Source organism: Furipterus horrens, unplaced genomic scaffold (genome assembly GCF_987537825.1).
Source record: "Furipterus horrens unplaced genomic scaffold, mFurHor1.1.pri manual_scaffold_3, whole genome shotgun sequence".
NCBI lineage: Eukaryota > Metazoa > Chordata > Mammalia > Chiroptera > Furipteridae > Furipterus > Furipterus horrens.
The window spans coordinates 155,947,333-156,019,421 of NW_028327173.1; the positions used below are offsets into that span (position 1 = coordinate 155,947,333).

The window sequence follows — 72,089 nt, forward strand, 5'->3', positions numbered from 1 at the left end:
TATCCTGTCTTTACAGAGATGTGTTACTGGAGTTTGACCCATTTTGCTTTGAAATGGTATGTCTCAGTAGAGGGTCAGTCCTAACATTGAATCCCACCTGCTAAGCTGGTGATTGGCTATCTGCCTGGGTCCACATTGTGCAGCTCGCTGGTCTTCATGGATTAACTTTACCCTGTATTTTCTGGCTTAAAGCTTTTCCCTTCTGAAATCATGAACTTAAGTGCTGAAGGAGATCATCAAGGAGTCATTCCTCAGTCTGTTTGAAAGCTATTGCTTCATTTAAATAATGAATAGCTTCCCTTCTAAGAAATCCACAATGAACTGTCCAGAGCTTCTCTCCTGTGATGCTAACAACACAGAACTATGGAACTGAAGGGTTCTTAGAGACCTTGTGCAACTCTGTTTTTACGTTTGAGGAAACAGGCCCAAGAGGTGCAGTGTAAGGAAATCACCAGGTACCAGGCGAGAGAAGACTAAACCCCCTAACTCATGGCTTGTTCCACTTTTCATTGGCTATGAAAACTGGAAAAGCAAAGCAAAACAAAAAAACCTCAACTATTCATCTCTCCTGTGTCCTCAGACCCAGCCATCTATTTCTACAATCAAGTTGTAGCTGTTTCTGAAACACAGAGCAGAGCAGCCCATTCCCATCTCTAAGGAAATAGGACCCTCTTGGCAGGGAAGACATTGCTCTGAGGAGTAGGAGGAGCCCAGTCACTCCCTTCACCCCTCAGGGCTCAGCCCACAAGCTCTGACTTCACAAGTACCTGAGCTGGAAGAGCATTCTCTCCCTCCTAACATAACCTCCTTGCTGCTTCCCTGCTAGCCAGGCATTCAACATTCACTGTGCCAGCTCTGGCTCTCACCCAGCCCCTCCTTGAGGTGGAGCCAATCCCCAGACTCCTTTGGCCCAGAAACCAGTCCAGAAAGGCCTTAGCAGTCAGCAAGGAGGAGCTCTACACCACGGCCTGGGGGGTCTGGCCGCCTGCGTGGGCGGCCAGGACACCTCCTCTGTAGAGGCCTGCCCCAGCTCAGCAAAGAAAGGACAAAAAGGGGAAAGGACAGGTTAGTGTGGCATTGAGGTGCTCATGGGGGTGGGGTGTGAGAGACTGCTTGTTCTGGCTAACCCCTTCTGGGACTGGGAGGAATTCTGAGTGCCACATGCCTTCCTCTTCAATTCAGCCGAAGATTAAGCGACTGGGATCCTGGAACCACTCACACTCTGGACACCTGGGGATCTCAATGCCAGCAGGTGAAGCTGAAACTGGGACAGTGTGGGCCGGTCCCAGTGATCTCTCTTCTTCACAAGGAAGCTTCGCAAGCTTTCTCCGCTATTCCCTTCCTGGGGAGCGACAGTGCCTAGTGTGTCCAGCGATGGCCTCTCCTGTAGCACTGAAACTTGTTACTAGGATTGCCAGGACAGGCTTGTCAGTTCTTTGGTTTATGTATGGTAGCTCCACCTGACCAATTTTCAAAGGGTAGGCAGAACACATGGGATCCTGCCTCTCTCTGCAGCAGGCCCCAGACACATGTTTACCCTGCAAGCTTTGAGGCCCCACCAGTGAGTGAGTCACTATCAAAGGCAGGGTGATACTCATTCCTTCTCTCCAAGCCTATACTTTCATATATTATAGTGACATTTCTCAAAATTGAGAACTCGCAGATGCCCAACTATTCCTGAAGACCCCTAGGCGGTGCCCAGGCCTAGTTAGAGAAACACATTGAGTTAAATTCTTTTCTCTCATTTGAGTTGATCTATCAGCATGAGTCGCATTGTAAACACAAACTCAAACCCTGAAGCCAGAGGCATCATCTGACTATAAGGTAGTCATTCCCACATGATTCAGAAGATACTGATGTTGATTTTGATTTTTTTTTTTTTTAAGTTGGAATGAAACAAAAATATTCAAACTCCTTTTAGAACTCATGGACTCTTCCCCCTCCAGCTCACCCACCCCAGAACTGTCAGGGATTCCTAGATGCCATTTTGAGGAACAGGATGGTAGAAGAGTCTTTCCTCTAACAAGCAAGACCTCCCTCTAAGAAAGAGCAGGAGGTGGGCCAGGTCTGGGTTGTAGCCACTATAGCAGGGTCAGACTAAGGGAGTGGAGACCCACTGACCACAGAGTTCTGAGTTGGGAGGGCCTTAGCAACCTTTTTCAAGGCCACCTGATTGATGACTCTTATCAATATCCCAGCTCATTATTGGACAGCTCCTGCTAACGCAATGTCTTGGCAGCCAGTTGACTGATCTAGAATTTTCAGTGATTGGTTTTGCTCTTGACATCTGGGACCATGCTTTTTAAAAAAAAAAAAAGCCCCAAAGATACTGGGGAGAAGGCATGCAGGCCTGATTTGAGCTGTTTTTCTTTTTATATATAAATGAATACAAAAAGTTCACTGGCGCAGCCAGTGAGTGTACTAACTTGCTCCTGAAAAAAGTACAGATGGGGGGATGGGAGTTTGGAGGAGACGCACAGATGGAGCAGTCTTTTTCTTTTGATTTGTCACTGAGCAGAGATCTGGAGCTGCTGAGGGTGTCAAGGCTCACAGATGCAGACTTACAGGAAGAATGATGCAGGCACACGCAGGCACAGCTGGCAGGGAATGTGTTCCTGGAGCGTTCAGATACTCAGAGGACACAGAACCAGGGTAGGAGGGAACTTTAGCACAAGTCCCCGTGGGGACAAAGCTGAGTGCTCAGGGATGGCTGGCAATTCCAGATGATAAGTTGCTCCTGCCAGTCCCCTCAAGCCCCTTAAAGAATGAGTCCTGTCTCTCCCTGGGATTAGCTCAGCCAGGCATTGCTTTCTGGTTTGTGTAGGGCTTGATCAATTGAGTGATTTTGTACTGTTGCTTGTTTGGAATTCAGTTTTATTTCAGGTGCCACTTACATGTAGGCACGCACATGCTAACTTTGTTTTTGTAGGTTCTCAGTATTGAAAATTTTGTAGAGTTCTGAGCAAAATGCACATCTGCTAGCCTGTCACATTTTTTTTTTCAGCCCAAACAGCTTCTTTTTTGGTTACTACCTTGTTATATGTAAAGTATTTGAAATTTGTAAGCTTCTCATTTGATTGATGAAACTCCACAATCACTTGAATTTATATGCCAATGTGTGTTGAAATGTGTACACAGGGTTAGTTTTGGCTCTGTTTAGAGGAATGGCGGGTCACCTGTGCCCGGATAGCCCCACTGCCCATGGCTGCCCTTGATAAACCTGAGATACATCAGCTGGCCTTGCAGTACAGAGAACCCCTTGGCTGCCTCAGGGCAGAAGCCTAAGGCCACAGAAGATGTTTTGGTCTACACTCTGTTGTTGCCCTTGCTGAGACCCGCTGGTGGAAGTGCTGATCTTTCTCTGAGCAGAACGAGGAAGACGCAGGTCCTGTAGAGACCCATGGGCTGTTAGAACTCAGACCACCTTTGCTGCCACTGCTGTGTGCTGTGGCCTGTGGGGCAGGGAGAACCTGTGGTCCTTTTTGGCTAGGAATTCCATCTTCTTCCCTGCTGTGTCTCAGATGGACAGAAGACCATTCCACCCATTCTTTTGGGTCTCAGTTCTCTGGATAGGTCCATCTGCTTAGTGAAAAAAACAAACCCTCAAACTAGAACACAGTCCTTAATCCGATGAGTACACCAAGGCAGGCATTGAGAACTCTGTATGTGAAAATTCATTCATCTACTGCAGTGGTGTTTGCTGCCTACTGGGTGAGTGAGAAGGGGAGCCATCTGCCTGTAGTTTCCACCAGCTCTACCCAAATTATCAACAACTTCCCTAGCCCAGATATGCACAGGGCATCACTGTTAGTCCTCCAGGCTACAGGGAGGCACTAGGCTAAGCTTGTCTAGTATGAAGAACAAGGGATGATTGAACTATTCCCCATTCGTCCCTGGACATCCTTCCTATGAACTGATTGTGATGCTGGTAGCTGAAGGTTTGTACTGATGTTGACGTGGGAGCCAGTTGAGGCTAAACAGCCACTGTAGGTTAATTTCACATGTTCCCACAAACCACCTTTTGATGCTCCTGCTAGAAACCATGGGGTGGCATAAACCAGAGGGCTGAGCTAATGTGGTATTTTACAAAAGAAGCATCGCAGGGCAGGGGGTGATGCAGAAATAGCACGCCTCTTCATGTGGTGTCCTCCAGACAACATTCTGAGACGATACATTGTCCTGATGTTTGTTAAGACTGTGGTGAAAATATGGCAGGATTCCTTGCCTGGTGTGATTCAGTGGGTTGGGTGATGTCTGCAAAGCAAAGGTCACCTGTTCGATCCTGGTCATGGCCTGGGTTGCAGGCCAAGTCCCCAGTTGGAGGTGTGTGAGAGGCAACCGATCGATGTTTCTCACACACATCGATATTTCCCTCTCTTTCTCCCTCCCTTCCCTCTCTCTAAAAATAAATAAAATCTTTAAAATAAATAAATAAAGATGTCAGGAGCCACAGTGTGAGAGCGAGGCTGTGAGATCTCCAGTGAGGGCAGTCACTGTGTCCATGAGCTAGCTCCCCTTTGACCAGAGGCACAGTCCCTACCTGGTGTCCCCCGGGGCTACTTCCCCTTAGGGTCTAAGTGCAGAGGTCTTACTCTTCATTTTCTTTTTCTTTTAAATCCCATTATTCTTAACACTGGACATAATTCCAAGGAATTTTATTTTTGAATCACAATTCCAAAACTTCTTTTTGGAGGGGTAGTTTCAATTTATTAATGAACCAGAGAAAACAGCACAAAATGACTATGAAAGGCCAAGAAAGATAGATAAGGGTTCCTTTTGCCTGACTGTCCTGTGCACGCCGAATAAGCCCTCTATGTGTCCCACGGATAGTGCCCCTTAGATGAGGGAAGGCTGGTCCTGCAGGCGGAGCACAGTTCAGCTTCTGCGTGACGGGTGGGAAACTGCCCGCCTGCTGGAGGATCATAAACCTGCATATCTGAGATCTAAAAGGCAGCACTTGAAAAACATTTTCCCAACTTGCCGCTATACTTTTTCACACCTTTAGATTCATTTTTAATTTGTTTGAAATAGCACATCTAGAGACAGACTGCACACCCAGCCTACCAGAGACTATTGTTCTGTTCTTTGCTTCTTAATAGTCTAAATCCAGGTTGATCCCTCTTACACTCTGAAGAGAAAATAAGACCCTATATTTGTGTTTTCCAAAGCATGAACATACATTGTTTATTCGATCCTCACAGCAGCCTTGGGAGGCGGCAGGCAGGCATCACAGTTCCAGGATCCAGAGGATGGAGTCATAACTGGTGGAGCTGGAAACCAAGCCCATGTCCTCTGACTCCTGGTCCAGAACTCCTTCCACTCCACAAGGTGAACTGAGCTCTCCTGGAATAGCAGGGTGGCCTTTCTGCTTCGAATAGATGAAATGTCCTTTGGGCTTGCAAACTAAGGTGATTTTAAGTACAGACCTCATTGGCGAGCTCAGGAAATAAACTCACCCGAGCTCAATTCGACATCATCATCAGAGGGATGGAAAGGACAGAATATGGGGGTGTCTTTGACAAGGGTTTCTTCCTGTTTTCTTGATTCTTAACCAGACCTCATTGGGTCCTGTTACATGAACTTAGCAAAGTCCAGGAGGAGGGGAGATATTCAAAGGACATTCTCATCTAGCAATTTATGGATCCCTTCACAAATCCTCTTGAGGTTGGGTCTACAGTTTCCATCCAGACTATAAAGGGTAGAGAGGAACTCCACATCAGCGAAGTGGTTGAAGACATGGTTGATGCGCCCATGGGTCCTGGGTGTCAGGTGTCGCTGCACCAGTTCATGCACCAGGTCCTTGCACTCGTGTAGGAGCTTGGAGAGCACGTTCCTGTCGAAGGTGTATTCCACCTCATAGAAGCTGACGATGGTCATGGCTGTCTGGTTCAGCTTCTTCCTGAACTTCTCCACGATAACAACCTCCTCCTGATTGAACTGGTTGTTCCGGTAGAGGATGCCAATTTTGATTGCCACCTTGATTAAGTCTTTCATGATCTTGTGGGCTTCCTTCTTGTTGTGGGTGTGCTCTTTGGTGACTTTGTAGAGCTCATCAAAGATCTCACTGCTGGTGTCATCAATCAACATGTTGGCCACAGTTTTGCTGGCTATTTTGCTCAGAATCTTCTTCTGGGCTTGAATGGCAAGGCTCTTTGAACTAAAGACATCGGGACCTACGGTAAGAAAGAAATGAAAGTTATGGCAATACGAGAACAATTTATTATTTTTCTACAATTGAAATGCACTAATTTGAACTTAAGTTCTTTGAGCAAAAACTCATGCTTTTATAGCTCACACTCCCTAACTAAACCCCACCCACACCTGGTTGCCACACTGCCCTGTCCACATGACATGCTTGTTGACGCTCTTGAACCTTCTAAATTGCACTCTTCCCTTTGGAAGTGCTCTCTTTTCTGGGCCATATCTCACCTTTTTAGACCTAATTCATGCACACAGCCTTCCAGACTCTATTAGATCACAGAGGACTCCCTATAATGGAAATTATTCAGTTTTGCGAATTATACTGGAGGAGAATTATTGCTTAATGACAAGAATGTATTCTTGTTTTGACTGAGTCTCAGAATCCATACTTCGTACAGTCTAAGATGTATATTTTTCCAGTTTGACATCTTGAAAATCGATATGCGTCTTACAGCCACTATAGCAGCTGTGCTATAGCTGTCATTACCTGTGTGCACATCAGTTTACACAATAGCCTGAGATTTGGGAGAAAAGACAAAAGCACTCCTGTAAGAACTATTGCCTCTTCAGTGCTCCCGGCGGCATAGAGAACCGCACTGTGTGGGAAGCAAGACATCCACAGCTCCAAGTCAAAGGTGCTTCGATCGGTAACACTCCGAATGTGAAGAAGCTTAGAAAAACCGCAGCTAATTAATTTCCCTGTTATTTTCCACTTTATAAATGAGAAAGAGCATACATCTTAAAAATAATACTATGTCTAAGTAAGTCTAAAAAGGATGTTTCAATAAGCATAAAAGAAAAATGCTAAGTAATAAGAAAGCAATCACAATTTAATTGGCAGCATCTTTTTCTTTCTTAAGAACACATAAAACAGCATTTTACAATCAAGGGCATCTTAGATCTGATGAAATACCCCAGGAAGTCACCAATTAGCTGGAGCTGACATTTGAAATTTAACCCCTGGCCAGCCTTGCGTGGCAATTTTTATGCGTGTTGTTATTATCATCTTCCCAAGGAGATTCAGGTTGCCCGAGGACAGAGAAAGTGTCTCCCGTGGCACCCAGCTCAGTTCTGGGCACAGGGGTGGGATGGTGGCTGTTGTGAAGAAATATTGCAGAAGAACAAGAAGGTAGTAAAATATGTGCAAACATATACTTAAAAAAAAAAAAAACCTACAAGTTTTCCTTTGAGAGTTGATGGCCTTCTAGGATCTCTAGGACTTTTGCCCAGTGCTCTGTGGCCATGTGGCGATGACATACGTGACATGCAGAGTGGATGGCTGGAAGCCCCAGTCACCCGCTGCTGCAGGCCTTGTCTGGCCCCTCCCCATCTCATTTCCACACCCTCTGCCCACCCCGGACTCATTTCCTCTGATTAATCCCTGGACACTCAGGTCTTGCAGACACAGACTCAATAAACACTCAAATACAATTCAGACACAGGCCTCAGCATGTCCTCCACCCACATGGCCCCTCATGGACTGGCTCCATCCCTCTCCCTCAGCCCTGGGTCCTTTCAGGACAGCTACTTCAGCTCTCAGGCCCCTTCCTGCTGCAGGCCCCCAGTGGCACCGCCTGGAGTAGGGTCACTGCAGTGGAATGAGCGGAACTGAAGTACTGGGTGCCATGGGCCTCAGCCTCAGGTAGCTCCCTCTCTACAATCAGACCATAGAATCTTCAAGCAACTCACAGCCAAGTAACCCTGACAGGGCCAGGATTTTCCCTTCAGCCTCAGTGCAAAGGGAATATCTCATGAACCTTTACCATGAGAAAGCCCAGATTCCTGATTCATGCTCTTCCAGAGTTTGCGACAAATAAATTCCTGCCTAGTCTCATCATCCACCACAATCACCAGGCCTTTGTGTGAATAACCTTTGTTCCAAGAACATCAGTTTGTCCTTCAAAGACAAATATTTACAAGCTTTTAGGATGTGCAAAAGATTGTGCTGTATCTTTGAAGTCAATTCCACAGGAGAAGCTTAAAGACTTATGCATAATGGCCCTGCTATTTCGATAAGTGTATGTACGTCTCCTTGGGTGAGTATTCTGATGGGAACAATGAAATCTAGATAGATCCGTTCTGGAGTATAAAAACAATGAATCATTTCTTTGTAGAAACAGTTCCTAAAAATGGCCTGAGAATAAAGTCCTTCAAGAGGCTCTCTAGAAATGCAGCAAACATGCATTTCCACAGAAGCAACAAATTAACTCAAATGCGTTCACTAGCACAAGCTCTGTGGGAGCAGGGACTTGTGTCTAAGCCCCACCGTCTGTTCAGAGCCTCGTGCATGGGCGGCACAAGACAGCTGCTGGGTGAATGAAGGGAGCACTGGGTCTGGAGCAGACACTGCATGGTTTTTAACCCTAAGATCTGGGTGAAGCTGGCATTTTTGCTAAGGCCTCCCTGCCAGTCTGATCCCAAGCCTCCTCTTACCACCAGTGTTCCCAACAGCGTTCTCTAGAAGTGACTGTCACACCTCTTGCTCATATATCCCCATAAGAATTTTGAAAAACTACGAATCCCCTTGCACATTATTTTAACTTGACAGCAAATATTTTTCACCTATGTTTCTAAGTAGATATGATTTCAAGATATTGTAAATATCGATATTTTAAAATTAACCTTTTAAATTATTTTTTTTCAATGTGTCAATTGTAACATACATTGTTAACAGTGAGAAAACACATTATTATCCATTTAAAAATGCTGGTGATGTGCTATTTTGTGGCCAAAGTCCCTTTTGCCCTTTGGTTTCTTTGCAATTATTGAGCATTTACTATTTGTTCAACTCTGTATGAAGTACTATCCTCCCAAAATATTTAATCAGGTACTACTTTGAATATGGTCCTGCCAGGAGGTAAGATATAGACAAAATGAAACAAAACAGAGAAGCATGAAATGGCCTAAATTGGCTTGAGTGACAACAGTTGGGGGAAGCTCTTTGGGTTCTGAAGGTAAACTCAAGTGTGGCTAGATGGGGATGGCTGCAATGTCAGGAGCTGTTTTCAAAAGGCATAGAAACAGGCCAGTGGTTTTCCCCAATCACAAAGGCCCTCATAAGTTTTCAGCATCTCTCTTGCATAAACATGTGTAATTTACCTACAAAGGGACTTGGGTACAAGTTCTTTGGCGAGGGCCCAGGAAGGTCACAGGTATAGCATATCTGAAGCCCTAAAGATCAAAATCATAAGGAAAGCTCTCAGAAAAAAAAGAGCAAACAACAATTAATAAGCAGATTCCCACACTCTATCCTGATTGCCAGTATTAACATCTTTAGAAGTAGAGGCAGTAATCATAAGCTCCCTAACTGATTCTCACATGCTGAAGGTAGGACCCACCGACTGTGACATGCCCCACGATGTATCCTAGGGAATACTAGTCCTATTAGATGCTCCTGGGAAGAAGGTTCTGTGGTCAATTAAATTAGTTTGTAGATGACTATATATTGTGACTAGCTTTTGATAATTCACCATACCACGTAGCTTATTAAAGGCCTTGAGAAGTTCTGCAGCAAAGGTATCTGTGTAGTTTTATTTAGCCTACCACTTCTTAAACTTACTGGACCTTAGAAAATATATCTATATGTATAGATATATCTACACAGATATATATACAAACAAGTATATACACACATACAAATTGTGTGTGTATATATATGTATGTGTGTGTGTGTATACACACACACACACACACACACACACATATATATAAGACCTTCCTACAACAATATCCTATGGTATACAGTATGGGAAGGATTGACAGAAATAACCTGAAGACACCACTCTGGTCAACTTTTACAGTTCCCAGGGACCTGTGGGGCAGGAGAGGGAGACCCTGCTGTTTCCAACATACATGCATGATTTAAGGAGTGTGTGTGCACTGTGGGAAAGCTGGGAGGAGCAGTCCTATTCAAAAAACTTTTTGCACATGGAACTCTTGGGCTTGTTTCCTACCATCCATTCTTCTGTCTCAGCTTTCGGCAGAGGGACCATGTTTGGTGACCCACCCCCAGGAGCAACACTTCAGGCTGAGAGAAAGAGGGTGAGCTTTGGGAGCCAAGGTTAGGAGTGAGTGCACTTGGGATTCCTGGGGAGGCAGGCCCAACTAGTGGGCATCAAGTTCATTTTGTGGCGACACCAGGTGGTCTAGAATAGGTCTTGGCAAAAACCTCCTTAAGCCTCTGTATGAGGCTTAAGAAGCCTTTTTTCGCCAGGACCAATTCTCTTAACCATATTTGAACAGAAGTTTCCATTCCCCAGTCATAAAATGTAATGGATTGTTTACAGTACCTCAGGATCTCTGAGAATGGAGATGAAAACGTGACTATGCAGCTACTGACTAGCACAATGAGACAAAGTTGAAGAAGCTGCAAAGTTCATCCTTATAGAAAAAAGCAGGGGCTTCCTCACACCAAGACTAACAACAGAGTTCAAGTGGAAGAATTACGATGTCGATGTCTGAGAATAAGCACCCTTAGAACATTTATGAGGAAAGGAAAAGTACCAGAACTGTGTTGAGAGAATGGCATAATAATGGTTGTGAACTAGTCTGGCGAGAGAAAGCCAAGCATAATTTAAGTGGCCCTTTTCTCTGCATGGAAAAGTGCTGGGGCCAGTCCGAGTTGACATTTCTATAAATGACGTTCAGCCATAGCACAAGTGATGTATGTTTTTACATTTCTAGAAAACACTGAGCTCTCCCAGATGGTGAAATGCCAAGCTGCTAGTGATAAACAGAGGGAAGCTGGATGAGTGGGCAGCACAGAGGCAGATGAGCTTCAGCATGGTAAGAGCAAGGTAACACAGTCTGGGAAAAATAAAGTAAGCGATGGTTTAGGAGAGATGGCAGCCTCTGAGCTGTCAGCTACAGCCCAGCAAAGAGCTCCAGGTATCAACCCGGGATGTGTCATGGTAGAGAGGGGCTGGGGGACAGACTCAGTGCTTCTCTCCATGCACATAGGACTAGGTGACTTCTACCTCTGGGTCAGGTGTGGAAAACTTGTAGGTGAGTATGGATACCTGTGTCTAAATTATAAAACTGGAAATTCTCTGTAATAGCCAGCACTCGCAGAGCATCATTTCATTTGTGTCAACAGCTAAGATAACGGCAAGGAAGAGTGTTTGGTAGGAGTTAGGAGTGGAATTAGTACCCAGAGAAAAACAATCTTTGGAGCTTAATAAGCACCATCCATTACAGCATGAGGCAGAGAATACAAGGAAGCGGGGAGGGGAGTTCCTAGGGCGTGGGGAGGGGATGGAAAGGCCCTGGGCAGAGGGTGATCTGTGGTCGTCCTAGTTTCTGGCACTCAATCACTTACACTTAAGTGTCCAAAGAAAAGTTCAAGCAAACCTCCTTCAGCTGGAGCAGCCTCACAAATGACTTTGAATTTGACTTTCCTAATGTGCACCCATCCTTCTGCACATGCGCTCAGAGAAGCTGACTGACCCAGTCCTGTCCCTCAGGTCCCACCTTCACTACTGATACGGAGCCAGGAGCCAATGGGGAGACGGACCCCCTCTCCCTACCCTTCCTGCTATTCTGTCTGTTCTCTGGGTGAATGATGAGGAAGGGGGCTTGTCCGTGAGGGTAATGTGGTCTCCCGGATGGGATGTCCACGACAATGTTAAAACATCTAGAGGAGACATTGCCTCTCCTTTGCAGCTATGGGAACAAAACTACTAAGGAATGATTAAGTAGTGCTTTGAAATGCAAACCTAACACAGTTACGGTTTTCGGAAAAACTAATTCAGTTGTTGCATCACCAAGTAGAATCAAACAGGAAAACATTTTCCTTTTCTTGTATAAAACTGTTGTTTGTATACTGCTGGAATATTAAAGAAAAAACAGCACTGGTAGAGGTATAATAAAATAAAATCAAGAAAGGGACCTTTGAGTTAGGGACATGACAAAACCTGGATCCGCCCCTCCCACCACATTAAAATGATCAAGCTTAGAAGCTCATGAAAAATGCCTTTTGTTGGTCTAATCCCTTTCATACTTGAATGATGGCATTTTTAAGGCATTAAGAAAGGTATTTTGGGATACTTTAAAAGGCATCACAGTAAAATTCAGATGCCCCAGGCGGATAAGGAAATGGATTTTTCTAAGGATTAATCCAGCACATCTTGAGGCCTTCTTAGGTCTGGCCCCATCCCTACCTTCCAAGAGAGCCACTTGCCTTGAGGGTATGTCCCCTGGGCTCCTCCTTGCTGCTGAGAACATTTGAGGTCCCCAAATTTCCACCACTTGCCATAAGAAGCAAGCAGCTTTTGGGTCCTGTGGAACCTCTGTTAGAACCTCTATTCTATTTCCTTGTTTCCTAATGGGATAAATTAAGCTTTGCTAATATTTAACATCCAGGCTGACCCTAGACCTGTAGTACACAGTTAGACAAAGAGCAGAGTAGGAACGATAAGCCAGGTACAGAAGGTCAGCAGGGTGGAAAGCCCCTGGTGAGCTTTCCTCCCCTAGCATATCTCTGGTCATGTAGTTTAGACCCTTTGACCTTTCATGTCACTGTTCATTCAGTTCAGACCCTCCCCTGACCTCTTCCCCCAGGCATGTCGCTAGTCACATGATAGACCCCCTTACAGGAGGAACAAGGGTGTGCAGAATAGCCTCAGCAGACTCCCATACAAGCCCTTGCATGACCACTCCCTTGAGCATTAAGCCCTGAAGACAATGAGGTTCTTATCTGCATCAAGTAATCTTAGGAACAAAGCCGAGGGGGTGTTGAGCACAGAGACAGGGGATTTGGTCAAACTAGAGATAACATCTAGGCCTCAGCTGTGTTTCAGCTCCAGGCCCAGAAAAGAATCAAAACCAGACAAAACAGAGGCCATGGCTCACATCAGGACCAGCTCAATGAGCCTACCCCTGCACAGACCAACAAGTAGAGACCCCTTTCTTTCCTCAAGGCACATGCCTTTGCTTTCTTTCTCCTAAGCTCCAAGGGCCCTTCTTTTGTCTCTGTACCTTGTTTCCTGAAGCACTGCTACCCCTGTGACTTTCTAAATAAACTCTTGCTCGTATTTGAGTTCCTTGGCTCCGAGTTCTTTTCTTAGCTGAAGTCAAGGGCAGAGGTCTAACAACTTGGGGTGGAGCGGCAGTATTTAGTGTATCCCTCACTTGTTTCTTCCCTTTCAGCAATTTTGATTTATTTCAGCATATGTGTACATGTGCTTGGTTAAACAGACTCACTGATTATATTATTGAGTCCTAACTAAACTAACCCTCACAAAATGGACAAGTGTTTCCCAGAGATTCCTGTAACAAACACAATTGAGGACTGAAGGCAACATGCTAATCATGCCAGCACCAGTGAACAGCAAGAAAATGGTGTTTCTGCAACCCATTTATTAGGTAAACATAATGATCTAATCAGATCTGACAAGAAATGAGCCATAAAAATTTCAAGAAGTCCAATAAGATGACTTGAAATATAGATTTCAGACACTTTTACTTGCCTTGAGTTAGTCCCCAAGCCAGTAGAAAGCCATGGCAATTAGCAAGAGAGTTAATGCACTGTGATTTTGATCCTGGCTTGTCCCATGGTGACCGGGAGAGGCAATGAGGCACAGCAGGCTGCTGGGGAGAGGGGTGAGTCAAAGATGACAGCAAGCGCCTCTCCTAGCTGGGGGGACAGGAGGGGCGGGGCCACTAACACACCACCAGCTGCAAGAGGCATCTGGGAGCGTGGGAGGAAGACAGCTTCTCCAGCCCTGAGCACAGTGAATTTGGGGGGCCCTGAGGAGCATCTGGGCCACGCAGGGCTGCACAGTGGGTACCTCCAACTCAACTTATCCTACCCTGAGCTTCCCATTTCCCATCCAGATCCTGTCCCTTTCCATCAAAGCAAGATGAGGTGAAAAGCCCCATCTTCCCTAAATAACTAGCCAGTTAGGTTAAAAGAGGGATAAAGAGGTTCTTCCTTTAAAATGCAAACACCCCTTCTGATGGTGATAGCGTGGTCTCTGTCCACAGCTCGATGGGCATCACTGTAGATCAGCGCAGCCGCACTGTATCCTTCCTAGGCGCTCGCTCTCCCCAGTGTGCTGCATGCCAAACCACCCCTCTTCCCCACCAACAGAATGAATTATTTAAAAAGAAGGGTTGGAAGAGAAAGGCAGGCTTGGGTACCGAAGGAATGGGGTGGAGCGGGGAAGGAGAAGAACCAGAATTGTCAGAGACAACCAGGTGCAGAGGAGGGCATGTGGCATCAGCCCGTCTTCACTCCCTTTGCCACATGGCCAGTCATCCCTCCTCCAGCTCCGGCTTGTTGTCCCTGAAATCTTGCCTTTGGCTCAGGCCTGGGAACAGACACAGAGTTTTGCCTTTGCCTTTGGTGGCTGCTCAGTCCTAGAGTTCATTCATCCAGTGGTGTGAAATGAAAATAAAAATTTTTTTTGGGGGGGTCCCAGAATAATGAAATTTCTTGGCTGTACTGGATGTTTTAAGATGCTGAGCAAGGACATACAAAAGCAATGATAGTTAAACAGGGCAAGTCTTATAGGAAAGCAAATTCAGATAGTTGCAACACCTCGATTAAATAATTACACTTTTAAAAAATATATTTATTGATTATGCTATTACAGTTTTCCCAATTTTTCCACCAGTTCCCCCCTCCACCTGATACCCCCCATTCCCTCCGGCAATCCCCCCCTCCTTAGTTCATGTCCATGGGTCACGCATATAAGTTTTTTGGCCACTCCATTTCCTTTACTGTACTTTTTTTTTTTTTACTATATTTTATTGATTATGTTGTTACAGTAGCCCCAATTTATTTTCCCTTTGCTCCCCTCTGCCCAGTACCCCCCTTCCCTCCAGCAATCCCATCCCCGCTTGTAACAGAACCTATGGGCTGCTCCGATTGAAACAGAACCCACAGGCCATTTAGATAGGGGCCCGATTGTCCACCGCCAGAATTACAACTCTCAGTACTAGAGTTTAGTGAAAAGAAAAAGAACTGTTTATTTAACAGTTAAATAGATTTAAATTATTTGAGGATTTCTGCTGTTGAGTCTTATATTCTTTAAAACACCCACAAACACATAGTTCTGCCTCCCCCTACCAAACCAGGTCAGCCTTAGAAAAGTTGGAAACACCATTTCCCTACTTCCTAGGCACAGTTCAGCTTTACCAGTAGCTGCCAATCACTCAGTTCTGATTGGGGAGGTTCTTTCTGTGCTGTGGTGCCCTCCAGCTCTCAATGCAGGACCGCCTGGATTCTCAGCCTCCTTGCAAACTGCCTTCTTCCTGCAAACCACATGGATCTCCTCTGCTCAAAACTGCATGGCGAGAGCCTCTTAAAGCAGCCTGGAGAGCCCTCTCAAAACCGCATGGAGAAGTCAGCTTCTTTAATCCGCATGGAGAAGGCCCCTTCACCAAGCCGCATGGAGGGGGCACACGCATGCTTGAGAAGGGGGCGGTAGCATGAGAGCCAGAGAGCCAGAGAGAGCATGAGACTCCGCTAAAATGTGTGTAGCTGCTTATATATCCCTGACTGCGTCCTCTGACACAGTGGGTGTTGCAACCAGTTCTGACAATTCACAGAACCCTATGCAGGCTCTGTAGGCTCCTTCTGTACCATCCCACAGTTCAAGACTCCTCCCATCTTCTTGGGCCTTGGAAGTATCAAAGCCATTTTGCATAACAAAGACACTAGCAACTAGCCCCAGGCATGCAAAAGCATCTTAAAAGCTGCTTCCTTTTCCCCATCCCCCAGCCGCAAATTCTGGGGTTTGTTTTTGGACACCCCTGTTTCTGTAACGCCCTTAGTTCATGTCCATGGGTCATGCATATAAGTTCTTTGGCTTCACCCTTTCCTATATTATTTTTAACTTCCTCCTGTCTATTTTGTACCAACCAATTACGCTTCTTAATCCCTGCACCATTTCCCCATTTTTCTCCCTCCCCTCTCCCAGCTGATAACCCTCCAAATGATCCCTATACCTATGATTCTGTTCCTATTCTGGTGTGCTTAGTTAGATTTTGTTTTTATTTTTAGATTCAGTTGTTATAGTTGTGAGTTTGTTGTCATTTTAATGTTCATAGTTTTGATCTTCTTTTTCTTAAATAAGTCCCTTTAACATTTCATGTAATAATGGCTTTGGTGATGATGAGTTCCTTAAGCTTTACCTTGTCTGGGAAGCACTTCATCTGCCCTTCCATTCTAAAAGATAGCTTTGCTGCATAGAGTAATCTTGGTTGTAGATCCTGGCTTTTCATCACATTGAATACTTCTTGCCCATCCCTTCTTGCCTGCCAAGTTTATTTTGAGAAATCAGCTGATAGTCTTATAGGCACCCCTTTGTAGGTAACTCTCTGCTTCTCTCTTGCTGCTTTTAAGATTCTCTCTTTATCTTGAAACTTCGGTGTTTTAATTATGATGTATCTTGGTGAGGTCCTCTTTGGGTCTAGCTTGTTTCGGACTCTCTGTGCTTCCTGGACTTGTATGTCTACTTCCTTCACCAAATTAGGGATGTTTTCTTTCACAATTTTTCAAATGTTTTAAGTTTCTTGCTCTTTTCCTTCCCCTTCTGGCACCACTATGATTCAAATGTTATACATCTGAAGTTGTCCCAAGGGCTCCTTTCGCCTATCCTTGTTCCTTTGGATTATTTTTTCCTGCTTGCTATTCTTATTGAATGTTTTTTTTCTCCCTTATGTTCCACATCATTGATTTGATTCTCAGCTTCATCCACTCCACTGTTGGTTCCCTGTAAATTTTTCTTTATTTCATTTAGTGTAGCCTTCATTTCTGCTGGGTCTTTTTATGCTGTTGAAGTACCCAACGAGTTTCTGGAGCATCTTAATATCCAATGTTTTGAACTCTTCATCTGATAGATTGCTTATCTCCATTTTTGTTTAGTTCTTTTTCTGGAGTTTTGTTCTTTCATTTGGGCCATGTTTTTGGCAGCCTCCCTATGTTTTTTCTATGTATCAGATAGAGCTGCTTTGACTTATTGTCTTAATAGTGTGGCCTATTGTAGAAAAGCTTACCTGTAAGTTGATGAGGTAGAGCCTTAGGTAATCACCAGGGTGGGGCAATCCATATGAACCGGGTTGATGGAGTCTCAGATATGGTGTCACTGCTCTGTGTTGCGGAGGGCTCAGAAAGGTGATAATGCCACTGCCTGGCATCTGGAGTTTTGTCTGGGAGGAAGTTGTACTCCAGAACTTGCTCTGATGCCATACACTTCAATTTCTCCTCATATACCACTGGTGTCCTTCCAGCTGCTGCCCCAGTGCTGAAGCCCAGAGGGAGTGAGTCTGTGTAGGTCCTGAGTCTGTGTAGGTCCTAAGTCTGTCACGGGCCCTTTAAGAGGAGATGCCTGAGAATCCTGCAGTTTCTTTTGCCACCCCAACCTCCACTTGTTTTTGCAGCCAGAAGTTATGGGGACTTATCCTCCTGGCACTGGAACCCTGGGCTGGGGGGTCTGGTGTGTGGCTGGGGTCCGTCACTCCTGAGCTATCCCCCCTGATTTTTATCCACCACACAGATGTGGGACTGCCCGTTCCTCTTCTCCACCTCCACCCCAACCTCCACTTGTTTTTGCAGCCAGAAGTTATGGGGACTTATCCTCCTGGCACTGGAACCCTGGGCTGGGGGGTCTGGTGTGTGGCTGGGGTCCGTCACTCCTGAGCTATCCCCCCTGATTTTTATCCACCGCACAGATGTGGGACTGCCCGTTCCTCTTCTCCACCTCTCCGCACCTCTCTGTGCAACTCCTCCCCTTCTACCCATCTATCTGGATGGATATGACTTATTAAATTCCTTGGTTGTCATACTTCCATACAGCTCAATTTTCTGATGATTCTGGGTGATATTTGTTTTGTAGTCTAGTTGTAATGTTCGCTGTGATTGTGCAAGAAGGTGAGCCACGTTTCCCTATGCCTCCATCTTGACCGCAAGTAAATAAATAATTACACTTTAAAAGTAGCATTTGATCATCTTCAAGATGCAGACCAAGTTTTTTTCACTTCAGAAATAAATTCCTGGGCCTCAAAATAACTTTCTGTTTTAGGTGGTGAAGAAACATTGGCAGGGTCAGCTCTGAGAGCTTCTAGCTCACTATCTCATCTTGTCTTAGTTTTCTCCCAACCCACCCATCCATCAGCATTGAGGAATCTGTAACTAGTTAGTAACAATCACGTCAGAGATAATGTTAACTACTGAGCACAGATTATGTGCTCAAGGTAGTGCATACCATGTATTTGATCCCGATAAGAGTTCTGCAAGAGAGGGACTATGAGTCCCATTTTAGAGATGAGGAAACTGAGTTACAACAGATTTAAGAAATTCACTGAAAGCTATGAGGCTAGTAAGTAGCAGAGCTGTACTTCAAATCAACTCCAGACAAAGCCTGTTATCTTTGCCTTCATGCATCTGCTTTCTGAAAATTGTTCTAAGCTCCCTAATGACTGTGATTTCTCACTTATTTGAGGCAGTAAATAAGCCTCAATTAAAATCCCCATCTAACAAGGAGATTTAGATTTCATCCTTTTTTAAATACAAAAAGCTGGTCTTATTATACAATAGAATAATACCACATATTCATCAAAACTGGAAGATACATAAAGCTTTCATTGTTAAAGGGAACTTTATATATTTCAACAAAGGTACATATTGATTTTTTTTTTCATGTTGATTTTACAACCAGTTCTGAAAAGTGAGTGAGTGATAATTTTACTCATCAGAGCTAACTGTGAAGTCGCTGGGTGGGGGGTGAATCATCTCCAGCTCAACAGGTTAATTTTGGAGAGCTGAGAGATATTTTTGTCTCACTGCAGTAGAAGAACAACCATCACTTAAAACAACATCTACTTACATGATTTCTTTAAATAACACTTATTCACCCCATCCCCTACTCTCTTTTGCATCTAACCAATAACTCGTGTCTCTCCGAATGGTACATGATCAGATATAATAATAACAGAGTCCACCTTATGTGTGCTTTATGCACACTTACTCATCATATCCTTGCAGCAGCTCAATGCATAGGTGCTAATATCATCATCATCATCATCATCATCATCATCATCATCAGTAGCAACAGTAGCATTTCACATCCAAGGAATCCATAGCAAAGAGAGATCATGGAGCTTGTTTAAAGCTACCATTTCAGAGTAGCAGAGCTGGATCAGACCCAGGCAGACTGCCCGAGTCCTGCACATCAACCCGCCACACTAAGCAGCCCTTCATGAGATGATAAGCATCAATTCGTTTAAATGTGGTTTTTTTTTTTTTTTTTTTAAATTATTGCCCACTTTAAGATGGAGACTGAGCAGGGGTTTTTCCTCAGAAGGATTAATTTTTTTAAAAACCATGGAGCATTTCAAATGCATAGACAACATGGAAGGTAATATAGCAAACTCTACTTGGGTGGCCACTACCCAGTTGGAACTAATTTTAACATTTTGTCCTCAGAGACAGAGTAAGGTAAAGCCCTCTTTGTTTTCAATTCCCTCTGTTTTCCTTCTGTCTCCCCAGATCTAATTGTGCTTCAGAAGTTGATTAGTCTTTGTCTCATCTATGTTTTTTATACTTTTGCCTCATGAGTATGCATGCATTGACATTATATTGCTCAGAGTTTTTAAACTTCAGATAAAGGTGTCATACTACAGATCCTCCAGCAACTCTTCATTCAACATCCTGCTTTCGAGATTTATCTAATTTAGTCATTTAGTTGCTTATATGTATATGCTATATATCCATGTTTCCTGTTGATGGACATGGAGGTTCTTTCCACTTTCTGCAAGCAAGAAAATCCACAGACGTGTCTCTGTGCACACACAGCAGTACATCCAGAACGTGACTGCCGGGTGCTCTTCCAGAGGCTGCCAATTGCTTACCAGCAAGATTGCACTAATTTTCACTCCCAGCAGCGGGGCTTGAGTCCCTGTGGTTCCACTTCCTCGTCAACACTTCAGATAGTCCACCTTTAAATGTTTTGCCAATCTGATCAGTACTGAATGGCATCTTGTTTTAATATAAATTTCTTTGATTGCTAGTGAGAGTCAATACATTTTCTGTATATATAGAGCATTCAGGTCATCTGCGAATTGCTCATTCATATAATTTACTCATTTTTCCCCCCCAATTCAATTGTATGTCTTTTTCCAGCTAATTTGTACAAGCTTTTAATATATTATAGATTCTAAGCCTCTGTTGATCACACTATCTCCTTCCAGTCTGTAGCGTTATCTTTTAACTTGCCATATGGTGTCTTTAGTCATATAGAAATTAAAAATTTTAACATAGTCACATTTACCAATCTTTTCCTTTATGGTTAGTGGTTTTTTTCCCCCATCACCGTTTATCCCCCTTATCCCCCCTTCCACCTCCACCCATAAGTGAGTCTTACATATTTTCCAAAGGTTTTAAGGTTTTGCTTTTCACATTTAGGTCTTTACTCCACCTAGAATTTATTTCAGCATATTGTATGAGGTACACCTTTCTCCTCACAATTTATTCAATTTATTGAATAGCTCATTCTTCTGCTGATTTATTAGGCCACTTTTTTCTTATGAAGTTTAAACATTGCATGGGCCTCAGGATTTTTTAAATTCTGTTCTATTGAGCAATATCTACTTCAGTGCCAACACCACACTATCTTAATTAGTATAACAATCACTGTAACTTATAATAAATCTTGAGAGGCCACAGGGAAGTTCCCTCCATTTTATTCTTCTTACACATTATCTTGACTCTTCTTGATTTTACTTTTCTATATAAATTTTAGAGTCATTTTACCAAATGCCATGAATATCCTATATTAATCTGAAGTAAACTGGAATCTTTATATAGTACTAAGCTTCCCATCCAACATGATACATCTCTCCATTTAGCCAGATCTTCTGTGCCCTTCAATAATGTTTTATAGTTGTTTCCATAAAGCTACTGCATATCTTTCATTAGATTTATTTCTAAGTACTATATAGTTTTGGTTGCTACTATAAGTTTTTTCTGTGATAGTTTCTAAATTGTTATTAATGATATATAGGAACCAAACTGATTCATGTGTATTTATCTCCAATTGAGATACTGTGCTGAGTTCTGTTATTAGTTTTATTAGATTTTATGTAGCACGTCTTGGATTTTTCTTAATGTGGACACCTACATTGCCTGTATAAATGATTATTTTCTTCAACCTCCCATTTCTTTTTCTTGCCTTACTACCCTGGTGGGAACCTCCAGTACAATGCTGAATAGTCAGGGTGCTATGGCATCTCTGTCCTGTTCCTGACTTGAACAGAATTGTCTGAAAATTTTCCTACCACATGTGACATCTGCTGTGGGTTTCTGTTGGATATCACTTATCAAGTTAAGGAATCTTTCTTCTGTACCTATTTTGCTAAGGCTTTATATGTTTGGAGGTACAAATGTATGTCTAGTTTTATCAGATACTTTCTACCTATCGAAATGATTATATGGTTTATCCCTTTCAATATGTGAATTTAACCAATTATGTATTAAAAGACCCTTTTATTTAAGTCATCATTGCTTTACCAAAATAATCCATACTTGGTCATGATGCATATGGACTTAATATACAGAAGAATTCTAGTAGTAAATATTATATTTAGCATTTTGCATATATCCTCATAGGTGAGATCTGTCTGTAACTTTTTCTTAGTACAGTCCTTGTCTGATTTTGATGTCAGAGTAAACTATTCTCATAAAATGGACTGCACTGCTTTCTTTTTCTATTCTCTGAGACTGTAAGATGAAGGTTAACTGTTTTCTGAAGGCTTAGTAAAACTTGCCCATAAAGTCACTTGTGACTACTGTGTATTTTGAGCATAGAGAATCAATTTCTTGAACGTTTATTCATGTGTGGAAGAGCAATAATCCCCTAAAACAACAAAAACTTACAATTTTTTATTAAACAACTATTTTAAGCTCTCTAGAATTTTCTTTTCTTTCCCTAGAGCACCCACAAAGTAGGTAGTCTCTCTGAATGGTAGATCATTCTCAGGAATAAAGTGATAAACACCACCTACTGGCCTAATTTTCAATACTATCTTGTTTTACTTGGAGAGGGGAGACTGAGGAGCCATTTTCCAAAATATTTTTTCTTCAATCTTTTTATTACAAAACATGATACATGAGCACTCAGAAAAAAGACAGATGAGCTATAGGAAGAAAATCAGTCCCCCACAATCCCACCATGCATCATGGTTAGCAAGTCTATATTTTTTCAAAAATTCTCCCGGGCATATACGTACACCTTAATATTCACAAACATGGGGTCAATGGACAGTCTTTTTTAATCAACAGAAAGTAACAAACAACCCAGCCTCAGGAGGCAAGGGTGTCTAAAAGTGTCTATTGGCACATAGCAGCGTTCCCATCTAATGCCCCTTCCTAAACCAGGAGGTGGCAGGAGACACTGAGGAGGAGCCCCACAAACAGACTTATGGCTCTGCCCACCCTATCCCAGCCCTCCCACAAGATGTCTGCTTGCCCCATGTCAGAGGACATGCTGACATCGGAGGCCAAAGGTCAGCTCACCCCTTCACAAGGATGGCTCCAACCTAGCCTAACTGGCTGAAAGTAGTCAGGCGGATGAGCACCCAACAGCACCCAAAATCAAGTCTGCTCTTCTTGAGGGTGCTGCCCCGCCTTGGTTGCCCCTGCTTTCTGTGCCTACAACTGGGTTGCCTGCCCAGACAGAAGAGGCAGAGGGACAGACTGTCTGTCCCAGTTGGAGGCTTCCTCTTGCGGTGAGCCCTCACCCCTGCTCCAGCACAGTCCTGTTCCCGAGCTGCACTGAGTGGCACTGAGCTCTCACGGGACTGGTGCTCAAAGGGCTCATGCATCCTCGGAATGAGGGCAGTGTTCGCCACATAAAAAGTGACCAATAAATGTCTGTTAAAGGAATGCCTCAATGATTTCCTGTGTTCTTTTTCATTCTTTAAGGTCCAGATTCTACCTGTTCAGGAAACATGCAGGCTGAGCTGAAGGCACTCGGATGCTGTCTGAGCTCAGCACAGGGTCCACCCCTTCCTTGTCTTTCACATGGAGCCGCCTGCCTGGCCCAGTTGGGCTGCCTGTCTGTAACCCCACAAGCAGCAGCATCACCTGGGGCACCAACCAAGTGCATCACCCACCACACACTCAGTGTTCAATTCCAGCAGGAACCCTTTCTCCATGGCAGCAGCCCCCATCTCCCCTGCCCCCGCAAAGCCTCCCCATTCACGCTCACCAACTACATTAATACTCAGGAACTGCTGGGGATCAGAACAGCACAGGTCACTTCTGTCTCTCTGGGTGATCCTCTTTCTCTCCTGTTAGTGCTCAAGCTGTTCACCACAGCGGTCGCCCAAAACCCAGGCTCAGGCCACCAGACTGCTAACAAGGACACCCGTGGGATGCCGAATGCAGAGCTGTGGGAGGATGCCAACTTAGTAATATGTGAAATTAGTAAACAGACTGCTGCAATAAAAATGTCAGTCTTTGGAATTCTTCAGTTTTTGGAGTGTGGATGTAAAGCCTAAAATGTTAAAAAAGCAGGCAACAACGTGGAACAAACTCCAGTCTATCTTGGAAAAAATAAACAAAATATGGCCTGAGACAGTGAGTATTTCAGCCTAAAGAATGAAGGCTCTTGGAAGGTGCTGAAATGAGATAAATATAGTAATGCACGAACCTTCAGCTTAGTCAGCTTAAAAAAAAAAAAAAAAAGATAAACGGTTAGCTGTACTAGAGAGGTCAGAACACACAGGGAAGAAGGAACCAGAAGGCACTTCTGGATGGGAGATGATTTGGCAGACAGCACCACGCCTTGCTCAACGTTCTACCCAATTTTTTTTTTTTTTTTTTAGCGAAATATCAATTTTGTTCAATGACATTTTTGGATTTCGGTCAATCTGAAAGTGGAACAGCAGGAAAGGAACACATAATACATCACTTATAATATTCCTTACATATATTCGGTTGAAACTGCCTTTTTATTCATGGCCTTGAGATCTGAGACATGAATCAAGCCGCAGTGTGGATGTGCCCTGGTGCCACAATCAGCAACGAACCCAGTGGGATGACAGCGTTAGGGGATGCAGTCTGTAGATGGGAGGTGGGTACCTGCCAGGTCTGATGCTGGGCTCCTAAGCTCTGCTGGGACCCCCACTCTGAGGGAAACACTCTGAGCCGGGGAGTCCCAGTCACATTGCTCCAGAAGGAGAGCCAAACTGGCTGAGGGGACCTGCCTTCCTGGAAGTTACTCGTTAATGTGTCTTTCTTGGAGGCTTCCCCATACTTGTCTCAAAGGCAGTAAATGTCTCCAAATAAGATTACTTATACTTCACGGTAATATAAGACAGTGCCACAAAAGGTTTCAAATCAAGTCACTGGGTATGGTCACTCCACGATGCTGACAGCAGCTGTCCTATGTCCACGGAGTCGCTCCCCAGATACCAGGCAAACTGGAGAGCCAATCCCTGGTGTGTCTAGCCGTTGAGGAGGCAGCAAGCAGGCAGGAAAGAGCTGGCCCCGGCCCACCCCTGCTGGCCCCGTCTCTGTTCATTCAGTGTGCATCGTGGGTCCAAGTCTTCACCTTCTGGGTTTCTTGGTCTGTGAAATGAGGGAACTGAACTAGAGGAATCTAATTTCTTTTATAGTCTCAGTGTAACACTAACTTCTTCAGAGTCAGAAATTGGGTTTTTAAGTCCATGAAAAAACCCCAGCCCTAGGCGTATATGAGATGTGAGCCGGTGGACTGTTAGTTTTCCCTCCACATGCGACTCCTCTCCATCCACACAGCTCTCTCCCAGCTCTGCGACCGTCTTCCTCAGCAGTGGAATGGCTCCTGCTTCTCTATCCTTCTGAAAAACCTGGAGATTCCAGCTTTCCTTGCCTGTGGCTTCCCTCCAGAACGCCTCTCCCCTGATTTCGTGGGGCTCTGGATCCTCCGTCAGCTGTCAGCCTGTGCTCGCCACAGAGCAGGCGGTCAGCAGGCTCTCCCCAAGGCCTGTCCTGTGCTGGTCTCGGCGCCCACGGACCGAGCCACGGACTGCCAGCTCCAGGAGGCTGTCCTGTGCTGACATGCCTGGTATGGGATTCATGTCTCAAATCCCAGGGCCACTTCTTCCTGCCAGGCCTCCCATCCCTGTGGTCCCACCTCTCTGTCCCAAAGAGAGAGCACCTCACCTTTCCCCAGTCTCGCCCGTTTTACTCTGTGTACCTTCTCCCCAGATCCAAGTGCCCCTCCTGCCCTGCTCCCCCTTCTCTGACCCCTCCTTCTCTTCAGAACAACTCCCCGTGCAGCCTAGCCAAGCACCTTCCGCCACCTGGCTGCACTTGTTTGTTCCCTGCAGGTTCCAGGAGTGGGGTGGCCCTGGACCACCATGCCCACGGTGGCATGCCTGGCACATGGTAGAAGCTCAATAATCAATGTAAACCTCAAAAACAGCAGTGACGGGTCAGACCAGGAAGCGATACCATGGGGGACAGGACGGGGTTGCAGAGAGGAGAGCCCGGGAGCACAGGAAGAGGCCTGAGGAGGGATGACCACAGTAGGACAGAGGAGCTGTGGTCTCCTCCCCTGGTTTCACCCCAGACTCAAAGGCAACTGCTCTCATCAAGGCCGCCCAGTGGCCTTCTAATTGTCCCTGAGGAGTGTTTGGGAACATGGAAGGACCATTTTGCTCTCACAGGGTGTGAGTGGAGGGTTCTACAGGGATATCAGTGGGTGGGGCCAGATATGCTAACTACTCTGTAATGCCAATGGCACCCTGAAACACATACCTCAGCCCTTAGCTTACCTAACCTCTAGTAGCGTGGGACCTCGGTCGGCCTCTGCTTTCCTGACCACCCCACCCGCTGGTCCTTCTTGGCCTCTCCAGGGCTCCTTCCCCTCTGTCCATGCCTGAAGGCTGGTGTTCTTCTGAGTTTACTTAGGGCCGTCTTCTCGCTTGTTACACACACTCCTGAAGTGAGATGTCACCCCGTGTCCAGGTGTGGACCCCTTCCTGATATGTCCCCAGCCCAGGGGTCTCTCCTGAGGACCACTCCCATACATGCTACTGCTTCCCAGACCTCTCTACCTAGACTCCCACAGGCCCATCACCCTCCACCTGTTTAACACGTCACTCATTTCCTTTCTCCAATCCCTGAAGCCCTCCTCCTTGCACTGTAGTATAAGTGGCTTGGCTGCCTGCCAAGTGTCCAGACAGGAAGCTGGGGATCAGTCTTGCCTTCTTTCTCTCCCCCACCTCCCACATCTAATGGGGCAGACTGTCAGTTGAGCTTCCTTAGTATCTTCAAAATGCATCTGGCTTTCTCTGTGTCACTGATACCACCTTAGAACAGACCCTCTTCAGGGGGGTGGGATGGGGGAGAGCAATGGGGGGAAAAAAACGGGACAACTGTAATAGGACAACGATTAGAAAGAAACAAAAAGAACAGACTCTTTTCATTTCTCACCTAAATAATAGTCTATCTCCTCAGCTCTATAATCCAGCTTCCAGTCTGTTTTCCACTGGCCTGAGAGCTGGCTTTGAGGATTATACCCCTCCAGGAAGGACTGGCTTCCCACAGCCTTGAAGACAAAGCCCAGATTTTCTTATAGCATGTGGGGCCACTGAGCTGATGAGATCTTCTGTTCACCTTTCCAGCTTCATCCTCTACAAACTTTGAGCTCCTGACTCCAGGCCACAGGCAGGTGTCACCTGTACCAGGCTCCGTCATGCTTGGTCCCCTCTTCCCTCCACCCCTGCGCCCAATGCCTTTGCATATTCTGTGCTTGGACAATTGCTCCTCTTTCACCCGACCTCCCCTAATTTCTATTCAACCTCCAGGGCTCCTCTGAAGGACTCCAGACCTCTGAGACTTCTCTCTGCAGGCACCTTTCTCTCTAGTAAAGTCTCTTTACCATGTAGAGCAATCATCCATTAGCTGGATGAGTGACTTTGTATCTCACCAGTCTGTGAACTCCTTGAGGACAAGAATCAGGATGCATTCATCCTGGCAACACCAGCTAGGGACTGAAACACAGAGGAAGTTCATTGCGTGAATCAATGGCTATCAGTCTTGACATTTTACTGAAATGCATTCACACTCAAGCCAGGAACAATAATGGTAACTGGAGCTAGCGAGGCCTCTCTGTAGCCAGCTACCTCCACCTATGAGCCTGAGGTCACCCCCACTGTGCCTCTTCCCCACCTGGGCATGGTCACAAGCACATCGCTCCCTGGGCTGGCCAGTCACTTTTCTTTTTTGTTATATTATTTTAAAAATCTATTTTCAAAGTCATATAAGTACATTGTTTTAAACATCAAGTCATTTTATAAGGCTTATAACAAAATGCAACATCCTCTGGCCCACTTCTGATGCTGGCTCTTTAGAGGCAAAATACTATAAACATTTTAGCTATTTCAACCTACCATTACCTTTCTATATATAAATTATACACTGATACTGTTAATTCCTGCCTTTATTTGCTTTTAGCTTCCTATTCTAGAAGGTGAGAATTAAACTTTCTTCTCCATTTATTTCTCCTTCCACCTTCCCATTCGGTTCTATTTTAATATTTGGTTAAATCAACCTTACTATAATTTAAATACCATTCATAGCTGAGTCATGGGTGTTCAATCACTTCCAAGACTGCATTTCCTTCCGTATTCATGTTGTTTTCCTGGAGCTAAACACTGCCTTGTTTTTGCTTTGGTTAGCTTCCTATCTGTGTCACCAATTCACTCCCAAAGTTCCTAGCAGAATGTAATAAAGTCCTTCTCAACAGTTTTAAACTTATTAACCAATGTACCACTTCAACTTTCTTTCTTGGAGACTCCTCCGGGAGCCCTCAGTGCACTGGCTCAAGTCTGGGAGTGCGTCCCTGTAAGCTGGCTCCGGGCTGCCCTCCCGCTCTCCCTCCATCCTTCATCCCGTTGTCTCTCCTGTGTTCATCGCCTCCTGCGTCTTGGTTCTCACGGCTTCCTCTTTCTTAACTTCTTCCGCATTTCAGTGGAACACTTTGTCTAGCACAGGTGCCAGTAAACCACCTTAAATTAGGGCTAGTGAATAAGGGGCCAAAAGGCTAATTTAAAACTAGGTTTAAACTCTAATACATGTGAACCTAAAGGGTGAGTACTTCTGTTTCCTACACACTTCCTGACTGGGCTACCCCTATTTGGTGGACTAGAGTAGAATAGGGTAGAGATAGGCAGGCAGCAAAAAAGATTGAGGCCATGATATCTCTTCTTTTCAGTGCCAAGATGCACAAGAAATCCTCAATTAAATTTATAATTCCTTCAGAAATAGATACACAGTATACTTAATATCATACAACTCCTCATTTATGAATTTCTTTGGAATGACAGACCAATGTGGGTGGTGACAGACCAATACCTTCTAAAAGCTAATAATCCTGTTGTAACAGCTTGTTAAGTGCCCCCTCTTTTCTCAAATTGGAAAAGTAATACAAACACAAAATCAATATGTAAATGCAAAAGTGGAAGGTGAAAGTCACTCATATTTGGGATGGGGTCAGGGACAGGTGTGATGTGATATTTCATTATGGTTTTAATTTGATTTCCTGATGATTAGTGATGATGAGCATCTTTTAATGTCTGTTGGCCATCTGTATGTCCTCTTTGGAGAAGTATCTCTTCACGTTATCTGCCCATTTTTTAATTGGACTGTTTTCTTTGTCTTAAGTTGTACGAGTTTCTTACATATTTTGGATATTAATCCCATAACAGATGTCTCATTTGTGAATATCTTCCCTCATTCAATAGGCTGTCTTTTTGTTTCATTGTGCAAAACTTTCATTTTATGTAGTCTTGTGTGATTTTTCTTTTGTTTCTCTGCCCAAGGAGAAATATACAAAAAGATATTATTAAGAGTGATGTCAAAGACTTTACTGCCTATGTTTCTTCCAGGAGTTCTATGGTTTCAGGTCTTACATTTAAATCTTTACTCCATTTTGAGTTTGCTTTTGTGTATGGGGTAAGAAAGTACTCTAATTTCATTCTTTTAAAAATTTGTTGGCCCTGGCTGCTGCGGTTCAGTGGATTGAGCATCAGCCTGCGAACCAAGTGTCAATTCCCAGTCAGGGCACATGACTAGGTTGCAAGCCAGGACACAGGTTGGGGGCGCAAGTGAGAGGCAACCACACTGTGATGTTTCTCTCCCTCTCTTTCTCCTTTCCCCTCTCTCTAAAAATAAATAAACAAACAAATTATTTTTAAAAATTTGTTGATTTGAAAGAGAGAGAGGAAGAGGGAGAGACAGAAACATAGATTTGTTGTCCCACTTATCAGTTGACCCTTGTATATGCCCTAACTGGGGATGGAACCCACAACCTTGGCATTTCAGGGTGACATTTTAACTAACTGAGATACCTGGCCAAGGCCCAATTTCATTCTTTTGTGTGTATCTGTCCAGTTTTCCCAACACCACTTATTGAAGAGATTGCCTTTACCCCATTTTATAATCTTGCCGCCTTTGTTGCAGTTTAATTGCCCACATAAACAAGGATTTATTTCTAGGATCTCTATTCTATTCCACTTATCTATACATCTACCTTCATGCCTGTACCACATTCTTTTCATTATTGTAGCTTTGTGGTGTAGTTAGATACCAGAGCATGATACCTCTCATTTTGTTCTTCCTCAAGATTTCTATGATGATTTGGGGTCTTTGGTGGTTCCAAATAAATTTTAAGATTAGTTGTTTGAATTCTGACAAAAATGTCATTGGTATTTTAATAGGGATTGCATTGAATCTGCATATTGCTTTAGGTAGTAAGAACATTCTGATAATATTAATTTTTCCAACCCATGAACAAGGTATTCCCTTCCATTTATCTGTATCTTCTCCAATGTCTTATAATTTTCAAAATATAGGTCTTTGCATCTTTGGTTAAGTTTGTTCCTAGGTATTTTAAGCTTTTTGGTGCAATTGCAAATGGGATTGTTTTCTCAAGTTCTTCTTTTCATGTGTTATTGGTGTATACAAATGCAATAGATTTCTGTATATTGATTCTGTATCCCACAACTTTACTGAATTAATTTATTAGTTCTAGTAGTTTTTTTCTTTTTGGTGGAGTCTTCAGGGTTTTCTTTCTTTTTTAAAAAATAAGATTTCATTTGTTTACTTTTCAGAGAGAGAGAGGGAAGGAGAAAGAGAGGTAGAGAAACATCAGTGTGTGAGAGACACGGATCAGTGCCTCTCGTCAGCCCCCAATGGGACCTGGCCCCAGGCCAGGCATGTACCCCGATTCAGGTAAGGCAATAAAATGCAGAGTATACTGATTTGAGTCAGGTTTTATAAAACAATCAACAGTTGTAGAGTTCCTATTAGTCTTTAAGTAAAAGCCATTGTTATGACTATAGCAAAAATTTTAAGAGTCTTCAAATGAGGTGTCTTTATACTTAACTGTGCAGCTTTGTTCAAGGAGTCTGCCTGTGTGCCAATCACTTTCTAAGTCTATTAGTTTACAAACGATTGCAACATCCCGTTGATAAAACGGAAGTGTAAAATGACTTAGTATTTTAAGTAACTTCAAGATCTATACTGCAGATCTTCATAAGACAGATTGAACCAATGAAGAGATTCAGCCCAGCAAGATTGTGATGCCCCAGTGGGAATGACTACAAGCCTGACTTGCTTACCTGGCCCAACCTTACTTCACTTAGCCTAAGAGGTACAGTATAGCTCAGTCAACAGCGTATCTTTGGGAAACAGCTCATATCTTCACCTGGCCATAAAAAAGTTTAACAATTTATTGAGTAGGTTTCCTGTCATTATTTTGGCAATATCAGAAAGTGGTTTTAATCTGAAAAGGCTACTGTGATGTAGAAGACCTTAACTTTTCCAAACCAATATTAAACACCAAATAAACCTTTATTGGCTCTGAATGGAACAATATACTGCAAGTCCTAGTAACACATGAGCTCATTATAGAAAAGTTACCCTAAAGTCACAACTTCAGTAATCTGATGCCATCTTGCCTGCTTAACAGATTTCATTTTTCAAGAAAAGGAGATGATAAGAAGTGGTCAGTGTGTGTATTTATCAGGAAAAATACAGTAAAGCACCATTGCTCAGTACAAGATAACTAAAACGAGCAAAATGAGAAGGCTGTAACTTATACAGGATGCCAGTTGACAGATTATCCACTAAAGTGTCTATGAGCTAACGTCTTTGGTACTGCTGTTATAGGGGCACTCAAAGCTTGTCTGCACGTTGGAAAAGTTTTCTTTAAAACAACATTGGTCCAAACATACGACAGTCAATACATTTAGCCATCTTCCTTCGAAGGGGTGTACCAGTCATTTTTCTCGTGTATCTGTACAATGGAATTATAAGATTGTTGGCCTCTTGCTAGATTATATTGATTCTTATTTGCTCCAAATGGCACTCTGGCTTTGCCTTTGACGAGGGTGGCGTTGATCTGCATGATGAGCGACTCTATCGAGGAGGCGCTGCTCCAGCCCTGTTTTGTGAGAAGTTCCATACATAGCGCACCACCGCCCAACATGTACCCTCCTGAGAGAACAGGTAACACCACTTGAACAAATGTAGGGTCAAATGGAAAGTTATCCTTAAAAGAGAAGCTAAGCAAAATATATTCTATGCCTTCTTTTTCTGTTAAGAGCTGAAGGTCACTGTGCAAAGGACTATCAGTATTGTTGACCTTTCGGGTCGCAGGCCAGCATTTACTCCATCAAGCCACACCAGCTAGGGTAGAGTTTTCTACATATAGTATCATGTCATCTGCAAATAATGAGAGTTTTATTTCTTCCTTTCCTATTTGGATGCCTTTATTCCTTTTTCTTGTCTGCTGTGGCTAGGACTTCCAATACTATGCTGAATAGAAGTGGCGATAGTGGGCTTCCTTGTCTTGCTCCTGATCTTAGGGAAAAGGTATTCAGTTTTTCACCAGTGAGTATGATTTAGCAGTGGGTTTGTCATATATAACCTTTAAAATGTTGAAGTATGTTCCTTCTATACCCACTTTGTTGAGAGTTTTTATCATAAAAATATTTTTAATTTTGTCAAATGCTTTTCTGCATCTATTGAGATGATCATGTGGTTTTCTTTATTTTGTTAATGTGGTTTATCACATTGATTGACTTATGAATGTTGAACTATCCTTGCTCTATAGGATGGATCCATCTGGGTCATGGTGTGTAATTCTTTTAACGTAATGTAGAATCTGGTTTGCTAATATTTTGTTGAGAATTTTTGCATCTATGTTCATCAAAGCTATTAGGCTGTAATTTTCTTTTTTTGTAATGTCTTTATCTGGTTTTGGTATCACACTAATGCTGGCTTAACAGAATGAGTTCAGAGGCATTCCTTCCTCTTAAATTTTTTGTAGTATTTTAAGAAGGATAGGTGTTAATTCTTTTTTGAATGGTAGAATTTACCTGTGTATCTGTCTGATCCCGGACTTTAATTTGTTGAAAGTTTTTTAGCTACTGCTTCAATTTCATTGCTAGTAATAGATTTGTTTAGATTATATATTTCTTCCTGCTCGGTGTATCAAGGTTATATATTCTAGACATTTATAAATTTCTTCTAGATTGTCTAATCAGTTGGCATGTAACTATAGTATTCTTCAATGACTCTTTGTATTTCTGTGGTGTTGGTTGTAAATTCTCTTTCATTTATGATTTTATTTATTTCGGTTCTCCTTTTTTCTTGTTAAGTTTGTCTAAAGATTTGTCAATTTTACTTATTTTTACAATTACCTTATTTCATTCTTGCATCCTTCAACTTGTCTCTTTCTATCTTTAATCATCATCTGAGTATATGTTTTTATTGCTTTCAGAGAGAGAGGAAGAGAGAGGGAGAGGGAAAGAGGAGGAGAGAAGAAGGGAGAGAGAGAGAGAAATATCAAGTGGTTGCTCCTGTACGCGCCCCAACTGGGCATTGAACATGTAACTTAGGTGTGTGCCCTGACTGGAAATCAGACCGGCAACCCTTTTGGTGCATGGGACAATGCTCTGACTAGCTGAACCACCTGACCAGGGCAAGACTGTGTTTTTCTCTTTAACTTTTGCCATTTTAATTATAATGTCTTGGTGTGAGTCTCTTTGGGTTCATCTTGTTTGGAACTCTATGCTTCCTAGACCTGGATGTCTGTTTCCTTTCCCAGGTTAGCAAAGTTTTCAGCTGTTACTTCTTTAAATAATGTTTCGGTACATTTTTAATCTTTCTTCTCCTTCTGGAGAAGAAAGCACATGTTTGAGTGCTTAAAGTTATTCCACGAGGTCCCTTAACTATACTTTTTATTTAAAAAAAATTATTTTTTCTTTGTGCTGTTCTGATTGATTTCTACTTGTCTTCCAAAGTCTCTGATTCATTCTGTTGTGCTACCTAATCTAATGTTGATTTTTTTCTAATGTGTTTTTTGTCTCAGTTACTGTATTCTTCAGGTTTGCTTGGTTCTTTACTATACTTTCTCTTTGTTGAAGTTCTCCTTAAGTCCCTTTGCTCTACTCTCAAGGTTGGTCAGCATCCTAAGACCATTTCTTAAATTCTTTATCAGACAAATTAGTTATCTCTGTTTCCTTAGGGTTTCTGCCCCCCACACCCCAACCCTGGGGTTTTTTCTTGTTTCTTCACTTGATATTCTTCTGTCTTTTCATTTTCTTTGACATTCTACATTTGCTTATACGAATTAGACAAAATAGCTAACTTTTTGAAAAAGTGGCCTTATATAAAAGTGGCCTCTGCAGAAGCTTCGTGTGCTGAGTGGTTTTGGCAGGCTGGTAGGAGCCGAGTGGGTACTTCAGGCATCAGGAACACTGGCCCACTGAGCCAGAGTGGCTCTGGGTAGAGAGGACAGGTGCATGTAGCGATGCCTATTGATCCTGCTTGCTCCCTTTGTTTGGGGCCAAGATGGGGTCATTTCGGTGACCTTGCTGGTAGGCCAGAGCACCTGGATAGAACTCCCACCCACCCTGTGGAGGTGGAGGGAGATGTAAACAGTGGCCCTCACCAGTCCCACCAACTGGAAAGAGTTCCCACAGTCCTTGAAGAGCTCCTGGGCTCCCCGACCTTCTCTATACAGTCTCTCCCTGGTTTGTTATACAGAAAGTGGTCCCAAAGAGGCAGGACAGTAAGGAGCTAGGAACATTCCTTGGTGAGTAGAATAGGACAACTGAGACAGACAACTGAACATAATGGCTGAGCAATTCACAGCCAGATGCAGAAGGTCACCTCCCTAGAGATAACATCTAGGCTTTAGTTGTATCTCAGGCCCAGACCCAGAAAAGCAGCACCAGGTGGGCAACACCAGAACCAGCTGCAGTGACTAATGACGCCCTGCCCTGGAACTGACCAATCAGTTGAGACCTCGACCCTGAAAGAGCATACCTGGAAAACTGATGAATATTCTGCTGAGACCCTCTCCTGAGACCTCCCCTAAGACTCCCACCTGCAAGAGATAAAAGCCTCAAGAAAATAGACCTAGTGTGTTCTCTCCCTCTGGGGAGCAGCCCATGCCATTCCCTTTCCTGTCTTCTTCCCTCACTTCTTCCCTCACAGGCATGGCATCTCCTACACCCTAAGGGTCCCCAGAGACTTGCAACCAGGGGAGAAATGGGGCAGCAGCAGCAGCTCATCCCAGGCTAATCCCATGAACCTGTCCCCGAGGCCCCCTTTACTCTGACTTCCCAGTGAGCTAAGGCAGCCCAGCCTAGGCTCTCCTGTTGCTTCTTCTATGCTAAGCCCTTCCTTGTTTCACTCTCCCCAGCTTCAATAAACATACCCTCAGAGTCACCTGGACTTGTGTTGTGAAATCTTTCCTACACGAAGATAAGAACCCAGACACTACTGGCTGGGCCTAGGCAGACCCACACACGGCTGGCCCCCTGTCCGGTAACACCGTGTAAAGTAACTTCTTGTAGGTTCCATGTGCCAGGTGTTTTGGGGAAGCTGAGTATGCGCTTAGGGTAAGCACGGAGCACTAGCCTGCTGGCTGGAACAGTTTAGGGCTGGAAAGCCAGGCAAGTTGGTGAAGCTCCATTGTTCCTGCTTACTCCCTTTGTTTGGAGAAAAAAGGCTCCAGGCAGTGTAGCTGTGACCACATTATGGTGATTTGCCGGTAGGCCAAAGCACTCCAATAGATAGACTATCTGTCTACGGAAGTGGAATTGGGGTAAACAATGGTGCTCACAGGTGGCCAGAGAGCTCCTGGGAGCTCCCCAAAGGCTCCCGTGGGTCCCAGCCTCCCATACTCTGTTTCTTTCTCTTGTTAGTTGTCTGAAACTGTTCACCGAGCCCACAGTTGTCTCGCAAGAGTAATTGCTCTCAGTATATGAGTATGTTTGACTTTGTTCATGAGAAGGGGAGAGCTCCTGGACCTCCTCTCACTGAATATTTGAACTGTCTAGGTTGGATATTTAGGTTTGTTTCTGTCCACCACTTATTTTGTAATTTTTTATTTCTTCCCAGCTTAGTCTTGGAAGGTTATATACTTCTGGAAATTTATCCATGTCTTATAATTTGGTTAAGTTCACATTTCTGAATCTGTAAATTGAGAATAAGAATACCTGCTTTATATGTGTTCTGTTTTTGCTATGAGATCATGTTCATTGTTCATTGTTCTATGACTTCACAATTGTTTTAACTTAAGAGTGGTTTGGTGGCTACTGAGGCCACCAGGAGAGGTAATGGTCTGGGTGTGGAGATGTTGAGTCAAGGTACCTCCTGAACAGTGAGGAGGAGACAGCCAGAGGCCTCTGAAATGAAGGATTCTTGCTCAGATAAAAGGACTAGGCTAGACCACAGCTTTGGGAATCTTCAGCTTTGTGCTGTAGAACAGGTGATCTCTTCCAAATAAAGGGGTGTTGTTAGACAAGAACAAGGCCAAGAGCTCAGCCTCATTATTTTTCCTACACAAGTGAGAGATGTAGGAGGAACAATTGAGGATGGGTACAGGGAAACCGGGATTATATGCAGAGAAGGCAACAGGAAAAAAAAACTCAGAAAATTTAGGTTTAATTCCCATCAGATACTGTTCTGGGCTCTCTAAAAGTTGACTCTGTATTAACTTAGCTCCATCTGCTTTAACTGACTTATGCAGTTAAATCCTGAGGGTAGCAAGGCTAACAGATGAACTAATTTCCTTACAAAAATTAAAAATCAATCTAAACAAAGATGAAACGTAATTGGAGAACCAGAGGCCAATAAGCCTATTTCTGAAGCTGGTAGCTATTTAATTCAAAGTAAACGAACTTTTGCAGTTAATTGCCACTGGGCAACTGTAAAGCCTACCAAATACCTCTTGGATACTTAAAAAAAAAAAAAAATCTTCTGAGTGCCCCATGTAGGGCAATTCCTGACTGAGAAAGACAAACGAGCTGGGCACAAGGGAAGGGCCTGGTGTGGGCCGGTGGTGGTCTCATCTCCAGGCAGATGTGCCAGGAGGGACAAGACTCAGGAGAGGAAAAGGAGGGGAAGGAGACAGGGTAGGGGTCCTTTTGATATCATGACACCCAGAATAACTCTGCTCTTTTTAAAAAATGACATATGTTTGGGGAGAAGGATAGAGGAGCCAGAGGATCTGACTTCCAGCTCTGGTTCTGACACTGCCCGGCAGTGTAGCCAGATGTTTTAGTGTTCCCCAGTAAACAGTCCAGAAAGAGGGCCTCTGCTTCTCTGATAAAGCCCCATGCCTCCCCAAATAAAGCTCTCTTGCACTTTTCAAAACAGCTTAAAACAGGGCCTTCTGGAACTGTAATGTCTTAACCAAAGAGAAGGAGCCTAATGAAGGAGCCTAATGGTCAGTGTTCTGGGTCCCTTGGGAACTGGTAAGAGACACAAAGAAGTCTAGTGGCATCCACTGACCTAACTACGTAGTCTACCTGGTATAAGAACAGCATTGTTGGAGTTAGACTGGCTTCAGATCCACTGACAAGCTGCATATCCCTGAGCAAGTTACTTAACCTCTCTGTGCCTCAGTTTCCTGGTCTATAACATGGAGCTCTTTACAGAACCTAGCCCAGAAGGGTATAAGGGTCAAATACCATATGAACAGTTAACCAGTCTCAAATACATTGTGCAGGCTTAATTAATATAAAATAATAAGTAAAAATTCAAAACATCACTATTATTTTACATTCACTACTAACCTTCTGCGGCTGGACTCTGGTTGGCAAAGACCAACCTCCCAGTTTTTCATCTTGTTTGATATTCACCATAACTCCTCTTACCCTGTAACTCCAACCCCAGTCTCTCTGCCCAACTTTCTCATTGTTATCCCAAGGAAACCAAAGAACCAGACTCAAATGTGGTAGGAGAGAGGCCCGCTCTGCCAACAGGCCCCATCACCTCCCTCCCAAATTCTGTACTGAAATATCAGCGCACTCTCTCAGCATAACCCACAGGCCCCAAATCAGGAATGTGAGACGCGTGTGCTCACCAGAACAGCCCTTCACAGAATTTCTTCCTGCGCATAAAATCTGATGCCTCTACTATAAAAAAGAAACTTGAAGTCTCCATAAAGCTATGTGTCAGGGAAATGAATCTTTTTAGGGCTCGAACAGTTTCACAGAAAGCGTGTTTTACTTCTGAAAAGAGAACTTAGACCCTAGTGGCTGCTCCTGTGGCTTTCCAACAGTTGAAGCCAATACTCGTACAGTGCCAAAGTGTCTCCTTTTTTGTTCCTGGAGAACTGAGTTACAAAATACTGGTTTCTGTTAGGGTATGTCTAAAACTTTCTGTGCTGCTAAGCCTTCCCTTTTTATGATCTGCACACCAGTAGATTTTCCATGAGCAGGCTCAGCCTTATTCCCAGGCAATGATGCTTAGGAAACCCAGTATGAACGTGAGGACTGTTCTGAAGCCATCTCAGAATCTGTGCCATGCAGTTGCCCATAATTTTTTAAATGTATATTTTTGGCATGCCTCAATGTATGTGTGTGTGGGGGGGAAGAGGGTATTCACTTTCCTTATGTTTTCTTAAAGTGGGCTGTTAGGGGAAACTTGTTTTTTTAAAAAATTCTTCTCTTTATTTTTATACTTGTATAAAATACAGCCCAAACACCCACCTACACAGGCATTTTACATAAAGAGTTGGAAACCAAGTGACTGAAAAACACAACAAAATCATGTATATAGTATTTTTATAGAGATTTACATGTGAATTCAAGTGGGAGCCAATAGTAACACTGGAGGAAAATAAACCAGTTAGAGAAAGTGCTAATGGAAAGTGTGACTATAATTTGGTTTTGCTGACAAATAGAAAAAGCAGGTGCCCTATTTTTAAAGAGATATAAAACAGGAAACAGAGCTTGATACTTACATACTCATACACATTCTCTCTCCATCTCCAGAAACTTACATGTTGGCTGCAACCACCACCACAGCACCTAATTTTACATTTTGAGTACGACAGCCCTCTTCTCCCAGGTGGCCTACCTGGGGGCCCCCAGTGGACCAAGCCTACCCTCAAGGCCCATCCTACCACTCAGCCTTCCCACCAGAATTCCAAACCACCATGTCCCATGCTCCAAATCGTCACTAGTTATTGCTGATGCCGCCCAGTCTTTCAGAGTCAGTTCTGGGTGGGTGGGTGATTTGTCTCCCTAACACGGCTGCAAGGCTCCTGAGGGCAGGGCCACATCAGATTCCGTTTCTGTGTGCTACCAAAGCACCCCACACCACTCGGCACCCAAAGCAGACAATCATCCAATATGTGTTGGATTGTGTGGATTAAAGAGTTCCGTGCAGAGCTATGAGGTCTAGATTGGCTAACTCATCTGGCAATCTAAATTGCCCTACTGAGGTCTAGATAAAGTTTCCAGTTCAGCAACTCTCCCCTACACACTGCTGCTAGACAAGGCTGGCGTCCCTAATGAAACATTGCTGAAGAACTTTGGTGGATGCTGAGATGTATTGCCCAGATTCTCCCTTGGGAATGAAGGTACCAACACCCACAAGTGCCTGGGAGTGCTACTTTCCGACAGCTCTCAGCAGAAGGGAAGAGCTTCTTCCAAGGTCACACCCCATTCCCCGGGATGGCCTGCATGCAATGACTGATCATTATATCATTTTAAAGGCCTGGCCCCTCCGCCCAACTCAGAAGGGCTATTGCAGCTCCAGTGCAAGGCTCTGATGGGTCTGCACTGCAGCCCTGGGTCCCTCCCCTTTCCTTTTCTTCCCTAGGTATTGATCCCAATAAACCTGCTGCATGCTAACCTCCATCTCAGAGCCTGCTTCCTGGGGAACCAACCTACAATATCATCCATCCATCCATCCATCCACCCAATCAGCTAGCAACCTACCAGTGTGTTTAGGGCACATGGGTGGTGTTGGTGGGCAGTGATACAGTGAAAAAGACCCAGCCCTTCCCCTTAAGGAGTAACAGTCCAGGACAAGAGGTGAGACATGTACAGGAATAACCATGAAGCACACAATGGAAAACGGCTGGAATCAAGAGAGAACATATAAACAGAGATGAGGCCGATGTATAACCCCAGGCAAGGGGGGGTCAGGAGTCTTTGTGCACTGGCTTAGGCTGTGACAATCGGTACATGTGCCCTCTCTCCCCATCTGCTCTCAAGCCCTGGAAGACAGGATGAAGTGGGTTCTTATCTCTCTTTGCACCCCCTATACTTCCCAACACAGTGTCCCAGGCAGTGCAAGAAATGTAAAACAACAAAGCAAAACCAAACACGGAAGGAAGGCTTTGGCAGCTCCACTTCATTGGACAGGTTTCTGGCTGGCTATCTGACTTTTTAGTGTAGAGTCCTCAGGAGGCTTCTTAAGATGATTATTTATTTATTATGTCCATGAAAATCTCAGGCACATGGAAGAACAAGACAGGGTCCTGACCCTCAAAGCAGAAACATACTGTGTGGACAGATTGGTAGCGGCCCCTGGAAACGTCCATAGACAGGAATGAGACGTGACGCTAGGGCTAACAGTTCAGTGGCACATCATCCCCAGGAGGTCCCTGCCCTCAGTTGGTCAGTTCATCAATCATCAATCTGTCAGCTGACAAAGGTTACTGAACAGCCTCCTCCAGGAGCCTAACAATGAGAATCATCTCCCCAAACCAATGCTCTGGCATGATTTACCACCTCTACAGGAAAAGCATCTTTAAACCAAACAGCACTAAGTGCCTGATGGAAAGCAGGGCTGGGAGCCCATCGCCTGCATTTCCCTGCCCTCACCGGAACTCAACACTCAGTCTCCTTCCACGCTCCCTTTCTCTCACTGCTTTTGTTCAGTCTGTCACCAAATTCTGTTGCTTGCTTCTCTGGAATGGCATGTGCATCCTTCTGCTTCTGCCTCACCTCAGTGCTTAGCGCTACCATCCCCTCCGATATTGTGGCCACATCCTGGGAGCTGAGGCTCAAGCCTAGGTCATCCCTGCATTTCATGTCTCTCAAATGGGGATTCTGCAATCCCAGCTCTCAGTTGGTCACATCTCTGCTCAACAATCAGCTCAGAGAAGTTCTTTCAGCATCAATAGGACCACGTTATAAGACCCTCTTACAAGTGGTTCTCCCTAAACTCATCTAAGTTTATTTCCCAGTACTCCCTAATATATGCCCTACACCCCAGTCGCTTCCCTGTGTATTTGTGCCTTTGCTTAAGCGGCGTCTGACTTCTGAAACGCCCTTCCTCCTCTTGGCCACTAATTGAATCCTATGCACTCTTTGCCACTTTGCTCACATGGACCCAGCTTAGGACCTAGGCGATGGGGAGAACAGGAAGGGCAATGTTAGAAGCCTGCTGTTTTCTCACTTCCTTGATTGTCTTCAAGTTCCCTTACCACATCCTCTCTCCATGGCCCAAAAATGCTTTTCCGCAGTACTTACTGGGCCACAAGGATGCCCCATCAGCCCTCGACCAGCTAGCTGTGAAGGAGCTTGTTTGCCTTCAGCTGGAGAGACTATCTCGGTCTTATAAGCCAAAAAGGGAAAAAGCTGATATTGCTAATGTTTACTTGCTTGTTGCGCCTTTGGAAACACTGATGAGTTAATACACCAAGGTCTAGGGTTTCTGAGAGATGGATAGCGGGTTTGCCAAAAAAGAGGCTGCCAAGTTGGGTCTCTGGAATGAATCCAGTGTTCCATAAACTCTTGCCTCTTTCCTAATCATAGAAAGAACCATAAAATACGAGAAAGGCAGAGGAGCTTCAGGCAGCAGAATGCCATCGAAGCATCATCGTGTGCTTCCTGAAAAACAGAAAATGCAGATCGAGACAAATTTCATCCCCCCTTCACCCTCCTATGGAAGGTGTTGCTAGATAAGAGATCTGCACAGTAGGCACTGAGGAGATCTTAGGAAAAGTCTCTTGAAAAGGGTAAAGGGTAGGTGGTCCTCGGAGATTTCCTCACTCCTCTGCCAGTTACTGGTGAGATGGGCCAAAATGGAAGAGAGAATGGTGAGTACCTCCTGTGCCTCCTTGCTACCTGGAAGGGGAAAATGTGTGCCGGAGGAAGCTTACACCTTCTCCTTCTATTTGAAGTGGCATGAAAGTGGCTAATCTCCAGTTTAGTAGGTGGATTGGGAAGGGGGTTCTCTGTTTTTTACAGCTTTTCCCAGAGCTAGAGGGAAGGAGTGGTGAAGCAGATTTAAAAGTCCCTATTTTCATGCCTGGAGCTGGAGGATGATGAGGGTGAGACATAAATTAAAAATAAATAATATCTGCATAACAAACAAACAAACAAGCACACATATAAACACACACACAGGAGAATAAGAGAGTATAAGGGAGAAAATTAAAAACAAACTTCCTTAGACAATTATATTAATGTAATAATAATGGCAACACTAATTGTCTTATACATGTCTACGGTTTATATTTGACAAAGCACTAGGATACATTATTTAGCAGTATTCTTATAACACATAATCCAATCAGGTGATAATCAAATTTACTGAATGACTACCAGGATCATTTTTCACATGTTATTTTATTTAATCCTCACAATCTTCTTGTGGTACTATTGTTATTCCCATTTTACAGAGCAGGAAGCTGAGGTCTGAAGAGGCTAAGTTGCCCATTAGGTAGAAATTGAAACATAGATCTTTCTGATTCCACAGTCCAGGCTCTTGACCTTGAATAAGGCCCATCTTAGGGCAGGGCTTTCTCACAAGTTCAGGAAGGGCAAGGCATTGACGGAAGGAGTCTTGATATCTCAATTCCATATGAAGAAGACACAGACACACACACACACACACTCCAAGAGGTCCCACTTGCTCTCCTGTCCTTCTCAGTTACAAACCCATCCAACTTGCCCAGACACAGGTCCAGTTGAATGCCACATTCCTCATTGGGACTAAGGTCAGCTTCTATGAATAACATACCTGTCATTTAACTTGTAACTGAACCTGCAACAGAGTCTCCGTTTGACAGGATGCAGCCACAGCAAGGCGGTGAATTACCATCAAGCTCTGAAGCTTTGTCACAAAGAACACTTTAAGACTGAAAATCATGAGTGAGACTGAATGTCATTTAGCAGAATGGCTTGTGACATTCAAATAAATGTTCAACTTGTGGGATTCAGGCACACAGAGAAAGAAGAAATGACTGTAGAAAACAGTGAGGCACAAACACATGGTGACAGCTCACAAGAGCTGGCTGCCCTGCTCTTCACAGGGCCCATCTGACTTCAGTGGCAATGCCTGCTGCTAGCTGTGCAGAGCCTTCTGACACAGAGTTCAACACTTCAGGTATTCAGTGTTGGGCAGGCTGGAGGAAGAAGCCAGGAGACCCTTAAGAACTCCTTCCCTCCCCTTTCACTCAAGTACCAACTCTTCTGTGCCTCCTGCCTTCCCCTCCCCTCCCTTCTCTAAGCCTCCTAAGCCTCCTCCCCCCTTTCCATCAACCCCAAAGGAGCTCTGAGGTGGGGGCAGGAAGAGCCTGTTAGTTCCTGGGATTTTGACACAGTGAAGTGTCAGTGTCACTGCCCCCCTCCCTTCAGTTCTGAAGATATATTTAGATACACATAAAACACCCACTGGAACTTTTAAGTGATGTGAGGAGATCCACAAGCCACCTGTGAAACAAAATCTTGCTGTTTCATAGTCACAGAAACATACAAGAAGGCTAAGGGCTCATGTTTATTAATTACATCTACACATACCTACACCAAGCAGGTGGCCCTCGCACACACACAGAAATCCTCTCCCACAGGCGTCTGGGTGAAGCCACCTGTCCTGTGTGCAACCTCTTCCCTTCCCACCCACCTGAAGGTGTTGACCACGGCCGCCCTATGAGAGGCGGGGGGTATGATGCAGTGGAAAGGGACTCACTCTGCCCCTGGCTACACCCCAGCTGTGAGATGTGGGCAAGCCACCATAACCACCTGGTCAGGTGCTGTGAAGATGAAGAGGAAAATACGCACATGTAGAGCCCTTGGCACAGCGCCCAGCGCTGTCCTGCGGGTTCCAGAGCCTGCCTTTCCTACACCCACTCCCGGGCTGATGGTGCCTTTTGTCACTTGGTCCCCGCATTTTAGGACACTGGTCTGACATTGGGAAGAGTGGGGACTAGTCCAGGACTTTGGGTCTGTACCATGTGGATCCCAGCACTCAGGTCACAGGTTTGCTGGCCAGGGCTAGCATTTAGGGTCACACAGGCAGCTGAAAAAGAGGGCTCGTGGCATGCGCATTCTGGTCTCTGGTGCGTGGACCCCAGGGCGGAGCCCAGCATTAAGTCGACCCAAGGCTGTGGGAGGCTTCCTCCTGTTGCTCAGTGTCAGGGAGAGGCGGGGGAGGACATTCATTTTTTTTTTTTCCTAAGCATCCACCCATTGCTTCAATAACTATCGATTGTGAAAAGCCGGCGGCGTCTCTTAAAGGCGAAGCCCAGCCGGGCGGGGCGCGCTCCGGTGTGTGCGTTCTGGGACCCCCTCCATAGGCAGCTCCTGCGCGCGTGCAGGACAAACGACGAGCGAGTGCTTCTGCATGCGTGTCTAGCAGCCCCGGGAACCGCAGCCACTAGCTGTGGTTTGACCCCTGCCATCCACCCGCGGAGCTTTTCCTTCCCGAGTCCCCAGTCACATCCTTGCACCAGGTCACCCGACCCACAGCGTCGCATCAACCCGGGTTCGAGGACGGGCCAGGGCTCGGAAAGTTATTTCCAGAAGGCCGATGTGTTGCAACCCTCGCTGCAGCTAACTACAGGACTCGTATTTCCTGAACCCTTCCCCACACCCACGCAGCCCGGGCGCTCCGAGCCTGCTGCAGCAGCCACGCTGCGTGGAGAGCCACGCGCAAAATGCACCTTGTCTGCGTCCTGCGCGCCCAGGGGCGAAAGCCCAAAAGCAAACTCCCAGCACTGAGCAATCGCGGGTCCCGCCCTGAAAGGGACCGAGCTTCTGGGGATCGCCCTCCCGCCTGCAGCTCGGAGAAACACTCTCAACTTCCTTCCCTGTCCTCTTCCATCCCAGCCCTCCCTGCTGGGCTGCTGCGACCCCTCCGTACCTGCGGCAGTCACTGGCTCGCCCTCGCTTTGCTCGCCGGAATCCGAATCCATGCTGTGGGCTGCTGGCAGGGCGTCCACAGTCGCCCGCCCGTCTGCAGGGCGCTCTGGGCCGGCGTCCCGACTCTGACTGTCTGGCGCACTCAGTGCGGTCAGCCCGGAGACGGCAGCCGGGGCGGTGCGGTCTGGACAGTGTGCGCTGGCCGCAGCCACGGGGCGGCTCCGCAGAGGCGAGCGCTGCCTGTGCCCTGCTCCCTGCGCCCGCTGGCCGGTGCCTGCGCGCGAGGAGAGCGCGGGGTGGAGGGTGGGGCGCGCCGGGAGAAAGCTGGGAGGGGAGAGGGGAGGTGCGAGCAGGGAGGAGCAGGAGTGGCCGGAGCCCCAAGGGCCCCCGACTGGGGCTATATACCCTGGGGGTGGCGCCACTCCCCCTACCCGTGCCCAGCGCCGCGCGTCCGGGACTTGCGGAGCGCGACGAAGTTGTGCTTTCTCTCGCGGGTGGCCAAGTTCGGAGGATTCTTAGGTGAAACGGTGCCTCTACCCAACTAGGAAAAGATGAGGTTCCGAGTGAGAGGGAGTCCAGGGGCTGCTCGGTTCAAGTGCGACTCCACTACTTGGAGACCTCAGGGGAGTCACTCAACTTGTTTTCTCACTTGGAAAATGGGAAAATATGAGAGTTCCCTTTTGTCCAAAATGCTTTGGGGAAGTAAATAGAATACTGCCAGCGAGGGTCCAAGAGCAGGGCCTGGTACCCAGTGACACAGTAAACAATGGCGGGCAGGCAATGCTGCCTCGGGCTGTTCTTCTCCAGGCCTGGGCGCGGCAGGGTGGACACGCCACTGCGGAGCTGGTTCCACGGGCTAGGGCCCTGGCGCACATCAAAAGCAGGGTCCGCCCTGCCAGGCTCGAGGGGCAAGAATTGATTAAAAAACCCTTTCTTTGTCTTTAATAGAGTGCTAGACTCCCTCAAGATCCTCTTCTTCCATTTTCTTAAAAAATAAAAACATTTGTAAATTTATTCAGTGATTAAGACTAAACTAGGGGATAAAATGCACGGAGCAATAGGGGCTCAGGAGATTCTTTGTTGTTAATTCTTGACTATCCACACAGTCTCACTACCTCCCTGAATCATCGACTCCAGCGCCTGAGTTACCTCAGGCCGGCTTCTCTGCATACGAGTGGAAGCAGAGAACGCAGGCTAAGCTGGCTGACTGTGCAAAGGGAAATCCGAAAAGAAAGTCTACTAAAAACCGCTATTTATTGAGTGCACTCATACAACGAACCCAGTGAAAAATTTAGGTAGAGCCGTTCGAAATGCTTTGTTGGAGGTCAAAAGTGGTTGCAAGTGGGCAAGTTTAAAGAATTTAATCTATACTGTTATCTCCATTTTATAGATGTGGGAACTGAGTCTCAGAGAAAGTCAATAACTTGCCTGTGACCTCAGGTCCAGGAAGTAGGTGAGCAGGGACTTGAAATCAGGGCTATGTGATGTACAGACCAGCTCTTCACCGAGACAATACAGCGTCACAGGTGAGTTTGGCCTCTCTGTTACCTGGAGGCTGCTTCCTTTAGTGAGGTGTGGGCTTCTTGGAGTGTAAATGCAGCCCAACTTTGTGTTCTCAGAAAATGTTTTTTTTTTTTTTGGATGGCCAGAAACCTCGACTTTGATAAAAGTTGGATGGATTTCAATGGAGGGGTGGGAAGAGGCCCCCCACCCCCTAAATGTGTGATCTTGGGCAAATGGCTTAACTTCCCTTGGTCTTCTCATGTGTTGGCATCTTCTCCATAGGGTGGTTGTAAGGAAATGAATGAAATAATGAGTGTGTAAGCTATTACCCAATGCCTGGCACACAGTTAACATTTGATAAGTGGAAAGAACATTCATTCTTAGATCTAATAGATCCTGTTAAGAAAAACAAGCTATTTAAAATCACATTTTTAAATGAAGAGAAAAATGTCATGGTAACATTTGGAAAGTTGATACTCAGAAAAAAAATAACAACAAATAGCTGAGATCATTTAAAAAGTTCGTCATCATAGCTTTGCAGTTTTAAGGAAAAACAACAATGATAGTGCCAGAGAGCGGAGCACATTGGATTGAGAGGCATCTAGCTTCCTCCAAGCACCACCAAAACATTTATGCATCAGAGCAATAAAGGAAATAGAGAAGCTCACTCCTGGAACTTGATCAACAGTAAGCAAAGTACCAGGAGCACTCATTTACAACACCTAAATGTCCACCCGTCATCAGATCTTTACTGAGTACCTGGTGCCTTTCAGCCCAGAGATAAAATGGGGATGGGAAGGCTGCTAGCTAACGGGATCCTGAAAAGTCTACGAGGTGAGTCTTTAATAAATAACACTTGTTAATTTATGTTTCTATATTCAGTCATGGTGTATTTCTGCAAAGAAGGCAGACATAGAATGAAACAATGGAATGAAACAATGGAGAAGAGAGATCCAAACAAAATAAGGTCTCCATTCCAATTTCCAATGATGTACAATCTGTTGTCATGGGATAGCAAGACAAGAGGAAATGACTGCTGGCATGCATGTGTGTTTAATGAGGAGCATTAGTGGAACATACCTTATCTGTCCTTTCCCAGGGTGGAAAAGTCTGTGCAACAGAAGGAAGTCCTTAAAATAGTATCCCACGACCATTACCCCCATGAAAATTGAAATCTGTGCTTCAATCTCCTTTATAAACCAATTCTAGTGTATTTATTTAAAAAAGGAAAGAGAGAGAAACGTCTTAAAAAGGGGAAAGGATTACCATAGTTCCTCTGTATATTTTTAGAAGAATGGCATCACTTTGCAGACTTGAATCTTAAGTCTGAGGGCTATAAACCACTTTCATCAGTGTTTCCACTACATCTTTTCAGTCTGGCTGCTCTTCAGACACACGTGTTTCTAACTCTTATTGGTCATTTCTTAGCTTCAGCTTCACAGAATTGTTGGATTTTTAAGAACCTTGCCTGTCTGGTTGGAAAAACATATCTATTTGTAAGGTGTCAAGAAACAGATAATAAAATAGTTCCATTTTTGCTAACACAATAATACTTCTTTAATCTGAGCCAGTGCTGTGACTCATCTGCCTGTCTCCTCTTGTGGGATGGAAAGGGAGCTGTCTGCAAACCTTGGTCGGAAGGCAGCTGGGAGGAGGGGAGGAGGTTCCCCTTACAAGCTAAGGCTGCTGCTCTCCTTCAAAAACCCGCAGGGTTCTGGAACGGCTGCTTCTCTGGGTTGAAGTGGCCTTTCGTACTTCAGGATGAGAGGCTGGCCAGGACAGCTCCGTTTTTAATAACTTGTCTCAAGGTGGATGCTGGCACCAAGGAAGCTTCTGCCAGAGCCAAGGCGGCCTCCATGGGGCTCTAGGCAAGCTGGACAATGGGGTCTGAGCTGGCTTCTTATCCATCTGGCAGAACAAAGTGCCAGGAAACAGTCTTTGAAGAGTGGACTTTTCCTAATTCTTTCTTGTTAGCAAAAATAAGTTTTATTGCCACTCCCCCACCACCTTATTTCCAAAGCAATTCATATCACTGTAGAAAAATTGGAAAACACATATAAACAATAAAAAAGAAAAAATTTAAATCCACTCATAATTCCACCAGTTGCAATAAATGGTACATATCTTTTGAAAAAAATTCCCTTTTTGTGTTATATAGCATTCTGCTTTTATGACTTGCTTTTTCCTTTTAACAATACATTGTGAACATCATTCCACCCACTCTCTGACGATATGACCTTTAATAGCTTCATAGTATTCTATTGTATGGGTACACCATAATGTATTTAAACATTCCTCTTTTGTTGGGCATATAGGTTGATTCTAATTTTCTGTTATAATAAGCAGCATCAGTGAACATAATCATGTCTAAATCTTTGCACACGTCTTTAAACACTGTCTGTGAACATTCAGGAGCCTCATTCGGTCTTGGGAGAAAGAGACAAGACGAAATTATAGCTGACAAAATATTTGCTGCAAATATCCCGAGACTTTAAGGTTATAAAGAACTTTTGTGGATGTGATCCCCTCTCAGCAGAGGGTAAGTTATTGGAGTTCATTCTTGCATTTATCAAGCATTGTTTGAGCCCAGAGGGGGTTCCTATAGGTTGAGGAGAGTATAAGATTTCCTATCCATGTTTCTACTGTGGTCAGTGTGTCCTCTGCACATCTCCATCCAAGTCCAGACACCTTGTGGGAGGCAGGGATGGAAGAGGCTGGCGAGCCGGGCATCAGGTTCTTAGCTTCTGTCCTCATTAACTGCCTACGGGAGAGCTTCCTGAGCAGCTAATGCAGTTATACTGACTCTAACGCACTGATTCCGAGGGAAAGGGAAATTGAGAATAAGGCAGGAGGAAGGGAAAGCCAGAGAGAGAAAAAACCTCTGTGGGTGCAATTTCAGTTGTGCTCTGGCTCAGTTTCCTCTTGGGTTGTTTGTAAGCCTCTTACACAGCAGGACCAGGATGATAGGTTCAGCCCTGCTGGGAGTCTCCCTGCTTGCATATGGTGTCTGGTCCCTCTTGTGGCATTCCCTCTGAGGGCCGCAGGATGTGACTCTGCTGTACTGGTGCTGTACTTACACGGATCCACACGGCTCCTATGTGAAACCCTAAGTGACTGTTTTAGCTGCGCCCAGTGTCTTCCCATCTTCCTGGATCCTTACACAGGTCTGTGGCATGGAAAGGGTCAATATTATTCCTACTGGGAAGAAGAAGTTGTCAAGATCCTTGAGGCTTAAGCAGCCATTAGTCTTCAAAGTTTTTAGGAAAGTAAGAGAGTATCCAAAGACTGGGTAGGGGCAATATTGCTCCAGTTTTTAAAAGGAAGAAAAGAGTGAATTCGAGGAATAACATTGGTAGCATTTTTGTTACTCTTTAGCAAAAATCTTGAGTAAACTTGTTTATAAACATTTAAAGAAGAAAGTGGTGATCACCAGCAGCCAACATGGATTCATTATCGTGTCCTGTTAAAATGATCATGTTAACTTCCTTTAAATAAAGTCATTAGGTGTATGAACCAAGATAATTTTATTCAATTTTAATGCAGCGAGTACTAGTTGAGCACCCTCTGTGTTTCAGGTACAAAATGAAGGGAACCGATTGCCACAGATGCCATATGTTTTAGGTAAAGCACATAAGTCCCTTGCTGTTGGTTGGATAACCCTACCCAGGAAGCCTTGATTCATGGTTCTTAGTTAATGAGGAGGGAGGTCTCTGGTGGAGAGAGTGACATAGAGCTCTGTCCTTAGCTCTAGTATATATATATGATCAGTGATATAGAAAATAAATAATTAAAAGAAAAAAAATCAGTGATTTAGAGGATGAATTTGGTTGTACTTATCAAATGTGTAGATTACCGTGCTAGGAAAGTTTAGGGAAGACTTGGAATTACATGGAAAAGATATGTGGGTCTTCATTGTCCATAAAAATCAACATGAGTCAACAGTGGGATAACAATGCATTGCTACAAGAAGAGCAGAAATAGTCCTCCTGTATCGGCTGGTATTAAGGACACCAGGGATCTCAGGAACATCTGGTGCCACATTCGAAGGAGTCATGTCAGGGATCCCCTGGAGGAGCAGACCAGAACAATGAAGGAGCTTTGGAAAGCATTCTGTATGAGGAAGTTTGAGTGTCGGGCTGGAGAAGAAAGAAAATGACGGGATGGATGGCCTCAGGTTTGAAGACCTCCACTCTGGGCTGATGGAGGACCAATGGGTAGACGTTAGTAGAAAGTAGAATTTGGACCTAGTGCTAGTCCAGGCCTGCTTGTCCTCAGATCTGTTGCCCTTTCTCTGCTGTGTATGGGAGAGGGATGACCCCTGCAGGTTGCATTTGCCAGGCTCCTGTAAGCTGGTTTCTAGCTAGATCCAGCCCATGTGAAGCACTAAGAAAAGACTGGAGATCAGGGGAAGGGGGAGCCAGAATATTCTCTTCAATCCTCTATCTCTCAGGTCTTGGCACCTCTGACAATGGCTGCCTCTCCTCCGTGGCTCCAGCTCCCACCAGATGGACCCACTGTGTGCCAGCATCCATCTGGTGACCACAGCCTCTGGGTTCCAGTCATAGTACCTCCTCCCTTTTGTATCTTCAGCCAAGATGGCCACTGGCTTCCTGCTGTTGCTGGTATCTAGGTTGCCACGCTGTCCTGTGTTTGCCTTCTCAGCTCTTCCATCACCTCTGTAGCCAGTTTCCTGCACTACTCTTTTGAAAAAACATAACATAGCTCTGCTTTCCTAGTAGGACCTTATTAGTACAGACACATAGAAGAAAGAGTGTTGTAATGATTACAAGTGGATGACCATGTTGTGGGGCACATAGGCCAATGACACGCTCTAATCCTTGATGTGGCCAAGTTGCTACTAGAACTTGAAGCACCCGACCCCTTACATCAGTACCCTTTTCTCCCTTCCTGCATAGATCGTTATTAAACACCCACCTGTGGTTTATCTTAATCACTCTTCTAATCTATGGAAGGGAAAATTGAGTCTCCTAAATTCTTTTTTTCTTTCAATTCTCTTGTAATTATGTGACAACCCAGTTCAATAATGCTTACTTGCTAATTATTTTACAGAACAAATACTGCTCGCCAAGTGTTGAGTAGAAGCTTATTTCCTCCCTTCAAAGCATTTGCAACTTAAAAAAGCTAAATACATGTTCCAGTCTGGAAGGTTCCACTTATATAAGCCTCTGATTTCATAACATCTATGTTGAATTGAGGGCTGTAAAAAAGAAGTGGGCTGTGCAGAGTGACCTAGTCTAAGTCCTTCACTTTAAATATTAAAAAAAAAAAAGTCCAGAAAGATGGAATGGCTTGCCAAAAGTTAGGGGCAGTAGTGAGACTAGAACCCAGGACTCCAGCTCTAGTTCAGGTTACTCATCATACCACCAGGATCCCTTATCAGCCCTCTACTCTCCTTCACTATATCAGTTTTCAATCTGCTTTTGCCTTCTGCTCCCAAATCTCTGTCGTCGATATTGATCTTTCCCTTCTTTTATGCCCTGCACACCAGTGTTTCAGGAGCCCATCTTCACCTGGAATGGAATTATGAAAAGCAGGGCTGGACCAGCCCCTCTTTTTAATTTCTTCATCTCATCAACGACTTCCTTCTATTCCCTTCTCTTCCCTCCCCTCCCCTTCTCTTCTGGATTCTCAAACTTTCCATTCCCCTCTCCTCTCAAGTGAACATCTCCTTCCCCACCCAGTCTCCCACTGGGATTCTTCTTTAATTGATGCCTCTTGTCTGTGTTCAAAGCTAATTTGCCTGGTTGAAGTTATCAACACTTCTAAGGGAGGACTCTTTCAAGCACTGGATCTGGTTTCTGGTTGCCATAAACTTTTGATCATTCTCTGAGGAAAAGCCATAAATTAATGTCATTACTTGGCAAGATGCCTGGGCCAATTGCTATTACTTCCCTGGTTTATCCACTGTGGATGTAAACATTTAACACCTCAAATAGTATGTATAGATGGGAAATCATCCCACAGCCAAGAATATCAAATTTATTTTAGTTCCAACCGTTAACACGTGTACCATGGGAATTTCCAGTGTTTCAACAACATTTTTCTTTGGCTGTCAGTATAAGTCTTCGCTTGGTTTTAGATCTTTCCAAATTTGTGTTATCTAGACATTCACAAGTGGTTATTGAAGCTTTTTCAGATCGCAAAATTACAATACAATATTTGAGTCACAGTGACCTTGTTCAAATGAGCAAATCCTCCCCCCAAAAAGACACATTGACACCATATTTCCAGTTGGCTTGCTTATATTCTTCTATCCTTCCAAATTTCGTGTTATTTTCTTCCAATGTGAATTTTGTAAAGTCCCATAATTGTCAAGAATCCATGAACTCAGTTCACCCTTCACATACTCATACTTTAATTTCTCTTGATGAAGTTGGTAAATATAAGGATCAAGTATTGGATTTCTGTTTCAGAAATAAGTGTAGGGAACACCTGTTCCCTTGCTTAGTACAATGACATTGCTGCAAACAGGAATGGGGAGTGACCCACAGGAAAGAGACAGCCTTGGACACCACAATGCTCTCCTCCCCAAGATACAGAGTGGAGGGTGGGGCCTGAGCAATGCTGACTCTCAGTTCCCAGCAAACACATCTTTGCAAAGTCTCCATCGTCACCCAGGGTGCCAACAGCATCCCAGATCTTCAGACTGGTAGTCTTCAAATTAGTTCCCTGATTTTTGTCTTATTCCTACTTTGGCATTCACAGGCTTATCAAATTCTACTGCTATTTCTTCCACAAATTTTTTGATTTTTACCTCTTTGTTTCCAAATCTGCAGTCTCCCTCCTCCTGGCTCTTCATTCACGTCTTCATTGCTGCAACAACACTTTCTCCATCCTTGCCCAAATCCCACTACCCCTGAGCCCCTCTTCCCATCTAAGAACTCGTGTCTTTACCGTCTGCTCTGCTCCCCGTGCACGGGAGAGCCCTGAATATGTATCAAAACAAAGGACTAGCCAGAGTCTAAACAGTGATGTGTTTGTCCCATGCCCACCCCATTTCAGTCTCTTCTTGCTTCCTGCCTTACCCCATATTTAATTTACCTGGCTCTCTGTTTGTGACAGTCCCGTCCCTGGTGTGTGGGCTTCTCGCCCCTCTTCCCCCCACTGTTACCCTGTCTCCTCCCTGCCTGCCAGCCAGTGTGCTTTGCTGTGATGGCTTGAGGCTTTGACTCTCAGGCTCAGCCTCTTGCCCATCTCTCTGGAATTATCCTCATGGGAACTTCTGGCTAGTTTGCCTTGGTGTCCCTGGAACCCACATCCTGTTCTTGGCTTTGCCTCTGGACTAAGTGTTGTGTCATTTCTGCTGTGGTGGACTGAAGACACCTGGGTTTTTTTCTGACTCTTCATGAACTTTATATGTGACTTTAAATAAGTCAGTGCTGCCTGTCCCAACCCTCCTCAGATGCCAGTTTTGAGCCCCTACATTTGGCCACCTCACATGCCCTGAACACGCCCCCCACTATTGTATTAACCAAGCCCTCTTCCCCCACAAGACAAGGGAGGGGATGACTCTTGTGACCTGGCGTCCAGTGTCCCTGGAGCCCCTGCATGGCCACTGACCCGCAGTTCTCCCTTTGGCAGTGCCTCACAGAGTGCGCAAACCAGTGGGTTGGGTTTGGCTTCAGGTCCCCCACTGGCACTCATGCATCCTTCTTGGGACAGTAGCACCACCCTGGACACTGACTCTTTCTGAGGTCTGGCAATTTCCTATTACTTGAGGTAACGTGAACAGTGAGTTTTCATCTCCAGAGAGCCTAATGTAACCTGTCATTTGTGGGCTCTTACTTTGCTTAAAAATTAACTTTATTGGGTATTTTTGAGTGGCCAAAAAAAAAAAAAAAAAAAAAAATTAACTACTAGTTGTCTTACAACACCTTTTTAAAGAATATAACAAAAAGTCAGGAGAAGTCAGAAAGTAAAGGCCCTGAGCTATCAAAAAAGCTATCTTTGGCTCAGAGGAGAGTCTAGTTTTCTTTCTTTACCCCCAAATTCCATCAGGTGTGAGAGCAGGAGGGAGGGCTGGGGCAGCCTCTCCAGGCAGCACAGGAGCCGGAGTGGAGGAGCTTCTGCCCTCGCCCACACCCCTTTGGCGTTGACCTTCCCCTACGCCCTGCTGGATTCCTACTGCAAACACCTGCAGGCTTCTGGAGGTGCCAGGGAGCAAAGGCAAGCAGCTCTCAGAGAACAATGGGCAGGATTTGGGAACAAAATCTAGGTTCCTGTTCCTCAAGTGGGACAGCTCTGCACAGCCGTGTAGAGGTCCCCGTGCCACTGAGCCCCAGCTGCCTCACGGGGTGAGCAACTTGCACCTGGAAGTAATGCACCTGCGTAGGCTGCCTACCCTTTCTGTCACGCTCTCAGGCCCTGCTGCTGCTCCCGGAATCACCTCCTACAACTTCCCTCCAATCCTTATCTCAGGGGCTGTGTCTGGGGAACCATGGAACAAGAGCAAAGAGCTGAGAAATGATGGAAAAAGAAAATAGAAGAACTTTGGAAAAACAGAGATAAGAACTAAAGTATTCGGGGCCTTGGGTTTAAGCAAGGGCCATTGGAACCCCAGGATCTGTGACACAATTACTGAGGGGTACCATCATGATCTGGGTATAGTGGGTTTTCTTTAGGAAGCCTGGGGAATGAGCACCATATTTTAGGAAGGTTTTTGCCTGAAAGAGTGAAAATAGGTTGTGACGCTTAAGGGAATAATTTGTTGGCTATTTGGTAGCTTGCATTTCCTGCACACCCCTTTCCCTAACAGCCAGGATTTATTACTGGGTTTTTAGTTTAACTAAAATCATTGCCTTCAAACTTCAATGCCCCTGGTTCCAGCAGCTTTGTTCTTTTAGATTTGTATTCTTCATGTTTTTCATAGCCTTTGATTTCATCCCTTCCCATCCCCAGTTTGCATAATGGAGCTCTCTCTCTCTTTTTTAAGTCTGCCTTCCCCTTGGCCACTTCAATGGCCCTTCTTGTGTACCATTATCTCTTTCTTGGGGTAAAGCGATCAGCTCTGCATTCAGTATTCCAAAGGCCAGTACACTGAGATTTGTACTTCTGTTTTGTTTCCAATTCAAATTGATTATTTTTTCAGTTTTTATCCAGATGTTTGATATCATGTAAACACAGCTTGAAAGTGTTCCTGAACTGCTTACAGATGTACACCAATGAAATCCTTTCCAAATTATATATAATGATGCTCTGGGTCTATTTATAACCATGTCATAGTCTTTGGCTTGAGTTTTAGCTGGAAGAGTAAGTTAGAAAGAAAGTGAAAAACTCACGTGTGTGGGTCATTTGTCTATTTGATTAAAGTCTCCAGCTATTTGGAAATAGGAATTGACGTAATTTCCCACTGAATGCTGGCGTGTCTATAACTATGGTATTACAGGCTGAAAGTTTGTGTCTCCTTCAAGTTCATATGTTGAATTCCTAATCTCCAATGTAATGGTATTTGAAGCCTGGGCCTTTGGGAGGTGACTGGGGTTAGATGAGGGCGTGAGGGTGGAGCCCTTAATATGGGATTAGTGCCCTAATAAGAAGAGAGACCAGAGAGTGAGCACACAGTGAGAAGCTGGCCACCTACAGCCCAAGGGCAGAGGCCTCAGCAGAACCTGATCATGCTTACACCTCGATCTCAGACTTCTAGTCTCCAGAATTATGAGAAGTGTGTTTTAATTTTTGTCGTTTAAGCCACCAGTCTTTGGTATTACATGTTATGGCAACCAGAACAGAATCCTATATGCGGGGACCCAGACCTGCAGGTCCGTGTGGCATATGATTACTGTAACTCTCTGAGCTGCTGTAGTATGCCCATTTAGACCCAACCAAGACCTCCTCACCTGATGTTTGGCACCAGAAAGACACCCTTTAACCCTTTAGACGCACACAATTCTTATCAAAATCTTGGTTGCAGAATATGGTATTTAAGTGTGATTGCATATAGGATGTTGTGGCAGATTGCATTTTTTAAAGATGGTGGCAATGATATCTCCTATCCACTGCTTTTCTACAATGTGATTTTGACAGGCTGCCTCTCAGGAAGTGGGGTCTGTGTCCTCTCCCCATAATCTGTGACTTGCTTGTAACCAACCAAATACAGTGAAAAGGACTTTATATAACTTCTGAGGCTTGGCCAGAAAAGATTATACAGCTTCTGGTTGGTTCTCTGGGACATTCACCTTTGGAGCCCTGAGCTACCATATAGGAACTTTTACTACCCTTAGGCCTTCATGCCATAAGGAAGCTACATCCAAGTGGTGAGGCCATGTGTGAGCACTCCTATCCCAGCCAACAGCCAGATCAACCACCAGGCATGTAAAGTGAAGATGCCTTCATTTTCCAGCTTTTGAATGCCCCCCCCAGTGAGCCCCCAACATCACAGAGTAGAAATAAGCTATGTTGTAGCCTCTCCAAGTTCTTGGCCCACAAAATTGGAAGCAAAATAAAATGGCAGTTGTAAGTTACTAAGACTTGGTGTAATTTTCTATGCATCTATAGTAAATGGAATGGATGTATATTTCATTGATCGTTTTGGGACTAAAATCTCACTCTTGGATCAAGCCAGACCAGCAGAAACCCTCTTTGCTTAGATCTTTCTTGAGCAACCCGCAGGTGTGGCGCCTTATTTTGTACCAACAGGCAGGCTCAGAAGCAGCTATTCTGCAGAGATACTGTTGAGGATGGGACAGAGTTCACTTAGAGCCTCCTGCAGGAGAAGCTGTGTTTTCTGAAAGCAACTGGCATCTTGTACTTTGAATCTTACTGTTGCTCATCTTTCCCTCTTTGCTTTGGCTTCTGAAAGCTCAGGACTGACTTTATGACTAACCTGTAACAACTGATTTTATCTCTGTGTATCCCATTGGATTTTTTTGTAAGCTCCTCAAAATACTTTTACAATAAGGTGGGATATAAGTAAATTCATGGGAAGATGAATGTCCCTCCAATCATTCTAGTATTTGAGAGTATTATTAGACTAAGCTAATTGCAACATATAGGTTTATTATAACTAAACAAAAAACATATTCTACATCCTCTAAAACAAAAACAGAAGAAGCTAAAAGGGGCGGTCTTGACTAGAAGTTAAAAAAATAATCCACTATAGAGAATATAATATCATTTAGTAAGCAACACAATGAGGCACTTAGACAGAGAAAGTAATATTTACAGAACACTCCCAGACATTCTCTAGATCCTTTATGTACATGATTTTATGTAATTGTATTTATTTTGGTGAAACAACCCGATGGACATAAAGTTATTTTATTTTGCAAATGAAGAAACTGAGGCCCAGAGAGGTTCTAAGCTTGTCCAGGGTCACACAGCTAAGCGGGAGAGCCAAGATTCAAACTCCATTCCCTTTACAGTTATGGTGGGTGTCAATGGCACCTTAGAGGCTCACACAAGTTAGAATACTTCCCCAGGCATAGATCAAATCCTGTTCAAGCGAACACTGCGGATGCATCTCTGTTGCGGGATGGGATGTTGTAGTAAGCCATCGTGGCTGAGGAGGGATTCTGTCCCCGGGGAGCAGCAGGCAGGAGGCTGAGCCACAGGAGAGGGAACAGAGACCTGCCTGCAAGAGACAGCCTCTTCCACAGCCGCCACTGGCTGAGCCCACACTTTCAGAATGGGGGTTTTGCTTTTCCCTTTCCATGGTATCTCCACTGGGCCCCGCCCTCCTCCGGAAAAGATCTTGCTTCTTCAAGGAAGCTCCCCGGAAAACCTCCCGGACGCTGGCCCCGGCTGTGGGTGAGGTTTGTGTCACACCAGCGTGAGAGCCTGCGTGTTTCTGGACACTGTCACATAGCGAGGCGTTTGCCATTTCTCCCTGCATATGGACAGGAACTGGAGAAATGTGTTCTTGGTGCCAAAATATTTCCTCTTAATGACTTCAACCATGAGCAGATGGGGCAGCATCGTGACCATGGGCTTCTGGATGAGGCTTGGACCTTCCTGCATTTGGTGCTGTGAGTTGTCAGAGTAATGACACCCCACTTGCTGCATCCTCTACCAGGCAGTGATTTTAAGCACCAGGAAGAAGAAACCTGTGGGCAAGAACTTCATCCAAGCTCTAACCACATTTATCTGGGTAATGCCACTGAAAGTATGACTTAAATTCTGCTATTTCTCTAATGACTTGTCTGCATAAATGGTCTTTTGTTTGCTACTGGAGTTAGCCTTAGAGTAGGTATGATGTGACTCAAGGGGTGCGATTTGGATGAGCCAAATAGCTTGACAATTCCTCCCGTGCTGGCTGTGGTGCCTGAAGGGCCACCGTACCAGGCAGAGGGACCAGCTGGGGCGAAGAGCCTGAGCAGGGGTCACGTGGGGTGCTGAAGGAACATCATGGGGCCGGAGGCTGGGGGAAGCGTGGGCAGGGTGGTTGCTGAGGAGGGCAGGGGGTGAGGTGGGGCGGGCAGGAGCTGTTCCTGCTGATTCCTAGTCTGAGTGCCTAAAAGGCTTAGAGTAAACCCTCGATACAATGCAGCCTCTCTTCCAGGGGGCCAGGCAGCTCCATCCAGGGCCCCAGCTTACCTGGACGAGGCCCTGGACACTCCTTGCTCATTCCCTCTGCATCAACAAGTACCATCCCTCTACATGCTCTTGTCTGGGGACCCTCCCTGGGATGGCCCCTATAGCCTTCAACCCCTACCCTGACACCAGGGTGGGAGCAGACCACCTTGCAGGCTGGTACTGCTTAACCCCAGCCCTGCCCTGTCCCAGCTCCTGTGCCACCCCGTATACCCCCAGCTAGTCCTCCATCCCATTCCTGAGGCTGATCCTGTCTGCATGGAATCAGTGCACGGGAATCACGGCTTGTGGACAACACCTCCCACCTCACAGTTCTGGCCAGGCCCACCTCTCCTGCCCTTGGGAGATCCATTGAGTGCTTGGTATGTGCTGAGCACATACTTTACATGTGTCCCAATTTTCCGATGCAATGGGTGTTTTAAAATTTTATCCATATTTTACAGATGAAGAAATGGAGGCTCAGAAAGGCTAAGTCACTTGCCCAAGGTCACACAGCTGGTAAGTGGTAAAATTTTGTTTGAAACCCAAATCCATCTTTCCCCAGAGCCCCTCCCAGAAAAATGGTGGTAGTTGAACGTGTTCAGAAAGAGCTTCTGAGCTGAGAGTTGTAAGAGGGACAGCTCTGTGGCTCCAGGCCTGGAAAGGCTGGTCCGTGATCGTGCTCGTGCTGTTTGCCCACCAGGAATGAAGGTCCTGGAAACAACCCTGCTAAACCTCCCCAAGGACGACTCTGCTATGCCAGCACCCCAAGTGGTGCTGCTCCTCTTTGGCCTGGAGCAGGTCCTGGCTGCACAGTGAATAAAATCCTGCATTTGTAATACCTCCCCCCAAATATAATTTTTTTTTCCCCTGGCCCTAATGCCTGGCATTGTGCACCAGACATTCCCTAAGTGCCTTCCGGGTACCAAGGACTGAGGAGACAAAGCTAATTATGGCCTGATCTCTGCTGTCATGGGGAGCCCAGAACAGAAGACCAAGCGACCTCTTGAGCTGGCTGCACCATGACCCTGTTTTCCTGAGGAAAAGGCCAGGCTGCTGCCGTCCCCCACAGTCCCCTCAGATCTGCAGGTTCCTGCTGAGCACCTATCACCTGTGAGCATGGTCTCAGGCCTGCTGAGGACGCAGGGAGAGGTGGGACCCTCTCAGTCTAAAGGTGTCAGTTAGCTAGACTGGGGAGTGGGGAGGAGAAGTGGGCTGTGTCCAAGAGAAGTATCCAGAAAACTCGACTAACTGGCAGAGCATGAGCCTCTTGTTGCTTAGTTATGCACTTCAAAACAAAACAAAACAAAACTTAAATACAGGCAATGTTATTTCAACAAGATGAGCCTGCAATAAAAATGTACATGATATAAAACATTTTTTTCATAAAACATTCAAACTGCAAAGTACTTATCAGTAAACTTTTTAAAAACGTCCACATTTACCTCATATAGTTTTCCAAGACATTTCCAGGAGATTATTGCTTCTGTGCAATTGTTTCAATCTGTTTTCATGAAGGCTCCAGATGTAAAACTCACAGGGAAAGTTGACCCCCATTTCCAGGAATAATGGCAAAAACACAGAACTGTACGCAATTTCCCTCAGTTCATTGAGAGACATGAAAATACAATTTGTTTTCTGTTGCTGTTTTATTCCCATTTCCTCGGGGATTTCTGGGGAGGCCCCTGACCAGGTGGGAGAGAGCTGAGCCTTTCCTTTTGGGTACTGTAGGGAGATCATTCCTTCAGGTGGCGCCTGTGGGGCACAAGAAAGAAGTCACCTGCCATTAGGGAGTGTTATTTGGAAGGTGCCAACACATCCCTTCTGCCGCCAGGAGTAGCCCCCATAACCTGCTATGGTGCCTGCAGTTCCACTATTAGAGGTTTATTCCCTTGGAAGACATAGTGTTTAAACTTTTTCTGAGAGGGTAATGGTAATGCAATGGAGCTCTTTCTGCAAATTAACTCTTGTACCAAAGGCCCTGATGTGCATAACTTGATGTGAATTAGGTATCTCTCTCTCCTTGCATTTAGGTGAAATTCCCTAGATGTCTCCCCCTCCTTGCCATCTTACCTATTTTCACAGCCTGATGAAGCTGACACTTCTGTGGTTCCATTGGCTTCTGTCTCTTGTGTCCCATTTTCTCTTGCATCCGCCCTGATGCAGAGCTCAGCCACTCTCCAGTTTCTGTGGGACACCGGATATGGCAAACGTTTGGTGAGTTTTGAAAAGGTCCCTGAAGATTTGGTGGGGATCAAAGGAGAGGTCTTTCGCTGGGCAGATTCACCCATGTGTCCTCTGTCTTCTCTCACACCCTGATTCTCTGGGGGCTCCAAATTCTTCTCCTTGCACTTGGATTACCAGCTGGTGGCCCCTGCTCTACCTGGACCAACTAAATCCCCCTCCTCACCACTGAACATGCTCCTTCTACTGGCTCCTGAAAGAACCCATCATCTTCCTGCTGCTCAAGCTGGGGATCAGAGTCATTCTTGCTTCCCCTCCCTCTCCATGTCCCATGTCCAAATACCAAGTCCTGTCTACCCCAAACATCCCCATTCTTCAGGCTGGAAGAATTCACTAGGCAGAGGGTAGAGTGTGTGTGTGTTAGGGAATAATCTGCTGGTGGAAGAGGGGTGGGACTGGGGGTCTATTTCCTAGCTACGGGTACATAGCCAATGCCCTGTGTTAAATGAGTATCTGTTTACTTGGGGCAGCTTTTGGAGAGGAGTGGATGGAGATTATGGGTAATCTCCAATGCTGCCGTCCCTACTGAGGGGCACAGAATGACAGAATGATGGTATGGCCTTCCACCCGAACTGCCTGGCCCTCTACTCCCTCTGATCCATTCTGCACACAGCCTCTGAGCCTGACTACCTGAAAGTTGAATTGGATCCTGTTGTTCCCAAGCTTCAGTGGTCTTCACTGTCTTCCAGCTAAAGACCCAAATTTTTTACACGGCCTGCAAGGCCCACCACAGCCTGGGCTCACTTCTCTAGCATCGCTCTTGCCTCCCCCAAATCCTGCTCTCCAATCCAACCAGGTGGATCTGTTTGCAGGCTGCTCTGTGCGCCTGTAACACTCTCCAGTGCCATTGCCGGGGGGAACCCTCTGCGCCTCCGCTTAAGCTCCCAGGTAGAGATCACTTCTTCTGGGACAGGTCCCTGACGTCACAGACTACATTATAGGGCACTGGCCTGGGAATTTTTTGCTAGAGATAATAATAATAGCCACTCAGATTGAGGGGTTCTCCTGCTGACAGTATGTAGCAGTACTGCTGTCCTGAGAGGCCACCCTGCCTACCACTGTATCCTCAATATCTGGCACAAGCCTGTCACATTGAAAGTGATCAGTGAAGATGAGCTGAATGAATAAACAAATGATGAATGAAGGAATGAACGAACCTAGTGCCAAAGGGATGTTTCTGTGTGAAAATAGCTCTCACGATGTTCATCTGGAAAAGAGAACAGGCAGGGCTGGATGCTGTGCATGATCATTGGCCTGAGGGTGCTATGAGAAACTGTTAGAGGATTAGAAAAAAAAACGTGTATAAAGTGCTGAGCACAGCACCTGGGACCCAGTAAGATTTCACTGCAGGACACTTTCCATTTCCCCTTGTCCTCTGTGTACCAATTCTGCCCAACTCCAACCCTCGACAAAGGATTGGATTGCGGGCAACAAGCAGAGAGTTCCGGTGAAGAAGGTTTCTGCCCCTGGGAAGGAGAACTTTCTAACAAAATATTCTGGAAAGGAAGGGATCCTTGTGATGGTGCCATCCCTGCCATATAATCATATGATGTAGAAAGAAGGGTAGCATACACCAGAGATGTGGGCAGGAGGCGGACCAGGTGTCTCTCTCTTTTTTAAAATATGCTTTATTGATTATGCTGTTACAGTTGTCCCAATTTTTTTCCCTTTGTTCCCCTCCACCCACTGACCCCCCTCCCTCCAGTTGTCCCCCCAACTTAGTCCATGCCCATTAGTTGTGCATATAGTTCTTCTCAACCTCTTCCTGTCTACTCCACTCCCTCCTACTATGCTTCTTAATTTCTGTACCAACTCCCTCCCTTTCCCCCTTCCCGCTGACCTCCCCCCATAATGTTCTCCATACCTATAGTTCTTTTCCCACTCTCATTGCCTACTTAGTTTGCCTTTGTTTCAGTTCCCTAGCTTCTGTTGTTGGTTGTTGTGATGCAGTTTTCATTTTAATGTTCATAGTTTTGATCCTCTTTCTCCTAAACAAGTCTCTTTAACATTTCATATAACAGTGGTTTGGATCTGATGAACTCCTTCAGTTTTACTTTGTCCTGGAAGCACTTTCTCTGCCCTTCTATTCTGAATGACAGCTTCGCTGGATAGAGTAATCGTGGCTGTAGGTATTGGATTTTCATTACTTTGAATATTTCTTGCCAGTCCCTTCTTGCCTGCAGTTTCTTTTGAGAAATCAGCTGACAGTCTTATTGGGATCCCTTTGTATGTAATTCTCTTCTTCTCTCTTGCGGCTTTTAGGATTCACTCTTTATCCTTAATTTTGACATTTTGATTATAATGTGTCTTGGTGTAGTTCTCCCTGGGTCCAGTTGTTTTGGAAGTCTCTGTACTTCCTGTACCTGTAAGTCTATTTCCTTCCCCAAGTTAGAGAAGTTCTGCTTCATTATTTTTTCACATAATTTTTCAATTTCTAGTTCTTCTTCTTCACCTTCTGGTAGCCCTATGATTCAGATGTTGACCCGCTTATAGCTGTCCCGTAGGTTTCTGAGCTTCTCCTCATTTTCCTCACTTCTCGTTTCCTCTTTCTGCACTGGTTGACTGTTTCTTCCCTATGTTCTGATTTGTTGATTTGATCTCTGGTTTTCTTTCCCTCACCACTAGTTTCGTATGTGTTTCTGTTCATTTCAGTAGGATTAGCCTTCATTCCTTCCCCATCTTGTTTAAGATCTGCTGTTAGGTCTGTAAGCACTTTTATAAGCAAAGCTCTGAACTGTGCCTCAGAAAGACTTCCTGTCTGCTGCTTTGTTAGATTAGAAATTTTCTGTCTGGTCAGCTGCGTCACTGGGATCTCTATCATGATCTGTGCCATCCTGAGAGTTTTGTGTTTACCTTTGCTTCCTGGGCAGGGCTGTCACACCTCCTACGCTATAGGGGGTGGAGCCCCATGCACTCATCACAACCAGGCGTTTTCTGCGGGGGTGGGGGTCCAAGATGAATTCCTGCCGCTCACTCTCTGCTGAGAGACCGGGAGCCTCCTTCTCCATCCCCACCCCCACTGGGCCTCACAGTCCAAGGCAATGGGGGTCTGCCTTCCCCAGCTTTGGAATCACAAGCTGATGGGCCTGGTTTGCAGCCGGGGGTGCTCCCCAGGCGATTCTCACCTACCCTTAAATACGGGTGTCTGTGCTTACTGCTCTCTTGCCACCGTCACTGCTGCTGCCATGGACAGCACAGCTTGACTTCTCCTCCCCAGCTTTGCCCCTCCTACCTGTCCAGACGAGCACCACTTCTTTATAACTTCATACGTTGGACTTCCATTTATTTTCTGAAACTTCTGGTTATTGCTGGTTTTGTGGCAGTTGTATTCCTTCTCAGTTGTCGAGGGAGATGGGACACGTCAGTCTAGGCCTCTATCTTGGCCCTAAGTCTCCTGTGTTTGTTTGCTTCCATGTCCCAGGGAGAGCTGTTGCTCCTACTACGTTGTAAGGGGCGGAGCCTTAGGGATTCATCAGTAACGGGCGACCTGTTTCACCACTTTGTGGCGCTGTATGTGGGGGAGGAGTCTGAAAAGGAACAATGCCGCTTGCCCAGCACTCGCCCCTTTTCCAGGCACCTCTCCCACTTCTGCACCGGACTGGTGCCCCTCTAGCTGCTGCCCTGGCCGGCGTTCCCGAGTGGGTGGGTCTGCAGACATTCTAGGACTGTGTGGGCCCTTTAAACAAGTGGACTCTTCTGAGAGACTGGCAGTTTCTGCCTCCGTCTCAACCCCCACTGGTCTGCACAGTCAGAAGCAATGAGGCTTGATTTTCCCTGGTGCTGGGACAGTGAGCTGCTCTGGTGAGGAACTGGGAACACTCCCCACGTGTCCCTCCTGACTTTTTAAAACGTGTTAACTACACTTTCCGCTGGCCTGCCACTGCTGCCGCTGCTGCCACTGCTGCCACCACCACACCGTGTCCTCTCTGCGCCTCCTACCTGTCTGGATAGTATTTCTTCTTTATATCCTTGTTTGCTGAATTTCCATGCACTTTGATTTTCTGGAACTTCTGGTTGTTTCTAGTTTTGAGGTAGTTGTATTCCTTCTTAGTTGTGGAGGCAGACACAGCGTGTCTGTCTATGCCTCCATCTTGGCTGGAAGTTGGACCAGGTGTCTCTTATGTTTCCTTCCCTGCCTGAGAAGATCTGATTCTATTATGTCATTCTTTAATTTTTTTTTTCCTTTTGTTGTCCTGATTTCAAATAGGTATAGAGGTGCTGCAAATTCAAATATAAGAGAAATTTCAGGAAAATTACATTACCAGGGAGAAAAAACTTTTGGCATTTATCTAAGAGAATTTCTATTCTGCTGTCATATCTTGTATGGGAGGTCTTACCAAGCCAAATTCTATATCTGTGGCCAGTCTTCTTTGGGCTGAACTCCCTCCCACAATGAACCTTGACCTCTGAGTATCACTGACAACTACCTTTCTTGCTCTTTTAGGTATTAAAGGGGAAAGCAGAGTTTTCAGGTTTGTTTTTTATTCCAAGCAAGAGTGTGGATTTATTCTGGACATTCTGGGCTCCCTCAATAAAATATATAAGGTGTCCAGGTCAGTGTTTCTTAACCTTGACACTACAACATTTTGAGCCAGATAGTTCTTCGTTGTGGAGGGCAGTCCTGTACATTTTATGATGTTTTTAGCAACATCCTTGGTCTCTACCAACTGGATTCTAGTAGTACCTCCCCAGATATTATCAAATGTTCCACTGGGGGAGCAAAACTCACACCTGGTTAAGAAGCACTGGTCTAAATAAAAAGTTTCAGAAGTAAGTCCATCATCCAGATATTCTGTTGGTCTAGGTAACTTACACACTGAACTTGAAACCCAGTTTTCCTAACCTCATAACCTGGGCTTAGGAGGCAGGACCTCAGTGTAATTAAGATCAAGGATCTAGAAGCCAAATGGCCTGGATTCAAATCTGACCCTCCTAGGCCTAAGTTATTAAACTCTGTAAGCTTTAGTTTCTTCATCTATGAAATGGGGCAATGATAGTAGTTTGCTCTTGATGTATATTTACATAACTTGATGTGAATTAAGGATCTCTCCTTGCATTCTGGATGGTCAAGCAGATTAAATGAGATAATATTTGTAAAGTGTTTATCCCAATACCTGATACTTAATAAGGCTGCAATGTATGTTGCCTATTATTTGTGACAATAACTTTCCAAGATGAAAAAGATAATCTATTCTTTGATAGATAACTTAAGTGTCTGCATGCATTAGGCAGCATAGGCTAACTGCTTTAACAACAACAACAACAAAAAACCCTGAAGTTTGTTATATAAGAGTATATTTTTCACCTACCCAAAAGTCCATCACTGGTGTTTCTGGTAGGACTGCTCTCCTGGGTGGCTCCAGGCAGTGAATTTATTCTGGAAATTTCAAGCTCCCTCAATAAAATATATAAGACGTCTAGGTCAGTGTTTCTTAACCTTGACATTATGGCATTTTCAGCCAGATAGTGCTTCTGAGGAGAGGCCACCAAGCTGCCATGACTCATTTTACAAGCAAAACAAAAACCTTTTTTTCCTTCAGAATTAAAGGATCTTTATGGCTTGTGTTGATCATAAGAATAATAACACTTATAAAAATTGCAAATATTCAGAAATATAGACAGATGTCTGTGAAGTTTGAAATTTGCCCATAATCCCACATCCCAGAAATAATAATTTCTCTCTCTCTCTCTCTCTCCTCGTTTTTACAAGAATGGGATTTTGCTTACTGTTTTGCACCCTGGACATTTTTTTTTTTAGTTCTATTCATATGATTCCTACTGTTTAATCATTTTAATGATAACAGAGCATATATTGTATGCTCTGGATATATCATAAAGACTTCTGTTCCTTAAATTACAAATTTTAAAAGTTTTAAAGGCCAAATGGGTTTATATGCACTAAGGACTAGACATAAAGAAACATTTCTGAAGGCAGAAATAACACAGTCTCAGGATATGGTGTCATCTTGGAAAACAACTCCATGTTTTGCAATTGTTCCTGCTATGGTTCCTTGAGGAGCTGATTGTTCTCATTTTTATAGTTACACATAATTTCTGCAAAATCATTCTCAGCACAGTCACTCCATATAAGATGTTATATTTTATTTCCAAATGAAAATATACTGCCTCCTGTTATGAAACATTGAGAAGTCAGCATCACTTATGTGGCATTCTTACCAAAAGGGCATAATCTGAATTTAATGATGACAAAATGTCAGACAAACCCAAATCAAGGACATGCAACAAACTAACTAGCTACGCTTTTAATTTTTCTGTGTGTCTGGAATTATCTCTAAAATTTAAAATAAAATAAATTTGAATGAAACTATGCATGTAAAGTTTTTCATTTGTATTACTGCCCAAAGACCTAGGTATACAGCTTGAAGTGTTTGCTTGGAAATAGTTGACTCACGACTCATTAACCTTCAGAAAATCACAGAAATTCTGCTTTCTTTGTCCATGTTGCTGATCACTCACCGTCCTTTAGGCCTTGTCCTGATGACACACAACGTATCCGCTCACCACTCTCTCCCACACTTACCCTCCTCTCGTCGGATTTGCCCATCCATCCACCTGCTCCCAAACATCAACACACTGTCATATCCTATCTACCTGACCATGGTTCTGTATGTATCTGTAATACTTCAGGGTCAGATCAATAATTGTAGACGTTTCCCTACAACTCCACTTTTTCCTCACTGCTCCGTCTTACAGTGATGGGATAAAATCTGTTTAGACCTGAATATTGCTTATCTCCTCTTGATTAGGAGAATGAAGTCTATGCCTCTACCTGTGCTCCCCATACCCCATCTTCACTCTTTGTAAGATAACTTACAAACTCTTTAAATGATCACTTGATTCCCTCACTCCATCCCTGCCTGGCCCTTTGCAACCTTACACCCCTTGTGGGAACGCTTCTCTCCCCTGAGCTGGCCCACTGATGGTCCAACGACTCTGCCAGGTGGTGCACACACTGTCTGCTGCTCATCTTGCCCCCGTTTGGAATCTGGCCTTTCTTCTTGAAAACTCACTTTCCTAGAAACCCCAGGCCCTGAGAATATCTCATTCCTCTGTATTCCGGTAGCACTTCTTGCTCTAAAGTTGTTGCTTTTCCACTTCCTCTTGTTAGTACCCTTTTCCTCTGTGTGGCTGGCCTCCCACTAGCCCCACAATCTCCCTGAATGCAGAAGTGACTGACACTGGTAGGCCACGAACCTTTCTGTGATTTTAGTGGCAGCCCCATTTGCTCCACTCCTCACACCTGACTTTGACTTTCTGAGCTCCACCTCGCTCTGCTCAGAGACTGGGCCTCTACCTACCCTGTAGCCCCTTCCATGCTTGGATTTACTTAAAAAATGTAACAGATATCTGGCAGCAGATTCCACTCCCCCCACCAGCCCCTGTGGTCATGCCATTGGCTAGGACTTGGCTTGTTTTATACTTGCAGATTTTGCCTTTAAGGTTATCATCTTCTCTCCCCATGTACTGGGTAAGCTGGCCCCAGACAGTGGTGCCTCAGACACATGATCAGTCCTGTAAAGCAAAGTTGGCTTGAGATTTGCTTCCAGTCGTGACATCTTTAGTCCTTTTTTATAACAATTTTTCTTTATTAAGGCATTTAAAATATATTAAATAATCCTTATACAGTAAGTCCTCACTTAAAGTCCTTGATAAGTTCTTGGAACTGCAGTGAAACAATGTATAATGAATTTTTATTATAAACTTTATAACTAATTTTACCATAGACTAATTGATAGAAACAGGGTGAAGTCCCTGTAGCATTTCATAAATGTTATAATGAAACAACGCTGAATGAAAGATGTTGTTTGAGGACCTGCTGTGCTAAAGACCATATTTCACAGCGACTTTGAAAGAAATCAGTATGTAGTATATTATTTAATTGTAAGCCCCCAATTCACCTCCAAGAATCATGAGCTTTTCCTGGCTGTTTTGTTCTCCATAGTTAAGCACGTGGCTTGAAGATCTTCCTGTTTACTCATTTTTTCTGCACCAGAAACTTCAAGTGTTGAAGTATCTTCTGAGGGCTTCCAAGTTACTCCTGAAGGAAAGATCTTACTTCACCCTTCTTTCTCCACATTACCTCTCCTCCTGTTACTCCCCACTCCCTTCTCTTTATCATATTAAAGGAAAGAGAAGGTTTTAAACAGCGAGTGCCTGTGCTGAAAACACAACAGGACCACCCAACCAGAAGTTTTCCAGTCCTGGGTTGCTTTCTCAGTGAATTTAGTTTTCTTCCTTCTTTCCTAACATTTTGAGAATCCCTCCCTTTAGACAGATCTGTCACTAGCTTTGTGACCAAAACTCTCTGAAGCTCCTTTTCCTTATCTGTTGAACAGTGATACCATCTTCTTCACTTGAAGATTAAAGGAGTCATAATACAAAATTATATACATATATAATAATGTATGGTGCTTGGCATATAGGAGGAGTTTAAGAGATGTGATTTCCTTTCCACATACTTCCTACCTAAATAATACCTTAGAACAGTGGCCCTTAACCTACTGTATATCAGAAACATATGGGGTCTTTGAAAAATCAGATTTCAGGGTCCCATCCCCAGAGAGTCTGACTCTTTGAGTCTGGGGTGGGGCCAAGGAATCTTCCCCCCCCCCTTTTCTTTTTTTAAGATTTTACTTATTTACTTTTAGAGAGAAGGGAAGGGAGGGAGAAAGAGAGGGAAAGAAACATCAATGTGTGGTTGCTCTCGCACACCCCCAACTGGGAACCTGGCCTGCAACCCAGGTATGTGTCCTGACTGGGAATCGAACCAGAGACCCTTTGGGTCGCAGGCCGGCACTCAGTCCACTGAGCCACACCAGCCAGGGCCCAAGGAATCTGCCTTTTTAATAGCCAGTGATTCTACTACAGGTGGTCTAATACAGGCCACCCTCTGAGAGATCTTGCTTTAGAATCATAAAATTACATGAAGGTAGAGATGGAAGGGACTCTAGAGTTTTTCACTCAACACCCACTCCCTATTTTGCTAATAGAGACACTGAGTTTAGGTGACTCATTCAAGGTCACACAGGGAGGCAGTGGCTGAGCTAAAATAGGAACTCAGGTCCCCTGACTCACAGGGTGACTGGCTACACCGGGACACCACCTCCTCTTTATCAGGGAACAGAGCCTTTCCTGGCTCAAGCTGAGGTTGCCCTGAGCAACAGCATCTTGGCCATGGCTTAAGTGCTTAGCCTTCTTTGTTAAAAGGTCTTCTAGAAACAGTTTTCTGTAAGGATTACTCTTGCATAGCAGCTTATACCTTCTTTCCATAGCCTTGTTGAGAGTGTCTTCAGATTAGGAAAAATTTCTTCAATTATTTCTTTGATCATAATGGATACTTTGCTGCCCTTATTTTAAAGCTTCCTCTGGCATCCTTCTTAATTGAAGACTACAATGCCTTTTAATGAAAAACATTTCTTTTAGTCATTTTAACCCTTTCATTGTAAAATAGAGCATAAACAGAAAAAAAACCCATAGGAAACAAATGATAGCTTAGTGGATTGTATAAGGCAAACATCCTTCTAATTACCACGTAGGTGAAGACCTAGAACTCTGCCAGCGGCTCCAGAAGCCTTGAATGTACCCTGTCCCACTGACAACCTCTTCCATGTCTCCAAAAGGAACTACGATCCTGACTTTTTGTGGCAATCACTTCCTTGCATATCTTTATAGTTTATTACCCCCATCATGTGTTCCTAGACAATAAAGTTTAATTTTTCTCTTTCAAAAAGAAAAAATCTGATGTCTTTTAATTCTCTTTTAAACTGCAGATTCCCTCAATCCCTTTCTACTTCTTACAATTTATCTTTTGAAGAACCTGATCTATTTGATCTGTAAAGTTTCTTAAAGTTTTAATTTCACTAATTGTCAGAGATTTTTAAAAATAATTTATTTATTTATTTATTTGTTTATTTTTAGAGAGTGGGGAAAGGAGAAAGAAAGGAAGAGAAACATCACTGTGTGGTTGCCTCTCACTCGCACCCCCAACCAGGGACCTGACGTGCAACCTAGTAATGTGCCCTGACTGGGAATTGAACCAGTGACACTTGGCTCGCAGGCTGATGCTCAATCCACTGAGCCACAGCAGCCAGGGCTAATTGTCAGAGTTTTGATCAAATAATATCTTATCTTTTTATCTGGATTGTTAGTAGCATGTGTTCTTTCACGAGAACATACATAATGTCTATTTTTTATTTTATTTTTCTCTCGCATTAGCAATCATTTATGCTCAATGCTTGATCTATTAATTCACTGGAGGTTGGAAGGTGGTACTATTCTATCATTTTGTTTTCATTTATTTAGTGGCATAATTTTATTAAAAGACACTCCTCATATACTACTTTTTAGTTGGCAACACTGTCCCCTGAGTGAAAGACATATTCCCTGCATCCCTTGTAGCTAGGTATGACCATGTGACTATGTTCCAACCGATAAGCCATAAATGGAAATGTCACATGCAACTTCCCAAAAGTTTCTTCAACGGAAGAGGAGGACATTGTTTTGGTCTGTCTATCCTCCTGGTGCTTAGCATGCTAATGTGATAGAACTTCAGCAGGCATCAAGCATGAGATGGTTTTGGAAGGCTCTTGTTAGGATGGTGGAGCGGGGAGTAAGAAGGAGCCTGGGCCCCTGATGACGAAGTGGAGCTTCCTGACCAGGCCCGAGTTTCTGACACCTGGCCTTCTGCTGTGCAACAGAAACATAAACATCTATCCTGTTTAAGTCACTGTAAGTGGGTTTCTGTTATATGCAGCTGAACCTAATCTTGACCAAGTACCTTCACTGATGTACTGTAGAGGAGGGACATGGTGCCAGGGAGAACTGAACTAATGAGAGAGGCCATACCAGGGAAGGCTTTTCTGAAGACCAAGCTAGATCTCAAGGGAAGTCAAGAGGTAACTATTTGAGTGGGAACTCAGGAGGATATAAAAAACCTTTGGCAAAGGAATAGTTTGTGCGTGGTTTTGTGGAGGGAGGGGGTGTGGTGTATTAAAAGCACCCCAAAAGGTGAAAGAGTAGCTGGTTTCAGAGAGAGAGGAGGGGTGGTACCCATGGTGGCTGGAGAGGTAAGGGATTTTATCTTCCTCCTGAGAGCAATGAAAGTGCTTTGAATAGGGATGGGGACCCATGATTGGAGTTTGTTTGTTTTTCCCAATAATGTCATTGTGGCTGCTGTGTGGAGAAAGGTTGGA

General features: G+C 44.7%; 1 protein-coding gene across 1 annotated transcript; it reads right to left on the reverse strand.

The window, feature by feature from the left end:
* Positions 1 to 4,675: 4,675 nt before the first annotated feature.
* On the reverse strand, positions 4,676 to 44,943 carry TIPE3 (TNF alpha induced protein 8 like 3). The gene is made up of 2 exons (XM_090271995.1): positions 44,603 to 44,943; positions 4,676 to 6,173 (listed from the first exon to the last, which is right to left on the reverse strand). Exons 1-2 carry the CDS (start codon positions 44,652 to 44,654, stop codon positions 5,611 to 5,613), a joined length of 615 nt encoding a protein of 204 aa, XP_090128121.1. The 5' UTR covers positions 44,655 to 44,943; the 3' UTR covers positions 4,676 to 5,610.
* Between the last annotated feature and the right edge of the window lie 27,146 nt (positions 44,944 to 72,089).

Coding starts and splice junctions, on each gene's coding strand:
- TIPE3 (XM_090271995.1), bottom strand. CDS start 44,654: ATGGATTCGGATTCCGGCGAGCAAAGCGAGGGCGAGCCAGTGACTGCC. Junction 6,174..44,602: donor CGAGCCAGTGACTGCCGCAG/GTACGGAGGGGT, acceptor TTCTTACCGTAG/GTCCCGATGTCTTTAGTTCA.